We start from the raw sequence: 51,869 nt of genomic DNA, 5'->3' as shown, positions 1-51,869 counted from the left end.
CAGAAATGATCAGCTTTTCTATCAGTTCACTTTCTGACCAAGGCCAGAAGCCATAAAAACAACAATTATTACTAATTTAGTTTATGACTATGAGTTCTGCCACTGTCATGCCCAAATTTCCCCATTGTGGAACTATAGGTATTTCTTATCTTTTCTGAATTATCATTATTTTGAACCACTTGGTGATCATTCTGGAACAATATGCATGAAACGAATGATCAAAAACTGGCTAATTTTAGCCTCCTCTATTTATAAATAAATAAATAAATATCTAGATATTACCAAAGGGGTACACCTCACAGCATTGAATCAAGTCCTTTTGGAATTATGGCTACCTCTTCAGAATCCAAAGCGTCAGATCACAGTTGGCCCCTTGATTAGTTTTAACTGGAAGGTGCTGGGTGGTACTCTACTGACACAGTGGCAGAGATGTCGACATGGCGAGAGAATCAGCACCCAGGTGTAACCGTAGAACCACTCAGCCCGACACATACACAAAGAGGTCTGGGTTCTGGCCTGTCTGGACTTTTAGAGACAACGCCATTTTGTTTGGGTTCAATAACAGGTGTGTCTTTAACACATTTTGGTTTGCATCAAGGAGAACATGACAGACTTGGGTCCTTTAATCATTCTTGAAAGTTGCAGCAACCTATTTTGAAAACTTAAAAAGAAAACTAACCTGTCCTGTAGCTTCTCTGCACTCAGTGTGCTGACCCATTGTGGAACATAAGTACTAAAAACATAACACCAAGGTTTTTTTTAGTTTATTAGGCCAATTTAGTGCCATCCAGATTAAATGAATAACTAAGCTTTTTTTAAGGAATTAGAAATTTGAAATAATTAGGAGTTGATTCATTTATACTAACAATCGTCTTGCTGCAACCAGGTTTCTGTGAGACAAAATAAATCAATCGGTCATTCCAAATTAAGTTATTAACTAACATTGTCTTTGAAAAAGACAGACCTTGTGTTCAATAAACCACATTTAATTGTTTTAATTGTCTGTTCAGTCAGAGTCATTGATTTTTATGATTTACTTCCTTTAGCTCAGTTTCTAATCTATTTGGGTTTTAGCCATGGCTAACACACTGTCTCAATGGGTAATTAACAGCACAGAAGCTGCTGAGAGGTGTGCTAAAGCACGGCTTTGCTTCCTGGTCTGGAGCCTGGGTCATCAACATTTTGGATAAATTCATCCAGATTCCTAGAACAAGAGCTGCACCATCCAAAGCGGGATGGATGCCGGTTCGTTGGATCAGACCAGGTTTTCCCCAGAAAGTTTTCCAGTTATCAATGTAGTCCACGTAATTTTTAGGACACCACCTAGACAACCAGTGGTTGAATGATGACATGCAGCTAAACGTGTCATCACTGGTCAGATCAGGCAGAGGAGCAGAGAAACTGATGGAGTCTGACATTGTTTTAGCAAATTTACGCACCAAAGCAACACTAACTTTGGTGACCTTCATTACCACCAGTAACAATTGAGCAACCAATAACAGTCTTACTGTATTTACACTTATCGTTAGCCAGCACTTTCAGGTAGGATTTAACTATGGTCATTGCTTGTATCTCTAATGCCACCTTTCTGGCTATTGAGGCGGCTTGTTAGCAGGGTGTTGTTGAGCGGAGAAAATCTGAAATCAAACAATCCATCTGAAACTCAGATGTGACCTGTGGACTATGGTTTCTAGGTACATTCACCAGGCCAGCCTGAGGTTCCAGCTGTGTGGCCTCTGCTGAAGAATCGCTATGTGAGCCCATGGTGGCCCTGCGCTAGCTGAGGGGCCTCAGCTATCTGCTAGGTTTTTTTAACAGCAAGGAGCCGGGCCTCCAATTACAACACCCATGTCTCCAAAGCTACAAAAATACTACATTTATTACATGTACTATTGTTTCTGAAGAGGGCAGGGGAGTAACTAAAGATCTAACAGAGAGCAGAAGCGAGGAGCAGACAGACACAGACATGGAAAAAACAGGAGAGCCTTAGTTGTGCTGAAGATAATGTTAAGCTAGCGACCCTTTATCAGCGCTAGAAAAACCTGGAAAAACATGAAGGGTTACTAAACATAAAGTGTAGCAACAGAAAACGGGTCTTTTAACATGGTTTTGGGATTAGAACAATGGAGAGATCAATCTATCAATCAATCCATCCATCCATCCATCCATCCATTTTCTAACATGTCTATCCCCCGTAGGGTGGCGAGTGGTGCTGGTGCCTATCTCCAGCGGTTAATGGGCATGAGGCGGGGTACACCCTGGACAGGTCCAGTTCAGACTATCCAGTTGTCAATAAAGAGAACTCAGATCAAATCAAGAGAGTCTGAAACATCACACAGGTCCATGAAAAGGAGCAAAACAGGAAGTGACGTATTATGCCTTACCCAATCAGTGTAGACAGGCTGTACTCTCTCAGATGAGGAGGGTCATGGGAGTGTGGTTGTCCAGTCCAGATGTGTTTTGTTGACCTGGAGAGTCTTGTGACTTTGTTCCTCTAGGTCCTTACATAACTGAAGCAAGAGCTGTGACTGCTACATCAACATAAAGTCTGATTTTTTTATTATTTCTTTTACAGTGCAGGTCAAACTTGTCATGGAGAGAAGCATGTCTGAGCATTACAACTTAGTGTAAAGCCAATGGGATGAGAGTCTGCTCCTCTAAGTCTGAGACTACAGTTCTCAAACAGACAAAGGTACATTGGTTCCTCTGGGTCAGGGGTAGGTCTGTGCCTGAAGCGGAGGGGTTCAAGCATCTTGGTTCAGAGAGGATGGTGGGATGGAGCAGGTGACATATAGATGGATTTCAGGTTTTTCTGCAGCCATGCAGAGCTGAGTCACAGCTGTGGATTTAGCAGTTCATCTATGGTCACCCTCACCTGTGATCAGGGGATTTGGGTCATGACTGAAAGAATGGCGAGATGCGGGGGACACCCTGGACAGGTCGCCAGTCTGTCGCAGGGCAACACAGAGACAGACAGGACAAACTATTTCATGCCAAAGTGGCTAAATTAGCTTCTTCTGCAGTGTGACTCATAGATATGTGGAGGATCTCAAGAGCTTGGGGGGAAGCGCGAATTAGAGCTGCGTCTCTGCATCAAAAGTAGTCTGACATGGTGATGTCTCTGAGGTGATTCCGGTATCTCTGCACGGAGTTTGCATGTTATCCATGTGCATGCACATCCTCTTCAGGTTCTCTGGCTTCCTCCCACAGACCAAAAACCTCACTCTTAGGTAATTGGTTACTCTGTCCTGTGTGTATGTGTGAACTTTATTCATTTACTTGAACCAACATATTTTTTGTTTTTACACTGCATTACTTTTGCATAATATATTGTACTTTAAAATGGAAGCCCAACACGTTATGCCTCCAGTTAAATAATTAGAATATCATTTCACTTTTACTTTCATTTGAAATTTGCTGACTTGGTAAGCATTACATACCTGGTGCTTTAAAGTACACATCCTCTAATATTTTATTGTAAGCTATATAAATTCCCCTTTTATCATCCGCCGCATGTTTAAATGGCATCTTTAAACATGTTTATTCCTTAAAAGAAAAAGTATGTCATCTTTATTCATACAGATTTGTCTCACTGACACCTGCAAACTCAATTTCAGGTTAATTTTCCTATAGAATGATGCACTATAATCATTTTGGTTTCTTTGAATTGTTATGCTGTTTAAATTAATACTTTTTTAACGCTTTTAAAAAATATGACGGCATTAAAGGTGTTGGTCTTCTTGCTTGTGGTATTGTATCTTTAACGTCAGTCATTTACATTATTTCCTGTACATAAAGATCAGAGATTGTCAAATCCTTTATACCTCATTAGTCCATCTGATAGGGGGAGTCTATGGTTTAAACGGAAATCTAAACAATGACTGGGCAACTGCTTCAGGAAATGACTCCTGCTTGAACACGTAGTTCAGGACATAACTCAGTGACAAAAGATTTAGCATGACACTACAATTTTCCGCAGTAGTTTACTGAAGTGATTTTATTTCCTCTGCAGTTAAGACATACTTTTTGTGTGTATTTCTATTTAAATCTGTCACTTTTAATCTGACTGTGGGTCCACATGAAGCAACAAGATTTCAAAAAGAATTCTGACTCCCCTCTAAAGACCGTTTCAAACAAACAACTGAAGTTGAACTGAAAAGCCTTTTTTTTAAACCTAGTTTGCCACACTCAGGCTGTAGCTACAAAGTCAGCCTCCACCCTAGTATTAACTCTTTTGCTGCCTCTGACAGGTTTTCTACCAGGATTGGACAGTATTTAGTTCCATCCATCTATCCATCAACTTCATTTGGCATTTCCGCAGCATGATACTGCCACCAACTTGTTTCACGTGTTGAGAGACTGTTCAGTGACAGTTTTGTGCCATAAATAACATATAACATGAATTTTTCCATACATGACTTATTGCAAACTGGATTGTTTGTGGCTTTCCTCCTAAAATGGATGAAAAAATATTACCTGTAGATAAAGACTTTCATTAAGAACTACCCAAGTGAAAATGACTGCATACAGATGCCTGTTCAACTTATCAAATTTGTATTTGTGAAATATAATGACAGCATTCTACATCATACTGCTATGAACAGATGCTGCGTATACTTTGATGAAGAGGTCACATGACTGAAAGTCCAGCCTCCCTCTGCCGTGCTCCCTGCACAGTAACCTGTTCAACAGGTAATACTGACGTCACCGCATATAACCTATTTTTGATTCTCAGTACCTTTACTTGCTTGTGTCTGCCAGCCTTTGAGCCAATAACAGTTAGGTTGGAGGGAAATCCTGATGTCCCTTTCACCAAAACAGGCAGAATTTGCCATTTTGAAGAGATTACATGTGCTGTTTTAATGAGAGACGAAAACAGCCATGAAGAGATCGTCTGCCCTGCGTTCAAAAGGCTTCAGACAGGGTCTAAATCCACAGAATGCCTGAGCCTCGGAGTCTGCTTTATTATAGGGAACCATAAGGACAGAGATCATCTCCTATTCTAACAGATCCAAATGACTTCTCATAGACTGACGATGAAGTCTACTGGAACTGTTTGCTCAGCTGGGGCTGCTGTTTGGATGTTCCTGTTCAGAGGCTGCATGCGTCTCCTCCAGCGGGTAATCCAACCCATGTATAACCTGGCATGACTCAGCACAAGTGTGTAAGGACAACAGTAACAGAGCATGGAGCCTGGAGAAGAGTGGATAACAATACACTACCTGTTTGTCAGGCTGTTTCATTAATGTGCAACTATAACGAACCAAAGACCAGCTGTTTTTAACAATATGCTGAAAAGAGAGACCAAGCTTTCCCTTCGATCTGACATCATCTGTAATCGAGCATTTGCTACGAAACAGAAGAACAGGAGGAGGCACCTGACTTTTGTTTCCACGACGTCTGTCCAGCCTGTGATCAGTCACAGGAAACATTTACCTTGGGAGAACAAGCGAGCGATTCAAGTGTGGAAATTTTACACTAAGCCACAGTTTTCACAACATTCTGAATATGAGAGGGCAGAATTGTTTTGGCAACAATCCTGCAAACAAAGCCAGGGACACCTGTGGAGATCAGACCATTATAGGCTAGTAGCAACAATCCACAACAATGTGCATCACACAGAACCAGAAGTGCTGCACACCTGCCAAGACACGCCCCTCCGTCTAAACTGAAGGGCCGAGCAGGGCGAGCATTAATCAGAGAAGCAGTGAAGAGGTCAGTCTGGAGGAGCTCCCCAGCTCAGGTGGAAGAATCTATCAACAGGACAACTGTTAGCCACATTAAACACTTCCCAGCTTCACAGGTTTACAGACGGCAGTTGAAATATTCATGTGGAAATCAAGGTGTGCCATGTAACCCTGGTAGTGAAGAATAACACGCCCTTTTCTCGGTTTCATAGAACAACAGGGACATTATGTAGGAAAATGAAACAAGCATGGCAGAAAACAAAAAACGGTCTGTCATTATTCTCAGACAGAACTGACCAGAGTAATCCTGAAGACATCCGTACACAGGAAGGTAAAAGATTAGTTTGGTGTTAATCTTTCATTAAAATGCCGTTCTAGTAAATAAGAATGTTCTATGAATGCAGTTTATGTGTGCAAAGGAATGCTTAAACCAATAGACCCATTTTCAATTTTTGTTCCTGGAAGCTGATTTGAGTTCATTCTGATCATAGAGCTCGCAGATACTGTTCACTTCAGATAAAAGTAATCCATACAATTTCATTGCAAATCGTTATAAAAGAAATTTGATTCTCCTTTAGGATCTAACATAACGGTTCATCGAAAATCTATTTCATTCAACTACCTTCAAGAGTTATGTACCCAGTTCATAACTCATCCACCTAAACTGACTTGATCATTAATCAAGAGGCCCACTGTAACACTGGAGGAGCTCCAGTGATCCACAGCTCAGGTAGGAGAATAGAAAACTATTGGTCACGCATTCCTCAAATCTGGCCTTTATGGAAGAGTGACAAAGTAAATATATCAATAAGAAGCACCAAGCCATGCAGGGGTAGCAATGCTCTGGTCAGATTTGACAAAAATCTAACTGGGCCCATCATCCTTCTTAAAATACAAAGCAACACTTTGGTTCCAACTGCACTACAATATTTTGGTTTGCCACAAAAGAACCACTATTAAAACAAACGGTGGATTTTGGTCCAGAGATTTTAAAGTTTGAAAAAAAGTTCAGAAGGCCAGACAAGGTCAGGGATAAAGTAGATAACAAAACCTCAGCTTCCTCCACTTGTTCTGGAGCCTGAGATCCTCCACCAGCCTAACAGATTAATGCATTGCATTTCTGTTCAATTTCCCATCTAGCAGAGGTGCAATATAGATTTTATGACTTGAAACAAATAGTACCTTAAAAGGGCAGCCTGTGCAGTCCCCTTGAATCAATGCTTTGCGGCTGTAAGTGCAGCTCCAAGTCTTTTGAGGTATGTCTCTATCAAGTTGAGAGAGGTACACTTCAGTCAATTCTGTCCTAAAAGGATCCATCCTAACCAGATTGGTTGGGGAGCCTCTGTGAACATCAAAATTCATGTTTTTGCAGCACCCCCACCTCAATCGTCTTCCACCTTTGCCCTGGGTTTAGCACCAAGCACCTTCCCACCAGTTTCTCTACACCTGCTGAAGAAAAGCATATCCACAGCATGATGCTGCCACCACCATGTTTCCCCATGGGGGTTGGCATGCAAGGTTAATCTTCGACTGCACACAAATCGTGAAAACTTTCAATCATGAATAATCTTACAAGTCACTGTAGCTTGCTTCCTTTGGTTGCTATAAATACTCAATATCTCCGCAAATGAACAGGAACATTTGTGATTCTGTTTTCTGAGTTTGTGAAGTTCCTCAGGTCCCACATGAGAGCTAGGATCTAAGGTAGGCCTCATAGCTCCGTTCTTTTCTTTCTGGTTGAAATCAGGTCACCTAAGTTGAGAAAAGACAAACACGCAGGACCATCAAAGGGAATATGCTGATCTTCCCTGTGACTGCAGTCCTTGAACTTTACTATAGTAACCGCTGCTTATGCAAACTGTGATAGCGTTTCCTCTTTTAGCTGTGTTTGTATTTGACTTTCTTTTGTTTTTAGGAGGTGAAACCTTTCTGTGTTTGCATGGAAAAACATTTGCATTACATAACTATATTCCAGAGCCTGGTGGTTAAACTTTACAAGTGTGTGCTCGGTCAACACAACCGGGCCTGGCGATGAAAGTGTCCAGGTTAGCGTGCATATGGCAAATCTATTCATCACGTATGCTCTGTCGCACCGTTCTGTCAAATACCTACACTCATAGTAACATACATGCACGATTAAAGCGAAAGGACACGGGAAGAATGGCACTTCTTAAAATAGATTTGCTGCACTAAAATTGTGACACCTATTTGGTCACTGGTTCTGCCAAGATCAAGTTTGTTCTGCTGTTCTCTTTGTAGACATCCGCTAAGAAGCTTGGCTCAATCAAGAAACGCAAATTCTTACAAAATGAATGTCTTTCCTAAATATATTTTATTCAGTACAGGACTTATCCTCTATGAGGCTTTGGTATGTATTTTACAATTGTGGGTAAGGACTTTATGTTAAATCCTATTTGCAGTCATGTGATCAGAACAGCCTTTAAGCCTTTAAACCCAATCCCAACCAAGTTGTTTAAGGAGGTATTCCCTTTGATCAGTGGTCCTATTTTAGACATGATTAATCTATCCTTAGTAAATGGATATGTACCACAGGTTTTGAAAGTAGCTGTTATTAAACCTTTACTTAAGAAACCTTCTCTTGATCAAGATGAGTTAGTAAATTACAGACCTATATCTAATCTTCTTTTCTTATCTAAAATTCTTGAGAAAGTAGTTGCTAATCAACTTTGTGAACATTTACAAAGTAATGACCTACTTGAGGAGTTTCAGTCAGGCTTCAGAGCTCATCATAGCACTGAAACAGCTCTGGTGAAGGTCACTAATGATATTCTCATGGCCTCAGATAATGGACTTGTGTCTATACTTGTCCTGTTAGATCTCAGTGCTGCGTTTGATACAGTTGATCACAATATTCTCCTACAAAGACTTGAACATACTGTAGGGATTAAGGGGAAAGCATTAGGCTGGTTTAAATCTTATCTGTCAGACAGATTCCAATTTGTTCATGTTAATAATAAATCTTCCTCAAACTCTAGGGTCACCTGTGGAGTACCACAGGGTTCAGTCCTTGGACCAATTCTCTTTACTATATATATGCTTCCGATAGGCAAAATTATCAGACAGCATGGGATTAATTTCCACTGTTATGCTGATGATACTCAGCTATATTTATCCATAAATCCTGATGAATCCAATCAATTACTTCGACTGCAGTCATGTCTTGATGACATCAAAAGCTGGATGACTTTAAATTTCCTGCATCTAAATTCTGACAAGACCGAAGTTTTAATCTTTGGGCCAGAGTCCTCAAAAAATAAACTTCTTAACCAATCACTTAATCTGGGTGGCATTAACCTGGCCTCTGGTAATAAAGTAAAAAATCTTGGTGTTATTTTTGACCAAGACATGTCATTTAAATCCCATATTAAACAGGTTTCCAGAGTTTCCTTTTTTCACCTCCGGAATATCGCCAAAATTAGAAACATTCTGTCCAGGAGTGATGCTGAAAAACTGGTCCATGCATTTGTTACTTCAAGGCTGGACTATTGTAATTCTTTACTATCAGGAATTCCACAAAATGCAGTTCAAAGCCTTCAGCTGATCCAAAATGCTGCAGCAAGAGTTCTGATGAAAATCAACAAGAGGGATCATATTTCTCCAATTTTAGCTTCCCTTCATTGGCTTCCTGTTAAATCAAGAATAGAATTTAAAATTCTTCTTCTAACGTATAAAGCCCTTAATAATCAAGCTCCATCATATATCAGAGCTCTGATTACCCCGTATGTTCCTAACAGAGCACTTCGCTCTCAGACCGCAGGTCTGCTGGTGGTTCCTAGAGTCTCTAAAAGTAGAATGGGAGGCAGATCCTTTAGCTATCAGGCTCCTCTCCTGTGGAACCAACTCCCAGTTTTGGTCCGTGAGGCAGACACCCTGTCTACTTTTAAGACTAGGCTTAAAACTTTTCTTTTTGACAAAAATTATAACTAGTGACTCATGTTACTCTCAGCTACCTTTATAGTTTTACTGCTATAGGCTTAGGTTACTGGAGTATATCAGGATCTAATTTTCTCACTATATTGAGTTCTACTGTTCTTCAATTATGCATTATGTGTTGTCATTTCTGCTTTAACTTTCTGTTCTCTCTCTTTTTCTTCATAGTAGGTACACCTGGTCTGGCGTTCTGTTAACTGTGACATCATCCAGAGAAGACGGCTCACCCGCTACTACCATCTAATGTAGAACAGATTACTAGATCAATGTGTGCTTCTGTGCTTTTTTGTCTCTCTTGTTGTGTCTCTGCTCTGTCTTCTGTAACCCCAGTCGGTCGAGGCAGATGACCGTTCATACTGAGCCCGGTTCTGCCGGAGGTTTTTTTTCCCGTTAATGGGTGGTTTTTCTTCCCACTGTCGCTTCATGCTTGCTCAGTATGAGGGATTGCAGCAAAGCCATGTACAATGCAGATGACTCTTCCTGTGGCTCTACGGTTCCCCAGGAGTGAATGCTGCTTGTCGGGACTTTGATGCAATCAACTGGTTTCCTTATATAGGACATTTTTGACCAATCTGTATAATCTGACCCAATCTGTATAATATGATTGAACTTGACTTTGTAAAGTGCCTTGAGATGACATGTTTCATGATTTGGCGCTATATAAATAAAATTGAATTGAATTGAATTGAATTAAATACCTTGCTGAACCTGTTTTCTGGTGGGAACTGATTAGGAATGCATTTCCCTTCTGAAAAACCCGCAAAACCTATTAAAAACATAACATGCAGTCCAGCTTGCTTTGACAGATCGGCCAGCCCTGCATATAGTATTTAGATCGTTCACAGGTAGCACACGCCTCTTTCTCGCTCCAGAAAGTTGTTTGCTTCCTTTCGACCGTAGTTAAGAATCCAGAAACAGTCATTTTGGGTTGCATGTCCTGTGCTGAGCAGATCTTGACAAAAAGAGACATACAGGAAGCTGCAAGGCTCTGATCAGGTTTTGACCCCCCCCCCACCCAAAAAAAAAAAAAACATATTCATGAACTACATTGGTGCATGTTTTAAAGGAAGATTTCAAGAAGTCTTTTGACTGTTCAGCAGCATTTTCATACTCCTAACAGACATGCAATGTGTCCATCCACAGTGTAAATATTTATTTGGTGTCATAATGTGTGGGTGTGGATGGAACTCAGATTCAGGATGCAGAACAAATGTATTGACTTGTACAATGCAAGGAAGAGGTGTGGCCTGACAGTGGCTGGAGAGTGCCAGAGAAGTGTTCCCATTTCATCTTTGGAGTTTATCAATCCCAAGTTGCAAATTCAATGGGACTGCCACTTTAAAGAGTCAGTTCTGATTAAAACTATAGTTGGTAATCCTATTCAGAAACACTTTTTGTTATACTGGGTAAAATTATCCTTCCATCCTGAAAGTAGTTAATGTAAATGTCTGATAAAAATGGCATTAATATTGTCCTACACAGTATTATTTTGTGTGTTCACAAGACATTGTGGTTCTACAGTGATACTTTGTGGTTTGTGCTGCTTTTATTTTGAAGAGCACTGTTTTCTTCTTCTGACGTTTTTTTTTTGTGACGTTAAACTTCCTGCTACTCTCATCCCGATGTCACGCTCACGCACGGTGAAAGAAATGGTAAAAAACTTTAAAGGTACATTATATTTATCGTGTTCATCTGTTTGAATAGTGTAAGGAAAGAGAATGCATTGTGATTTCATTTATTATTCTTGTATTGTTCGCACCTTTTATTTGTAAGAGATCCGAGCTGTGAGAGCATGTCTAGCTAGAGAGCATGCTAACGGATGGAAGAAACTTTGATTAGCGCCCTTGGAGAGCGGAATGAGGTATGAAAATATGTGAACATGATTTATGCGTCAATTATTTGTGAAACTACAGAAAAACATTTTGTATTTTGTATGTCTTCTGTTTTTCTCTAGTTTTCACGGTGTTCATGGTGTTTATAGTGCATGGTGCTCGTTGAAAGGACGAAATAAAAAAAAACACCCGTTTGAAACTCTCTGCGTCTTGATCAATAAATCCGAGGGGCCGCTACAGTTAATACATTATATATTCACAAAAAGGAGGATAAAAGACGTTCTCTGTGGGAGCTGCAGGCCTGTAAAAACTATAACCAATCTCTGCTGTTTGTCAGAGCTGAAGTGAAGTTTTCAGAACTTTTTTATCTGTTATATTCCGCTACCTGTTTTGGAAAGATCAGTGTGAGCTTTTCAGAAAGAAAACAAATAATTGGACTGCTTCAAGCTAATGGCGACATTTCTGATTTTTGACTTTAGCCATTTAAAACAATGCAAACTGAAGATGTTCATATCAGTGGTATAGAATGCTTTGTTAGCAGATATTAACTGCCTACAAATAAATAGATGGATGACTTTGATGTTTCTCTGTTCAACCAAACAATCTCCATGTTGCTGCGTAGATCTAGCGCTGTTGAGCGTGTCTATGGTGTCAATCCACCAGATCAGCTGCTAATCATCAGAGAGCCTTAGCTCCACCAAGAATGAAATAAACCCTTGGAGCAGGGGTCTTCAACCCTGGTCCCCCGGATCTACTGTCCTGCATGTTTTAGTTTTGTCACTGCTCCACCACACCTGAATCACATTATTGCATGACATCATCAATCATCAACATTTATGTAGGTCAGTTGTGTGGAGGCAGGGAAACACCTAAAATACACAGGAGAGTGGGTCCTGAGGACCAGGGTTGAAGACATCTGCCTTAGATTATGCATCAGACTAAAGTTGTGCAACAACCTCAAAGCTGGTTTGTTCCTGTGCTTTCGAGGTTGTGCAGCTGTTTAATCATTAGGCCAGGGGTATTCATAGGGCAGACTGATGTAGTGTACGTCTGACTGGCTTATTAGCTACTACCACTCTGAGGATTTATTTACTTTTCCAAAAAGCTCGCAGTGATGTAACATGATGAACTACAGGTAGGAAAACCTTAGTTTTGATAACATCAAAACTAACAGAACAAAGCATTTTCATAATATCCAGTACATTAGCCACACACTGATCACATGTTTATTAGTCTGATTTTAAAAGTTTGACTTTAGCCCAACCATTCCATCCATGCTTGGTGGAGCTTTCCACTTTGACTGTGGGACTTCCTACTCATACCTGACACCTGTGCCCTTTCCAAGCTACTTGAATATGGCGACCCATGTATGCTTTGGATTTAACATGGCTGTTATGTGCTGGACTGTATCAGGGGTATCTTTGCACAGCCTGGGATTCTGTCTGGTGGGGTAGACCCTGGCCTCTGTTGAGTTTGTGCTGAGTGTTTTAAATTGATTGTACTTCCTTGATATCAGACAGATACAGCATTTTTATCAGTTCAATTAAAATTCTTTAGAGCCCTTCTCTTTCACCTAAGGTTTCTGCTGCCTTAGACATTCATTCAACAGTTCACCATTGGTGACTGTCTTTGTACTCTAGGCTCTTTGTTGTTACCTCCTTGAGGTTGTTTTGTTGCCTCACAATCTGGAAATAAAAAAGGGTTTTGTGTAGACGTTTGCACCATTACATTTACAGGACATCCCCACAACTTTGGAGATTTGTTATTATTTGTCATTGTGACGCAAATAACAAATAGGACAAAATAGGAGAAATGTTTGGTGTGCATAATGGTAAACCCATATTTCCCTTCACAGTTTCACAGTCCATGCTACAAAAAAACATTCCCACAGCATGCTGCTGTCACCACCGTGTTTCACTGTAGGAATGGTGTTCTTGAGCTGATGGGATATGTTGGGTCTGCAAAGACAGTGTTCCCTTTGGTCGCTGATAAATGTGATTTTAATCTCATCTGACCAAAGCTCCTTCCTCCATACATTTGAGCAGTTTCCCATGTGCTTATTGGCCAGCTTATTTTTTACCATTAAGTAATGGCTTTTTTCCAGACACTCTTAAAGCCCAACTCTATGGAGCGTACAGCTTATTGTGGTCCTCTGGGCAGATCCTCCAGTCTCTGCTGTGGAGCTCTGCAGCTTTCCTGGGCTGGTCTGTAAGTTCTGGTGAGCAGTCCTCTCTTGGTAGGTTTGTCATGGTACTTTCCATTTGAAGATGATGGATTTGATGGTGCTCCAAGGGAACATCAAAGATGTGGATATTTTTTGTCATCCCATCCTGACTTTTACTTATAACGAAAACAAAAACAATGGGTATCTACTCACTAGACACTTCCAATAATCTGTCATCCCAGCACTGGAGTAGTGGCAGTGGTTGAAGACGGCAGTCAGACCAGGTAATGTTTTTGCATTCTTTTGTCCACTTTTAGTGAGCCACTGTTTCAGTTTCCTGTTCTATGCTGATAGTTGTTGAACATGGAGAGCTATTGTAGTCCATCTTTTGTAACGTTCACCATGTTTTGCATTGAAAAATAAAATTCCACATAACTTGGTTGTAGCGAGTTTCTCCTCTGGGCTCAGACATCAACAAGGCTTTTTCACAGTGGCGGCTGTGGGGCTGGCCAATAGATTTCCCTGCCTAACCCAGTACATGCATTTAAATTAAAAGTCGGAAAATTACTATGATTCCACAATAAGCATTTAATTAATAAAAAACATTGTTCACAAAGGATTATTTTGGTGTTTTTGTGTTATTAATCCTTTACACAGACTCATGCTCGAGGGTTTGCATACATTGTACGTATATTATTACGAAACGAACGTTTACATCTTGACTTAAATGTATATCCTAATTTTTTATTTATATAATGATTTAAGTAGAACAATGACTGGTGCAAAATTAAGTTGTATTTACCGGAGATGAAGTGTAGACTGCAAATTCTGTCGTGGTATGATGGCTCCCACAGTCCATTGGGATTGTCTGCCTGCATCCTTTTTATTGAAATTATCCATTTCTTTCTTCTTTCTTCGGTAAACAAAAGAAACGTACATCCGACGATTTGGAATGCCTCTGTGTGCAACCGGGAGCACAACAAGTCGTAGGCATTGTTTAGATTCCAAAAATAAACTAAAAGTACGCTCTAATTCACCCGTTTTGCCACGCTGGTAAGTGAAAACAGTACTGTTTTTGCCTACCACTGTGACCTGGATGTAGCTCGTGACGTCACGCGTGAACTGGCCTATACACCTATCACTGTGTAGCAGGGGCAAAGACTCCAGGAGCCCCAAAGCCATTCATTTTGGCGATGCTGATTGGCCAAATATTTATAAATCTTCCCTAGCAACAGTATACGATTGGTTATTTCGCTACACTTGTGGGGCTCCTTGAGTGACAGCCCCACAAGTGTAGAAGAAGAGAAATTATACGTTCTGTCGGTGGAAATGCACTGTTAAATGAGTCAATTGGTAGAAGTGTTTTAATAATTCTTGTTACATGTAGCCACGTACTATTAAGTAAAAACTGACATTAATAATATTTTTAAAATCTATATATATTTTGACTTTTCCCCTCCACATCTAGGGAGGGCAGCGCCTGAGCGCCCCCTATGGGCCAGCCGCCACTGCTTTTTCACCTGCACAACTATCAGTCTCCAGATATCTTTTCAGCTCTTTCTGTGTAAATTTTTTTTTTGTCGGGACTTTGATGCAATCAACTGGTTTCCTTATATAGGACATTTTTGACCAATCTGTATAATCTGACCCAATCTGTATAATATGATTGAACTTGACTTTGTAAAGTGCCTTGAGATGACATGTTTCATGATTTGGCGCTATATAAATAAAATTGAATTGAATTGAATTGAATTGAATTAAATCTGTGTAAACGAGAGACGCCTGTGAGCTAAATTCCCAGCAGATCACCAGCTTCAGAAATATTCAGACCAGCCCATCGTGCGGCAACAACCATGTCACATTCAAGGCCACTTAAATTGCCCATCTTCCCCATTCTGATAGTCAGATGAACTTAAACAAGTCGTCTTCACCAAATCTAGATGTCTAAAGGGATTGTGTTTCTGCCATGTAATTAATTGATTCACGCCATGGAAAATAGTAATTGATAAAAATGTGCGAAAGCTTCTGTCTAAATAATACTCAATAAAGTGACTGCCCTAACTCCTTTGCCCACACAGTGCCGTGACGTTATAGTGCAGTGTGAACCAAGTCACCTCTGTGTTTCCTTTGTTTCTTTTTCCCATTTTCACTGGTGAAAAGTGAAATGTTGAGACTGGCTTCATGTTTTAAGAACTACATGATCGCGTTCAGAAACTTAAACACACACATATAGCACCTCAAAGCCAAGCAGCAGGAATCGGTGATAAATGAGTTCTCACCTCTTACATCTGTCCAACACAAAAGCACGTTTATATATCCTATCAGATTACACATAAGAAAGACACAACTTCTGGATAAAGTGGATTACAATGACCTGATTTTTTTTACTGCAATTTAGGCTTTTTGACATTTACTGACATTTGGACGCTGCTAAAGTACCAAGAGTTGAATGTTGATAATGATTCAAATTATGCTTCTTAACTAAAGTACTAATGGCAGCTTAGCATTTGTGGCCAAAGATTAAAGTTCAACTTTAAGTGATTGATAAGACTGTACCATTCGAGGTGTTAAAAAAACACAGTTATAGAATAGATTTTATGCTTCGGTTAGTTGAAGGCTGACCTCTGTCACATTGCCCCTTCATCTATCTGCCTCATGTATTCTCACTCTCTCCATGATGGAGGCGATCAGAGAGTCAGCGGGTTCACATGGCTGACCGGAGAGCCATCCTGGGTGGAAAGTTTTCAGAAAGTGGGCAAGCCCCCGCCCCCAGCCACCCCCCCCCGCCCCCCACCCCACCCCTGGGCCCCTAAGACTAACGTGATCCCCCCATTTGTGTGGCTGTCATAAAGATTGGGCGCATTAAACCCCTTTCCCACCACTAAGAGGATTACGAAGGTAATTCTCCTAAATCAAGGGATGCTCTGGTACATCTAGGCTTTATGAAGCTGAATTTAATAACTTAATATTAAGGCAACCTGACCTTTGAGCCAATTACCTGTTTAAAATTTGTCTTTGGATTTCAAAACAAAATGATTGATTTCCTTCAAATACAACTCAGAAACCTGCTTTAAAAGACACAAGCAGGAAGACTTGGAATTACAACTTGAAAATTAAAAGTTACTCCCCAGCTTTAAAATGACTGGCAAACATTTACCACAGGAAAAGCTAAAGTGATTAATTGTTTATCTCTCCTTTCCTGACTCTATCTTGCTAAACCATAAACACACATTGTACTGTCCAACCTCGATTAGTGACCAACTATGAGTATAACATGCTAATACAACAGCTAATTATCAAAGTTTTAAAGATGACGTCTCATGGTGCTCTTAGATCTGCTCAATGCTTCCAATTGGAAATTGGATTGCCAGAATTCCCATTTAACTTTACATAAAAACACACCCGGAAACTTCGAAGTTCAATATCCAATGTGGCTGCCATGCTCATAAAGACAGTTTAAAATGATAAAAATATGAAGTGGACAAGACCAAACGGCAAAAAGCAAACTAAATTTAAAAAATTAAAAAACACTCTTTAATCTGGTTTCTCTCCCATTTTTTGTAATTGCATTACATACATGAAAATGTAGGCCAAATTGCATCCAAAAATTGGTTAGAACTGGCTTGGGAACCTGGAACAATAAAACAATAATTCGACCACAAAGAGCAAGCTGTAGAGATGGGATGGCATTTGGACTCTGTAGGATTTTCCACTGTGTTAGCAGGTCGTGTTTAGCTAACGCTGTTTACGTAGTGACCCTGATCCCCTCAGGGTACTCGTGTCCGATCAGGATCAGCATTGCCATTGTGTGATCATTTGTGTATGTGTTTAAATGACATGACAAGGTTCCCAAAGGATAACTCATTTCCTCTTCAGCCAATTGTTTTCTTTACAGTCTGATGGCCATAACCATCCTTTGTGTTGGCAGCGTCAAACAGGACTTGTTTTGACACACCCGTTGGCCCTATAATATAGGAATGTACATATATGTGCAGAGACATGTCCAGAAACAGCTATATAACATATGTGGGAGTATATTTTGGCAAAACCACATATTTTTAATAACTATAAAGTTTTTGGTTTCTCAAAGAAAATGTGAAAATCATATTGTTGCCAGCATCCGCAGCTCTCCCTATCCCCTCCTGTACTCTTCTCATGGAAATAACCCAGTTACCCCCATGTGACAGACTCAACCAAATCTTCACATTAACGTTTGGTTCACGCTAACAAAAGGGAACAAGAACCCATTGACCTCTATTTTCCAAATAAAGCTCTGCTTGTCAGGATATCTCTTTCTTGGAAACAAAAAAAAGATGCCTGTCTACATTGTAATAAAGATCCTCCACCGTGGCTGACCGTTCCAAGAACACGCAGTGGGGATCAGGTGAGGAGCAACGAAACCTCTAAACTGAAGAGAGTTAATATGAAAAAGTTAATAAACAAACCCCTGAGAGGGCAGGAGCATTGTTTGGGATCCAACCTGTGCCCAGGAGGGGGCTTGGTGGGAGACTGGCAGGGTTAAATGTAATGTGCTGGGAGCTATTCATCTGGTCAGTGGGTGATGAACTTACATAAGAACATGGAGGGCTGCCAGGGAGCTGATTAGCCCTGGGGTAATCGGGTACACTCTGTGGCTGAAGGCCATAACTAATTAGACTGTATTACAAGTTGTTCAAACTGTGTGAAAAAGGTCAGTTAGTCTCACTGAGCTCTATCATTTGACATCACAATATTGTCGATTCTGACAGATTCTACAAAAGAGAAGCAACGGCTTTCAAAATCATAAATTGTGTTTTCACCTTAAGAAATTGACTGCTAGCAGCATCAACAGGGAAAGACAGACTGAGTCTAATGGCTTCAACCAACACAGGGCAATGCTGATGGGTGCTAGGATGATTAATGAAGAGGACTATGGTGAGTCCTGTTTTGTGTTACAAAACAGGACTTCTACTTAAAAGTAAAAATTAAAGGCACCTTTAGTTTTACAGGATTTTTTTCTGTATACTTAACTGTTTTATCAACCCGTTTCATCACATTGCAATGTAAATATTTTCACTCTTAAGTTTTTTTCTTACCCATCCATTTTCCAAACCGCTTAATCCCTCATGGGGTCGCAGGGGTTGCTGGTGCCTATCTCCAGCGTTCACTGGGTGAGAGGCGGGGTACACCCTGGACAGGTCACCAGTCTGTCACAGGACAACACAGAGACAAACAGGACAAACAACCATTCACACCTAAGGACAATTTGGAGAAGCCAGTTAACCTAACAGTCATGTTTTTGGACTGTGGGAGGAAGCCAGAGTACCCGGAGAGAACCCATGCATGCACAGGGAGAACATGCAAACTCCATGCAGAAAGACCCAGGGGTGTACTCAAACCCAGGACCTTCTTGCTGCAAGGCAACAACGCTACCCACTGCACCACTGTGCAGCCTTACCATTGTTGTCCAAATGGTCAAAATGTTTTTTACAGTTTAGGAGCAAAATCTAAGTTTCATATCATGCTAATTGTTGTAGAGGTTAAACAAGGGCTTGTAAAAATTGTATTTACTCTCAGTAGTAGATGAGGCAACTAAAATATACGCCTCATTATTAACATTTTGCCTAAAAACCATTGAAAGGGTAGTTCTGTTATGTATTTGATCAGTGAGCCCTAGTTGCATACCTAAGATAAGGTCAAGAAGTTGAAAAAATACAATTATTCACAGAATCAAAATATTGACACTAAAAATTTAAAAATGTATAATTTTTAATCAATTCTACAGAATCAATTATTAACTTTAACAGTAACAACCTTATATTGTATTAATGCAATAAACACATCATAATATAACCAAACCAATATGAAATCTAACTAAAAGGAAATTCTCTAGGGAACTGATCCTGAACGTGGAGAAGACGAAGGAGATCATCGTCGACTTCAGGAAAAACCGGCCTCACCACGCTCCACTGCTCATCAACAGCTCAGCTGTGGAGGTGGTCAGCAGCACCAAGTTCCTGGGGGTGCACATCACGGACAACCTCACCTGGTCTGTGAACACCACGTCACTGGTGAAGAGGGCACAGAAGCGACTGTACTTCCTGCGGAGGATGAGGAGAGCTAACCTGCCCCCGCCCATCCTCACGACCTTCTACAGAAGCACCATAGAGAGCATTCTGACCAGCTGTCTCCCTGTGTGGTGTGGAGGCTGCAGCGCCGAAGAACGTGAGGAGAGTGATGAGGACAGCAGAGAGGATCATCGGGGCTTCTCTTCCCTTCATTAAGGACATTTCATCTCAGCGCTGCGTGTCCCGAGCCTGTAACATCATCAGGGACCCCTCACACCCCCATCATGGACTGTTCTCCCTGCTGCCCTCTGGAAAGAGGTTCTGCAGCATCCACTGCAGGTCCACCAGGTTCTGCAAAAGCTTTTTCCCTGTCGCCATCAGACTGTTGAACTGCTGAAGCTATAAACTGGACTCTGTACCACATTTGCATATTTGCATCATTGCATCCTTATAATGCATTCTTGCACAATTTTCAAAAAAGTAAAAAACGAAACAACTGGACTTGTTTTTCGTAGTTGAAGACTCTTCGCCTCCTCTCCAGGAAGCTTTTTCAATTCAAAAAGTCTGGAGTAATGTGGAGTAACATGTGGAGTAATGCACAAATCATTTCTGCACATATGAATGGTTCTTAAGAAATACTCACCTGTACACTGTGATCGCACACAGTCTCTTTCTCCTGCTCTGTTTACATTTCAATTGTTGTACTGTTAAATCACTGCTGCACTTTACTTTATTCACTGTAATTTTCAAGCTGTATGCAAACGAAATTTCGTTCTGTACACACTCTGTGCATACAAAATGACAAATAAAGCTGTCTAAGTCTAAGACTGTAGTGAGCTATGTTAGTAGCCACAGCTGCCCTGGAGCAGACTGACAGAAGAGAGGCTTCACAACACTACATGCTTGAGTTAAATCTCACTGCAGAAAATGTAAATAATTTAATGGAAATAAGAGTGGAACTCTGAAAGATGTGCACAACTCTCAGTTCTTCCTTAGTAGGACCCCTACTCTAAAATCAAAATAAGCTATACAGCTCTTTAAAGAAAATCCAAGGATTTTGTCTTTTTCTTGTAATCGGGCTAAATCAGATTTATCTAAACTAAATAACCTAAAAGAAATTATTGCTGTAACTTGATTCTTTTATTAAACTATATAGCTTGATATAACCTCAGGTTTTGGACAGGCGTAATGTAGCCTCAGTGTGCTCGTGTGATGTTGCTCACAGAGGTCAAGTGAATGCTCAGGGAGTTTGTGTGTTTGCTCAGACACACGAAAAATTAGGGGGAACATTGATGACCAGGTGAGCTCATGTTAGATTTATCAACATATTTCTCGCAATAACAAGTCTTGTGAAATCTGGACATGCTATTATGCTGGCAATTAAGCAATGTCTTGAAATTAGCGTAAAAAAAGAGTTCACAATTATTATCTTTGTGTTCTACCATAAGAAAAATCAGCATGGGAGATATTGATCAAATGAGAAAGGAGGCTAACCAACAGCCTGTACGTAGGACCCATAATCTGTTGCTACGCCCCTGTCACTGCATAACTAAATGTTTTACATAGGCATTTCGAGATTCCTCAAAGGTTTCCCTTGAGCCTGCCCACACCCATGTCGTTTTGATGAGTAACATTGTTTGCAAGAGCAGGTAACTTTTACTACTGTTCCCTCCCAGTAACTCAGATCCAGACAACCACAACACTGGAAGCTTTGTTCCCTGAATCTTCTCAGAACTGGCTCTTGTTGGTACTTATGAGCCACCCATGACAAAGTCAGCCTTATTCAAACCAACTGCAGCTGTTAGATTTGTAGCAGCAATGAGAGTCAATCTGAAATACAGCAACAATGGAGTTACTGAAACAGCTTTTATTACAGTGACACACACTGTGCCCTCTTTTTCACCTGTTCAGCTGCCCAAACTACAGATAAGTTGTTCTACTGTGAACCCCTACAATATGACACATTGTTTTTTAATTCATTCATTCACCGATTCCCTGAATTCTTCTTTGTTTTTTTGTTTTGGTTTTGGCATAAGCCTTTAACTCACCATTGTTCAGATCAGACTCAACCCTAGCCTTATATTTTTAAATGCATGCCAAAGTATTAAACGGTCATGTGACTGATGGCACAAATGTACATGTAACGTGTTTTTCCCAGTACGATGAAATGAAGTTGTTGGCCTGCCCTTGAAATCAACTTTCCCAAATGTGTTGCATCATGAACAAAAGCTTTGGGGTGTGGGTCATTTTTAGCTACACTCACATGACCATTGAAGTCAACATGAATATAAGTCCGTTAGCATTTTGTAGCGCAGTTCAGAGTTTAAAGACTTAATAAATATGTTGCATAACACATCTACAAAGATCTATTTATTTACAGTTTATAACTGTCAAAGAGAAGATTTCTGACTGGCTTCATAACATACTTCCCTGTGCATTGTGTGCAACTCTTATCTATGTCTGCATGTCTGATGAAATCTGCTTCCTGTATGACGCAGATGTTTACTTGCATTAATCATTAATTCAGCCCTACTACTGTAGTAGGTGGAGGAATACATTGTTTTTAGTGGTAGTAAATGGTCTATTATTAGCTTTATCTCTATGAGTCTTAGTTGTACATGTCTTGTTAAATATTGATCAAGTGATCAGAGGTAGAAAAACATAGGCAATGACACTATTATTAACAGATGACATTTGTGCAACAGTAAAAATGTTAGTAGTAGCAGGAGTAAGCATCAGCTGAGAGGCATCAAACAGTTCCTGAAGTCCCTGCCAACAAGTGTACTGTTCCCTTTGTCATCCCTGCCATTAATAATACATTGGGAGATGTAACACTGGAAGATTCCCTTTCCCCACATACAGAAACACACAAAAGCTGACACAACCAGAGGAGCCAGCGACATGAATTGGGATTAGGATGATCGCTGCTCACATAAGACAGTATGTGAGTAATCGCGTTCAGAAGGGGAGTTCTGCTTTGAAGGCTTTCTCACACCTTGATTCGGACTGACAGCCTTCCCCTATGTCCACTTTAATTTCAAAAGCTTTTAAGTGGTTTTGTGGGCAATCTTTGGAGATGAGGGCAGAGGGAGGTATTTTGATCCTCCTATTTCACCAAAGCAGAATGCTCCAGGGCCTTAAAGATGATCATTTCAGGGATTGTGTCACAAACGGAGACAAAAACTTTACACTTGCCAATTAGTTTGTCCACTGAATTAACTACGAGGAACATGTCTTGCTAATTAAAGACAAAATAACTTTAATAAATAGCTAGTCTACTAAATTAGCTGTAAAGAAATGGTACTGATTGTAAACATTTTCAAACACAGATTATCAAATAAAGTTAAGTACATGAATTAAGGACATGTAAAGGATAACAGCTAAAAACAACTAGCGTACTAGTTAGTATCTTCTGCTAAATTAGTTTTGAAATCTTGATTCATAAATGTTCTACAACATAAATCTAACTCAAACTAAATAGAACTGGAACATAAGCTATCCTTATGTGCTGATGATGTGATCCTCTTCTTTCCAAACTTTTCTGGCCTGTCTTTCCTATTAAAGCTAATGTGTTTTGATGGTTCTCGTGCTATTATTAATGTAAATAAATTTAAATTTCAAAGTTGATGATACTCGTCACATAAATTATTTTAGGTTAAAAAATCTAAACAAATGCATCTACTCTTTAAGAAGTTACCATGTTAAATTTATAATGAGATTAAAACTAAACAATTTAATTAACTGAAACCCTATTACTTAAGATTCAGCAAGTTTGACACTGAAGCCAACATAGTTTGGCTTTTCTGGTATATAATACATATTTAATCTCTTTTTATTCAAAAACACATTTTAAATTCAACCTCATTTTTCATATAATGATACTTTTTGAATATTATTTTTCTTGACTGTGTAGGTTTCCTGCATAAACCTAACCAGTGTGGTTCAAGTGACAAAACGAATCACTTTACATAGAATTCACAGTGTGAAGCAACTTGGATGTTGACTGTAGAGTAGGTCAACAAAAAGTGCCAACCCATCCTCTATACAGATTTAAACTGGAGACTGTGCTGGAGTCTGTGCAGATAATTGTACAAAGGAAGATGTTTCATAAATTTAAGAACATTATAGACAACGTTTAGCATCCTCTTCACAAATATTTAATAAAATAATTGGGCAGGTTCGGTATGAGTCTTCTTTAGATCCGCTGTAATACTTAACGCTACATAAGATCCTTCCTGATAACACCCATCACCAATGTAACAAAAACTTAATTTCTCTTTTGGGTTGAAAATGTATTGATGAAATTAATTGAATTGAACATTATTGTCATTATAGCAGGAAGCTTGGAAAGCAATGGCAACATTTACACCAGCCTAGCTTTTGCCTGATGAAGTTCCAAAATGAAAGAACACGTGAACATGTGAAGGTTAATGATGTTTTTTAGCTTCTTTTGGCCCCAGGCGTGCCACCCTCTAACTTCTTATGTTTGTCTTGTATACAGACAAACGAAATCCAATATAAGAGGCTTAAGTTAGGTCATTAGGTTTTTTGACAAATTTTCACTAGGCGCCATTATGGCAGTGAAGACCCTAACATAAGACAGGGGATTCCAAAGTGCAGCCTGTGGGCCATTTGTGGCCCCTGGACTTTTCAGAATTAAAATAAAAAATCAACTTTAATCGCCATGTTTGTCTGTAAACAAGGAATCTTTCTTTGGTTACACTTTGCTCTCAATGAAGACATTTTAAGTATAAATATATAGAAGGGGAAATAATTGTTGTGTAAAAATGTCTCGGACTGTTTTAAGTGTTCATAAGCCAGATAGTCTAGGGGAAGTCAAAAGTATTCATCTTTTAATAACCAAGCTTCCCTTCCCTATAATTTTATACCAAATATGTACCACATCCAGTGACATTTAGTAAATAGCAGACTTTGGTGCACTCAAATCTGCTTTTGATTGATTTATTTACCTTATCTAAATACAGTGACAATTTTTAAAGAAAGAGTGACCCAAGTCCCATTCTTATTACTGAGAACAGACTTGTTATTATTTGCTACTTATCAATTTTATCAATTGAGCGCAAAATCATTTGCGTCATTAAAATCTTTTAAATAGTGTGCGCCATGTCTTGTTGCTCCTCTGATTGCACACAGATCTAGAAATATACTGCAGAGACTAAGGAGCAGTTTTATTTCACATCTACAACTGTCCTTTTGAAGAATTGTATAGTTGTTTGTTTGTTTGTATATATTGTAAGGTAGCAGGCCTATTCACACTGGAGTGACTTTCGTTGAGAGGACCACCTTTGGTGGATGCCTGTGGTTTCCCAGCACAGCTTCTCTGGGTCAGACAGCTCTGTTTGTATACAATAGCACGTCAGTGTGTGCGTAAATCCAGTCTCCACCTACCCTGACTCCTCCTCTGTGCTTCTGAGGATCTGAGCTGATGCAATAAAGGGTGAGTCCCAACCCCTCCTCCAGTAGAACAGGGTTTTCTACTGCATCGAGCCGCATAACTCAGCTTTATTTCTTTACAAACCAAATTTATCCTATCTGCTCACTTTGGTTCTTCATAGTTCAACTGTCTTCATTTTGATTACTTGAACTGTTTTGGTTGTCTTGTTTTTTTTTAGATTGTCTTTTTGATTAGTCATTCAGCAATTTTACTATTTATTTACAAATAACGTAAATAATCTTAAGGATCAGCTGATTTTTTTTAGGGGTTGAAGAAATCATCTGGAAATCTCTTGCTTTTACTAAAAGGAAGGATTTTTCGGCTTCTTTCTCTATTCTCTGAAGGTAAGACTGCCGGCATCTTCTCAGTAAATGACTGGAAAATTACCAGAAGAAGGAAGCGCAGATATTCAAACAGCAGGAAGCTGAGAGAACCAAACTCTATATTTGAATATATGTGCTAAACTCCTGATGTAACTTTTGATTTATTGAAATAATTGATTTTGACTCCAATAGGGAGGGTTTAAAAATATGACATCTTGAATATTTGAATCTATTTTTTTTTTCACTAAAAAAAGCGCGATGTGTCATCCGTTACCAGATCAAGCCCAAATGGGCCTTTTAAATAAATGATGAGTCTGTCGCAGTGGTGTTGCAATGTCGCAGTTGGAGGCATAAAAGATGACTTTATAATTGAGCTAATGCATTTGCTGCAAAGCTGTGTGAGATTTGATCCGTTTGAAGTAGAAACGTACTTTAGGCGTACGCCAGAGCGCGAGCCGTTGCGGAACAAAACGACCAGCCATGCCCATAAAAGGAACACACGTGTCTTTGTTTCTGCCGGGCCGGCTGTGGACGTAATGTTATTAAATTAATCTTGCTGCTAAGCCTGGAGAGGAATGGATCACTCAGACATGTAGGAGGAATGAGCTTCCTTAGTCATGACAAATTCAATTGAACAAACTGAATTTAAATTTGCCATATGATGTATTGTTTCGCTTAGAAAGGAGTTGTCTCTAAGAATATTTTAAAAAGTCAAATGACTTCTGAGGGGTGATATTGAGATCAGCCTCCGCGGCTCTTTTTGTCCTTCAGCATCTCTTCCTCAGCCGATGCTGTGAGGATGCCGGTATTTTTCCACTCGCTGCGTCATCGCTCCGCCCCTCCCTTCCCTGAAAAGGTCTCACGCGGTCCAATGTTGACGCCGACTCCTCGATACCTCGTCGAATTTTATTCTGTCCGTCGGTCGGTGCTACCCTACATAGACTGCCTAAAGGAAAGATTGGTGGCTATCGATGGTATTGAAACAATCCGCAGGATTTAACAGCTGCTAACACAAATCGCAGGTTTGCCTGCCACATCTGTCTTACAACAATCTGAATATGTTTCCTTCATAAAATGCATGGGTAGCACATCTTAACAGGAGTACAACAACGTGTGAAAATATCATACTTTATTTTAAAAAAAACAACACAAGTAGCACATCTTGATGGAGTAAAACATGTAATCAGAACATCCTGCTTATGAAATACATAGGAAGCACATCTTGATGCGCCTACATATGATACTAAACATTATTAAAAGCAATCCTACACATGTAGGACAGTGTAATTAACAGTCTAAGTGGTCATTTTGGTCTGTATCACAAGACAGGACAGATCGATGGGTTCGGCACTTTGTTAGAATACCTGTTTGACCAGTCTTATCTTTTATTATCGTTTCTGCTAACAACCATGTGAACCCACACCTTTACAGAGAATGAGAAGCAGGGGTGTGGTGGATTTGTCATAGGGACACAAAGAATGGCATAGAAAAGCAGCAGGCAGTAACAATTTCTTTGTTTTGATTTTTGTACATATAGCTCTAAAATGTCCCGTGACAAGCAGAGTGGTTTTAAAACTGAGATGAAATGCCTGAACGCTCCTCGAGACGACGACAGCTGCAGCTCCAACAGCAATGAATGTCCTTACACTGACTATGTGAAGAAGACTCCTTTGGATGGGTGAGGTTCATCTTCCTGTGTAGTCTCAACCCCCCCCCCCCCCCCCCCCCCCAAAAAAATAAAAAAAATTTAATTGCTGTGAACACATGTAACACAGAATTCTATATCTTCTATTATAGGCAAGACTTAGACACAGAAAGTCAAAACTTCCTCCCTGGACATAACACAAGCAAGAAGAAGTATGACACTGAATATGTAAGTTGCAGTATATACATTTTCATTGCACTAGATATTGTTTTTTCTGTTGTTTGTTAAAATGATGTGTTTTCTTCTCCTCAGCACCAGGGCAATGCCTCCTTTGGCATGTCCGTCTTCAACCTGGGCAACGCCATCATGGGCAGTGGCATCCTGGGTCTCTCTTATGCCATGGCCAACACCGGCATCGCCCTTTTCGTGTAAGCTCACCTTTTCCAGCATCTAAAGCCCAAAGTGTCATTCTTAGTGCTACTGTTTAGCAACTCCACACTCAGCTGAGGGTAGCTCAGGCAGGTGTCGCTTCAAGTTCTCAGGTCCTGATGTTTCCAAACTCTCCAAGAAAGCCCCCAGCCCCCCCACCCCACCCGCCACACACCTGGGTGACCCTGACAGAGTGGAAGTATGCCAGGTGTTATGATATGTGCACACATTCCCTGTTTTTGCCTTAGATTAGACATGTTAGGAGACAAGACATCTTCAAGGAGAAGTGTCTGTTGAAGAATTTTACTAATAGTGCCCCCTGTTGGTTGTTCGTGTGAACAACTTTAAGACATTGTGACATCTGGGCGTGGGATTTCATCAGCCTTCACCTTGTTTTTTTTTTTTTTTTAAACAGAATACAGAAGAGTTTTTTTTACCAAATAACATTTGCTATAAGAGCAAAAGTTCCCTACTTCACTAACATGGATGTTTTCTTTCATAGTTAGCCTTACCTGTATCTGACAGATTCTGTAGGCCACTTTCAGATTGCCCAGAGATGCGGTTTATACATAATCCTTCAGGCCGGGCGTTACACAATCCGTTAGATGCCATTCACATGCAGGGGATCATGAATGGTTCAGAGAGGATCTCGGTCTGACAGTGCTCTACTAATCTGGCCCAGGCTCAGCAGGAAGTCTACACATAAATAGTAGCTACTCCGTGGTCGATACTGCTTATTCTTACTGGGTATTGGAGCTTGGCATTGAATGCCACATTGTTTGGGTGAAGACTGATTATTGGTAGAACCAAGTGGTTCCCAACCAGTTGTCTTGGGCCACATTGTTTGGTGGATTGACTCTTTTTTTGTCAGCAGACCTTCTAGGGATGTTCAATGAGAGTAAGTGGGCAGACAGAAGCAGGGGCTGGACAGGGATCTGTAGAAACCAAACCCTTTTGCACAGCCAGTCATAAATGCTGGAGGGATTAATTTTCATCTGGTCTAATTATACATTGGAACAAGCTGTACTGCCCTTACAGGATCCTGGCAGTATTAAGATGATCCCGTGCAGAGAATCCTCTCATCCTTTCCTGATCTGTTGTCCCAGTCTGTCACTTGAAAGGTCCTCCAGTTTTTTCTGGATTTTGTTTAAAATTTCGTCCTTTTACCCCAAAGCATATTTCCTGCTAAGTCTCAGAGATAATTCCTTAAAAAGCTGACTGTTCATGCCAGGATGCAGTGATGACTCTAAAGGCTCCAAAACAAGCAAAAAAGGCAAAAAAAAACAATGCAAGGTTCAGGACTTTCACATAGGCACACTCAGCAGTTACAACAGAAGAAGACCTGACCTCCGCTTGGCTAAATGTCGGTGTGTCTGTTTACCGTCATGGAAAGAACAGTTGTCTTTGGGTTGGGTTGTCTCAGGTTCAGCGTTTTAGCATTGATCGGGGCCCGGCTTGTCATGAGTCTACAGCTAAAGACCTTCTCTTGTGTGTTTACAGGATGCTCTTGTTTTCCGTTGCTCTTTTCTCTTTGTATTCGGTCCACTTACTGCTGAAGACAGCCAGTGAAGGAGGTGAGCACCAGCCCAACTTTCCAGCAGCTTTCTATGTTTGATCACATTGACTGTAATATTCTTTGGGTTTTTCTTATTTCCAAGGTGCCCTTGTTTATGAGGCTCTGGGTTACAAGGCCTTTGGGATTCCAGGCAAACTGGCAGCTTCCTTCTCCATCACCATGCAGAACATTGGAGGTGAGGGGCTGACATTTAAGTAGCAAAATGGGGTTTTATGAGTCACTATGGTTTAACTGTGGTGCTCTTATGCCAAATGCTTACTAAACTGAAAGAGCAGGGGAAAACAGGCAGGTCTTTACAAAGGTGGTAGAACATATAGATGATTCCAAAAAAACTGAAGTCACACTTTTTCCCTGGATAGCCCCCATCAGCCTGACTTGGCTTATTTTGGAGTAAAATGTACTGACTCCTCTTGTTTCCTTTCTTTTCTTTACAGCCATGTCGAGCTACCTCTACATCATCAAATATGAGCTCCCCATTGTTATTCAATCTTTCACTGGAGCAAATGATGGGTGAGTGGCTGAATATTAACTTTCAATTCAATTGAAAACTTTTGTTTCATATCCATACATATGCCTTTTCCTCTTTCAATTTTGGAGTTTTAAACAAACTACTTCATGCCTATTTACTTAAAACATTACATGTCAGGTTTTTGTAAAGTCTTGGATCAATTATGCTAATTATTTCATTTGCAAATAAATTTGATTACACTCTATTTTAAATAGTTTTGGTTCTGATCACCATTCTGGCTTTTTATCCATCCATCCATTTTCTGACCCGCTTAGTCCCTCATGGGGTCACGAGGGTCGCTGGTGCCTATCCTGGCTTTTTATCTCTAATGAAATATGACATAGTGAAGAACCTGAAAAAACTCTGAGCAACCTCCAGCTCGTGGATATTTTCTCTTTCAGTCACATTGCAGTAGTAAAGTATAAGTCAAATATAGAAAATTACTTTAAACCATTGGTTGTCAACGCAGGTACAAAATGTCTCCGAACGGAAAGGAATTTGCACATGGTTAGTACAAAATGTTCCATGGCAAACTGCTTCATTTCATACTGAAAAATGATTTCTGTCAGTTTCTAAATAAAATGTACACAGCGACAAAAACCAGAAGGGAACAAAATGTCGAAATGGCTATCGGAAATATAACAGTAAATTGTTAGTGATGAGAAAACAGAAGCTATTTCTGTAAACATTGCTCTATAGGTCAGAACTAAAGAAGGCACTGTGCTGAAACATGATGCTTAGGTTATGCCATGCAATATTATGAACTTGTTCTTTCCCTACTCTTACTAAATCTGTTGATATATTTTAGATGTTGCAAATTTATTTCCAATCTGCAAAAAAGAAATTGGTTACACGTTTTCAAATTATTTGGGGAATTATATAAATAAAATGTTAAAATGAGTGGGTAGTTTTAGCCAAAAACAACCGAGGTAAAGTGGCACATCAAGCAAAATAGCGGGCAGTTGTTTATCTAGAGCCAGCTCTCAGAGAAGGTGAAGCAGAGTCTTTGTCTTTTTGTACGAGCGGGTGAGGGCTGGTGGCTGAGGGACGTCTGGACACGCTGCCAACACCCTTTTACTCAGAGCGGGCCCTTCAAAGAGCCCCTTTTAAAAGATGCAGCTGGTGCCGCATCAGGATGGTGCGCAGGATGAGCTCACTGCGACCTTGCTCCAACTTTTAAAAATGTATGTTGCTAGGCTCCTCTGAGCTGCTTTTTTGTGTCTATTTTTGGGAGAAGCCATTCTTTTTATTTTAGTAAAATACGAAGCTTGTAGATGTATAAGTTGTAAGCAGTAGGAGCACAAAGCATTTTTAGCCTTGAAGCTAATTAATTGACTTTTGGATCAAATCCAGTAACAAACTGTGATGAAGTGACTGACTTAAATTATGTGACTGATTTAATTTTATGTGTGTTTCAGTGAATGGTACATCAATGGTAATTACCTTGTGATGCTCGTGTCACTTCTTCTTATCCTGCCCCTCTCGCTGCTCAGGAACTTAGGTAAAGAGGGTGTGCGTATGTGTTGCAGAATGTACTTTTTAAGTAGTAATATAAGTTGAAGAGACAGCTTTACAACAAATGACTTACTGTTTTCTCCCCTAGGTTACCTTGGTTACACCAGTGGCCTGTCTCTGCTCTGCATGGTTTTTTTTCTGATTGTGGTAAGGTTTCCTTATTCCTCCTTTTTCAATTAATTGTTTTATTCAAAGTTTAAATGCAGTTCTAAAAACATGTTTTCCCGTATGTTCCTGCAGGTGATCATTAAGAAGTTCCAGCTGCCGTGCCCTCTGCCAAATCTTAACTCTGTGAATGAAAGCACGCATGGGTTGAACAGCACCCTCCACAATGATATCACAAGCGACAATGACACTTGCACGCCTAAATACTTTGTCTACAACTCACAGGTAAATAAATCTCTTGCAATTAAAGGGATCTGAATATTTTCAATAGTACTTGTAGAATCAATGGTAATCTCTTGGTTTTCTTGTATTTTCCAGACTGTCTATGCTATACCCATCCTTACCTTTGCCTTTGTGTGCCACCCTACCATCCTACCCATGTATCAGGAGCTCAAAGAGTAAGTTTCGGCATGGGTTTAACTTAAAGTTCCTGTAACATTTAAACCAAACCAATGTTATATTTCTTCAATATTCAGTCTGTTGTCTAAATAATACACATCTCCTAAACAGCCGGTCACGCCGAAAGATGCAGAACGTGGCCAACGTGTCATTCCTGGCCATGTTCATCATGTACCTGCTGGCCGCCCTCTTCGGATACCTTACCTTCAACAGTAAGTCTGACAAGATCTAAAATCAACTGTGTGGAAGCCTTCGCTTCGTATTGCTGGGGATAATAGCATATAACCAGTTTATTCTTGTGGAAATGTGTCAGTATCAAAATTAACAGGCACATATGTTTTTTAACTATAGCAGTCTTTGAATAAAAATGCACAAATCTTGTATGGTTCAAAAGGATTTTTTCCTACATTTTAAATGTTTAGAATATGTTTTGCAATGTAAAAAGATTTCAAATAAAAACAATGTGATGATTCAAGGCCAGTTGCACAACAGTGTGAAAACACCACCTGATGACGCTGGTGCAAACATGTTCCTGTTTGCCTTCAAATGTAAAAATAAATAAATAAATAACCTGATATGGTCCCTGGAACATTGCAGCAGTTACATAAGAGCTTGATACCACCTTTGACGTTACAACCAGCAGTCCCAGGCAAAACACATTTAGCTGTTCAATGCAAGCGAGAATAGAAGAAATGTTATACTTATGTTGTTTAAGGAAAACATAAACTACATTATTAATATATTACTGAAGAATGTTTCTAAATGATAATAATATTAAATCTGACTAGAAGTCTGCATATTTTTGCTGCAGTGGCAGCGTATTGGCGTCTCATCTCCAAGACACGAAAACTTTATTAACATTATTTCTAACTCTGTCTTTGTCGTATTAACCTGGTAATATTTTGAACGTAATCCTGAACATTAACACGAGTGCCGTAGGCCTAATGGAAAAACAAAACATCACACATTCATGTCTTATTAGCTTGTTAAAAAACAGCTAATTGTTGCTGTTTTCAAACATTTAGAAATATTTAAACAAAATAAAATGTTGTTTGTTGTAAACGTAGTTTGTATTATTCAAAAAGTTGTGAGAAAGGAACATCTTTTTGGTGCTGTAGCTAAATGTTAGCATCTACAAGCTAACATGCGCAAATGCCTGGCTGATTAGCTCCTGTTGAACAGTTAAGCTCAAGATCACACACATTTTATTTGTCTAAACAATAAAGTATACATGTTGTAGACAAAAAACTGGATCTTTTTATGTATTTTAGCTTGTTGGCAACCATGTTGTGTAATTAGAAAATGTAGGCCACTTTTATTTGCTAAGAAACATCTAAGGTGTAGCTTTGCCTTATCTTAAGTTTATACTGTCGATAAATAACAAGCAATTGTAATCTTGCTCTTTGCTCTTTGTCTTTTGAGTAAAGTGCACCGTTTACATCTGAGTTTATAATGCTAATCCTTGATAATTAGATGATCTGATTGCAGTTAGAGTAAAGTTGAATTTAATTGTCAGAAGGCATAACTAAAATTGCCTATATCAACTCGAGTGTATTTCTCTTCAGTTAATGTGGAATCTGAGCTGCTCCACACCTATTCTAAGATCTACAAGAACGATGTGCTCCTGCTGGTTGTTCGTCTGGCTGTGTTGGCTGCTGTAACACTCACAGTCCCAGTGGTGCTCTTCCCCGTAAGTATCTAAGGTCTACCATCAGTTATCCAGTCAGCCAATAGAACTATAAAGTCCCCTGGGCTAATCCTTGTCTGGTTGTGAACAGATCCGTACCTCGGTCAACCACCTACTGTGCCCAACAAAGGACTTCAGCTGGATCCGTCACATTATTATCACCGTGGTCCTGCTGGTAGCAACCAACACACTGGTCATCTTTGTCCCCACCATCAGAGATATCTTTGGCTTCATTGGTTAGTAACTTCACGTTATAATATGGAACAGTGCAATGCATTACTGACCTTTTGTGATTAACATTACAATTTGTCCTTGATCCAGGTGCCTCTGCTGCAGCAATGTTGATCTTCATCCTGCCCTCAGCTTTCTATATCAAACTTGTCAAGAAGGAGTCAATGAAGTCCATCCAAAAGATCGGGGTAAGGGATATTGAAAGGAATAATTCTGACATTTTGCATCTATATTTTTTCCGTGTCTATATGATAACCATAGTTGCACTCATTAGCTTTTTTTTAAAGTAAACCCAACATTGAAAATGATACATCAACTTAATAATAATAGTGAAATTATTTCCTCCTCTAGGCCACAATGTTTCTGATATTAGGATTTGTTGTCATGGTTGGCAGCATAACTCTTATCATCATTGACTGGACCGTGAACAGTGCGGACAAGAAAGGTAATTAAAGCTCCGGCTCTCCTGCATACGGAGGGGAAGCTCAAAGAGTTGGACGGCAAGAAATACACAACTATAAGAAAAAAAATGTGTGATGAACAAAGCGAACCACAAAAGACTCACTTGTTGCTCAGCTTGGGCTTTCTGAGCAATGGACCGTACCATTCCAAGAGAATGTATCTGAACACTGTATATTATGCTGTTCTAGACCACAAAGATGGCGTTTACTTGTATTTTCCCCCTGTTTTTTACTTTAAAAATAGTCATTCTTTTTCAATACTGTGGTACAGCTGTAATCAAAAGGCCTCAGACCAGAGACTGAAAAATCGTAGAGTTTAACACACAGCTTACCCTCAGGTACAGAGTTATTTGTGTGAGGGTGTAGCTGTGAAATCTGACCTCAGCAAAAATTTGCTTTCTTTTCTTTGTGTTCATCTTTACCAAAAATGTGTCTGAAAACCATTTTTGTGTGTTGAAAAGCACTTATAGCTGAGCTTATTTGTCAGTGTTCACTTAAATTGCACCCATTCAGTATTTCTGCTAAGGTCAAAGTGTCAGCCAGCAAATCTGAGAACAGAACCACACACTGGGAGATCTCTATTAGATCATGTTTCAAGGGCAACGGCAGCAACGACACTACTGTGTCGAGAAGCGGGGGCACCGATGGAAACCTAGATTGTTTTCTTCTTTACGGGAGAATACTCTGAATTTGACCACGTGCAGTGGTTATGATATACCTGTTACACTTGCAAAACCATTACAACTGTTACAACTTCAGCTTTATGAAGTCAGGTGCACTCCTAAAAAAAGAACAACCAAGGAAAGACCCCGAATTCTTAAGTGTTTAATGTCATCGCACAATATAATGTGTTTACAATGAAGCATGGATCCAATTCCCACCGAGTCAACTGATCATCAGAGGGGGCACTGTGCTTCCAACACTAAAACATCGCAAAACTGTTTGTCATCTATTTATGGAAGACCGTTCAAAAAGTGTAATTTAAGCTATTTTATTATATTTGTACATTATATGTATATATGTATATACAGCTATCTTTTTTGTTTTTAAAGACTTTTGCTGAAGACCATATACAGAACAATATCATGGAGCTCAAAAACCAAATGTGGTGATATTGGGAAGGGTTCACTCCAGAATATCTGAGCTTTATTTTTACATTTCTGTTGAAACACACCAAATTTCATACTGTATGAATTCAGTGTAGAAAAGTCACAAATTGAGCAGCTTTCACATTTTTTAACCCCCTGAAGAAAAACACCAATAATTAAAACAGTCTTTTTGGTCAGACACAGAAAGGACGCTGCCTGTCAGTGTTACACACTTGTTTCAATGAAACAATATGTACATGATGTAAATAATGTCCCAATAAAATGAACTATGACCTAGAACCTTGGCTCTGTGCTCTGTGATGTTGCCCTCTTTTGAAACTTGAGAAATTAATAGTCTGGTATTTGTAAAGTTTCTAAATAAATTTCCTCTTTGGACCTTAAGGTGACATGTTCTGAATCAGTGTTTTATCTCCTAAATAAACAATTGAAAACTGTATAAACTGATTGGATTAATCAGAACTATATAGAAACATTTGGCTGAGCATAATGTAACGGTTGGTACATTTCCATGCAGCACAGGAATGAGGCATCTTCTCTGATCGACGTTCACTACAACAGAACTTAACTGCTTTCTGCCACATACAATATGGCGGAGACGTTGACGTACGAATCTGCGCCCAACGAGGCGTCTACGTATATGACGTCTGTCTGTCCCTTAACTTCTGGGGGTATCACCTTATCTATTGGTTGTCCCACATGCCACTCATTCTGACGTGCTCACGTAATGCCAGTGTGTGTGCTTGTTCCTTGTTAGTTTCCGCTTCCTGGTTGCACATGCACACTAGCTTAGCGGTTAGCTTTTGTGTTAGCCATTTATTGTAGCTCTACTGCTCTCACCGTATACTTTGAACATGGCTGAGAGTTACAACAAGCAAACCGCGTTCATGTTTATGAGAAAAAGAGGAAGGCCTCAGTAGAAAGAAATAGGACCAGGGTGGATTTGGAAGATTTTTTTCACGCGATCCTTCCTGAGTGGAAGAGCAGGTAAGACAGTCTTGCACTTGCGCAGTAATTCAAAAAAAGGACTTGGGGAAACTTCCAGAAAAATTGTCAGCACCAGGTTTAATACTGTCCCCTTTTTCATGAAATCAGCCTCTTTATCTCTCTCTTCCATTACCCTGCTATACTCACCAGCCAGACGACCCTCTCGAGAGTCACAGAAAGAGAAGCACTTGCGATAATCGTAGCACTATTTCTTTGAACATAATCTTTTAAAATGAGATTAACTACTGTGATTCACTCCCAGAACCCTGTTGTTGAGTGCAAGATGGCCTCGTACTCCAACCCTCCGGTGAATCACCTCTCTGCTGTTCAATTGTTAATTGCTGTGTCCCATCAAACTAGTTTCCTTAAAGTGAGAACATTTGTTTTCCAGATGGGGTTAACATCAACAGAACCTGTGACCTACAAATGTGATCTAAATGAGCCTATAATTGGCTAGATTGTCTGGATTAAGAGCAGACGGGTGAGTGTAGCTAAATGGGTTTAGTTGTCCTGCAATCCCAAAGTTGGGGGTTCTTAAAGCCGATGGTTTGCAGTCGTCCACCAAGGACGGATTAATCCTGTCTATCAAGCTATCTAAGACAATGATGGTGACAAAAGTAATAGTTTGTTTCTGATGTGGTTTAGCGCATGAATCAACGGTTTAGATGAAGCTGATAGGTATGATAACTCCGAGAGCATAACTGGATAAAAATTGTCTAAACAAAGGTCTGATTCTTCAGTTATTCTTAACAGTTACCTTAAAGGCTGTTTCACTTGGTAATGACCAATTTCCCATGTGGGGAAGGATGCTATGAAGGTTATTTATGATGACATTTTTTAGAAAGAAACCCTTGTAGCCATTGGCATGATATTTTTGGTTTTAAGTGCAAAATTTACGCTTTCAATTATTTGAATGCCTGAATGCCTCATTTGCTTTTTCTTAAGACATCATTTAATTTCTGGCCTTGTGAAGTATGAAGCCATTTCGCTTGGTGTGATTGTAGTTTAGGAGGACTCGAAGGTCAATCAATGTCATCCTTGCTCTGTTGCATCAAAACAGAAAAGCAGAACAGAGAAGCATGCCTGCAGCGTTCCACAGTGATCTCTTATGGATGATGTCCTCTAGCGGTCAGTGGTGGATACTACACAATTAAAGAGCATTGACTTTCTGACCCTGAAAACTGATGCTTTCTTTGAATTCCCAGAACTACGAGTGAAAGGATTTGAGTCTGTGTTGTTATTTTTTATTTTTTGAAGGGTTTGACAGGTTTCTATTCTTGCCTGTTCAGCAACATTGATTGGTAGGTACAATCTGCTATACAGCACAACAGGAGGCATTTAGCATTTCATTACTTTCTAGATACTCTTGTATTCACATTGATATTACACCTCATAGCCTACTCACTGCTGATTGGGCATCTGACTGATCAGAGCCCTGATTACAATCACAGTCATCAGATTGCAGGCCTTCATTGGGCCACAGACTATTAAAGACAAAACTTTTTAGTTGGCTGTCATTTTCATTATTGCATACTTTTAAAAAGAAACACTGATAATGTAGAAATAAGCTTTGAAATTAGGATGTTACACAACACACTCTTCACACATCTTTTGCGATCTCTTGAAGATATGCTGCACTTTCAGAGTGGTTCTGAAGTCCCAGGGTCTAAGCAAAATAAAATGGTCTTGCATTCATTTGTAATTCTAACAAAACATGGATATGCAAAAAAGATAAAACAACTTCTATGCATTATCTTTGAGCTCATAATGTTCAAGCAAAAGAAAATAGCGAGCGGTCACGTGATGCACGCTGCGGAATAGTCGTGTGTTTTTCGTCTCCTCTCTGGGTCGACGTGAAATCTACAATTTAAGACAACAACCCACCGTGTGAACTGAAACAATAGTTGTGGTAAGCTTCGACATGTCTCTAGATAATTTTTTTGCACCTGCTGCATCGAGCAAAAAGAAGAAAGGAGGTCGGAAAGGTGGGGCTAATGCTAGCATATCCGCAGTTAGCCAAAACGACCAAGACGATGTGGCTGAAGACATGGAGCAGAGCTGCATTGTGAGTGACGTGGAAGAAGCTAACACTCTAAAAGAAGACATCATAGTAGAGCGAGTTACCAAGAATATCGAAGAAATACTGGACAGAAAAGTAGCTGCAATTCTTAAACCAGTCTCTGAACTTGCAGAAAAATTTGATAGCATGACGCGGCGAATGGCTGCTGCTGAACAGCGCATTTCTGATCTGGAAGACGTAACAACAAGAAGCGCACCTAGAATGGACGGTATGGAGAAAACTATTGGAAGAACACTGGAAAGACTGGACAACCTCGAAAACCAAAGCAGGCGCCAGAACATTAAGATTATGGGACTAAAAGAAGGCATCGAAGGCAGGGAACCGGCGGTCTTTTTCGAGGAGTGGATTCCTAAAGTCCTGGGACTGCAGCAGACACAGATAAAAATCGAAAGAGCCCACCGCACAGGACCCCCGGCCGGACGAAGTGACCGAGACCATCCACGGGCAGTCCTGGTGAGACTCCACAACTACATGGATAAACAAAAGATTCTCAACGCTGCAAGGAATAAAGGAATAATTCAAGTAGAAGATCGCAGAGTCTCCTTTTACCAGGATTTTTCTGCGGAAATTGTCAGAAAGAGACAGGAGTCCTCAGGCGCTCGGCGACAGCTGCGAGAGGCTGGTGTCAAGTACGCGTTCCTGTTCCCAGCGGTTATCAAGATCTTCAACCAGAACGGGACGACCACATCCCTAACTGATATGAAAGAAATTAACAAATTCATCAAGACGCTTCATAAATGACTTCACATGGATCTTCCCACACGCTCGAGTGGCATAAAAGTCTGAATAATGATAAGAGGTAAATACTGAACACTCGTAAGATAATTACATTAATAACATTATTCATAATCTTAAATCAGTTCTGCTTATAATGGTTTACAAATAAGAACGGTTTGTTGAGATGAAACATCTTCATTATATTTCACATTCATATATCCATGGGGGCTTAATATTCAGACCCAGAGAGGGCAGGATGCTTCATTCTTTTTTCCTTTTCTGATCTTGGTCCCCCCCTCCCATCTGCTGTACCTTAGAGTTAGGGTAGACAAGTTCGTTATTGTTATTTTTTCATGTAGTTTGTTGTGGATACTATTTCTTTAGAATCTGGTCCAAGCTTTGTGTAATGTTCGGGTTTTTGCTTGGAACTTTTTTGTTGGTTTGTCAGCACAGAACACAATTTGAGGCAGGCATGTTGCAGTGTAACTATTCTTTTGATGTCTTTTTAAAAGACAGCATAAAGTAACATTGATATACTCGGAAGATGAGCATTAAGGTTTGCACTTGGAATGTAAAAGGTTCTAATAATCCAATAAAAAGGAAGTCTATCCTAAATAGTTTAAAAAAAGACAGGAACCAAGTAGCGTTTCTACAAGAAACTCATCTCACGGATGAGGAACATAAAAAATATTTAAGAGAATGGGTAGGACAAGTTTATTTCTCATCATACTCAACAAATAAAAGGGGGGTCATAATCTTAATACATAAAAATCTCCCCTTCACAGTTTTAGACACATTTAAAGACACAGAAGGAAGAATCATCTTGATTAAGGGTATTTTATATGGAGAGAGGTTTTTGCTTGGCAGTGTATATGGCCCAAATATGAATGATGAGGATTTCTTTGCGGTCCTCCTCAGTCAAATTGCTGAGATGGATTGCCCAAACATACTTATCGGCGGTGACTTTAATTGTTCTTTATGCCCTCATATGGACAGGTGCCCCCCCCCAAAACACCCAGTCTAAAAACTCTAGGGCTGTAAAAAATATTCTGGAGGAACTGGATTTAATAGACATATGGAGGCATTTTAACCCCTCTATTAAAAGTTTCACTTTTCACTCGTTGCCACATTCAACGATGACACGCATTGATTATTTGTTTATGTCAAATCAATTGGTCCAACTCGTGGAAGAAACAGAGATAGGAACTATTTCCCTCTCTGACCATGCTCCTGTTAGGCTGGCAATGCATCCGCCCAGACCATTGGATCGCACAGCTTCATGGAGGTTAAATAGATTGCTGCTGCTAAATGAAGATTTTACAAAATTGCTAGAAGAGCAGACAGACTTCTTTTTAGAATTCAATGACAATAATAATACTGATCCCAGAGTGATATGGGATGCTTATAAGGCATATATGCGGGGTATAATAATATCATATTCCAGTCGTAAGAGGAAAGAACAATTAGCAGAACAAAATAAAATTGAAAACAAAATTAAAAAACTGGAAGAGGAATATATTTTATTCAAATCAGGTAAAATTCTAGGGGAACTCAAAACAGCCCGGCTCTCACTGTCTGACATAATAACAAAGAAAGCTGAAAAGGACATATTATTTGCACAGCAAAAGTTCTTCGAACACGGTAACAAACCAAATAAATATTTGTCAAGATTAGTAAACAAATCACCTGGCACAAACTTTATATCCTCAATACGGGACGAAAATGGTCATCGTCATATGGACAATAGAAGCATAAATGAATGCTTCAAACAGTTTTATGAAAAATTGTATTGCTCCGAAGTTAAAAAAGGTGCATTAGAACATGAACTGCTGGATAATTTAAATATACCACAATTGACACCAGAACAGGCAAACATATTAGAAGGACCCATAACAACTCTAGAAATTGAAAAGGCCATTTCTTCACTACAATCTGGTAAATGTCCAGGTGCTGATGGATACCCTGTTGAATTTTTTAAAACCTTAAAAGGCAAAATTAGCTCATTACTACAACGAGTCTTTAATACATCTCTAGAAAAATCTAAATTACCCGATACCATGTATATGGCAAATATTATTGTAATCCCAAAAAAAGATAAAGACCCAGAACAATGTTCGTCATATCGACCAATTAGCCTGCTTGGTGTAGACATGAAAATTTTATCCAAGATTTTGGCCACTAGATTGGAAAATGTAGTCTCCAACATAGTCAATATAGACCAAGCCGGCTTTATAAAGGAGCGTCTGTCATCAAATAATACTAGAAGACTTATCAATATCATCCAACACCTTAACCGGACACAAACTCCAGGCATCATTGTTTCAATGGATGCTGAAAAGGCCTTCGACCGTGTCGAATTGGAGTATATGTTTGAAGTGTTGAGAAGATTTGGACTTGGAGAAAATTTTACAAATTGGGTAAAACTTCTTTATAAAAAACCCACGGCGTCGGTCTTGACAAATGGCCTTCTATCTGCACCTTTTGGATTGAGTAGGGGGACGGCGCAAGGAAGCCCTCTCTCTCCGCTACTTTTCTCCCTGGCTATAGAGCCTCTTGCAATTGCAATTAGACAAAGCAATGATATTAAAGGTATATTAATAGGGAAAAAAGTGTATAAAATATTATTATACGCTGATGATATACTGTTAACTTTAACAGACCCTTTGAAATCTATCCCGGCTCTAATTGAATGCGTCAACAAATTTGGTAAGATATCTGGGTATAAGGTAAATTACGGAAAATCAGAAATAATACCTTTAAATACTGTTGACCAGGGAGAACCAACGTTCATCAAACCATTTCGATGGGCTCCTACAGGACTAAAATATCTAGGAATACACATTACACCTAGAACCAGCCAGCTGTACGCTGAAAACATCAATCCTATCATTATTCATATTAAAGATAAGTTGCTGAGATGGAAGAAGCTCCCCATATCTTTTTTGGGGAGAGTTAACCTCATTAAGATGATAATTCTCCCTAAGTTAATCTATCCAGTGTCTATGCTGTTTTTGTTTATTGAACCTAAAGATTTAGCTGGAATCAATAAAGCAATATCAGAATTTATCTGGGCAGGCAGGAAACCTAAAATTAAAATGGAGGTTTTACAACTTCCACCAACCTCGGGTGGATGGGGTCTGCCCAAGGTTGAGAACTATGTATTGTCTATACATGCAAGAATTATTTCACTGTGGGCTATCCAAAAAAAAAACATTAATCCATGGCTTGAGATCGAGGAAAGTGTTTGTAAACCTTATCGCCCTATAAATATGTTAAATAAACAATACAGAGAACTCCCACTCATGGTCAAAGATAATTTTTTAATTACTAATACAATTAAGGCATGGGGCATTTTGAGGAAAATGTTTGGTCAGAACAAAAATTTTTCATCTCTGACAACATTGGTAGATAATCCGGATCTGACAGTAGAGGGCGCTGGACCTGATCTCAGGTCTTGGCAAGAGGCTGGCATTACCAGAATACACGATCTATGGAATAATGGAAACTTCAAGACATTTGAGGACTTAAGAATACAACATAACATTGTCTCCAGGGACTTTTATAAATATCTTCAAGTAAGACATTATGTTAAGGCCAAAATGGACTCACTTGAGTTCCCAGGGGATTATTATTTACTTGAAAACAGTATTCTTGATTGTCATAAACGTGGGAAATTTGTGTCAAGATTCTATGCTAAATTACAAGCCCTAAGGAAAGATAATTTGGAGAATCTGAGATCAACCTGGAACACAACTCTGAATAGTACAATTGATTCAGAGGCATGGGAAGACATTCTGACTCTGCCTTCTAGAATCTCAGTATGCAACCGTTACAAAGAAATGCAGTATAATATTTTACACAATGTATACATATCTCCATATATATATAGCAAGTACACACCAGGAAGTTCTCCAAATTGTCCCAAATGTAAAACAATTACAGGGACTAGAATTCATTGTTTATGGGAGTGTAAAATTATAGAGGCATTCTGGCGAGCAGTATGTCAAGAAATTAGCTCCGCAATAGGACAAACACTTCTCCCTGGTCCAGTCATGTGTCTCCTTGGGTTCATACCCAGTCATCTGGACACTCACAAAGAAACTGTGCAATTTCTATTGATGTTGGCCAGAAAATCAATAATGCTTAAATGGGTTGGTTCTGATGCCCCTTCGATCCAGCTATGGAAAAATTTGCTTTCTGAAGTTATTGTATTAGAAAGATTGAGATATTGTATGAAGGGGAAATATTATGCTTTTAAAAAAAGATGGAAACGTATTCTTGAATACTTCAAAATTTCACAAATAAAAAACCAGTAATGTGAATCTGAATGACGTGTATGTATAAATTGGTTGTTTCTTATATGAAGCTGTAATTTATGTACATGCCTCCGTTTCTGATTTTGTCTTGTTTTCTGTATCTGTGCTGTATAAGTTTTGCCCTGTTAATGTTATTTTCTTTTTTGTTTTTGTATAAACGTTCAAAAATGCCTAATAAACATAATTCATAAAAAAAAAAAGATAGAAAAAAAAGAAAAAAGAAAATAGCATTTGTTCAAATCCACAGATTGGGTCTGGGAGGAAGGCTGCTGTGGACGCAAGGCAGTGGGTGGTTGATTTCTTAAAGGTGTGTTTGTATGCAGTTGATCTGCTTGTACTCCATCCATCATTTCCTTACACGTTTATCCCTTGTGGGGTCGCGAGAGGTGCTGATGCCATATCTCCACCTATCAATGGGTGAGAGGCGGGGTACACCCTGGACAGGTTGCCAGTCAATTGCAGGGCAACAGAGAGGCAGGACCAACAACCATTCACACACACACACACACACACACACACACACACACACCTAAGGGGAATTTAGAGAAGCCAATTAACTTAACCGTCATGTTTTTGGACTGTGGGAGGAAGCCGGAGTACCCAGAGAGAACCCATGTATGCACAAGCAGTAAGACCCAGGGTTGAACTTGAACCCTGATGCTCAGAGGTCATGGATCCCTCTCACCTGAATAAAATACAATAAAGAAATATGAAACAGCAGTGGCTTCTAACAAATATTTTCAAATCTATAAACCAATCACAAAAACACGAAACACACTCTGGAAGGCAATGATATCCTAGAAAAGATCCTGACCCACTGAGTTTTCTTCTGTTCAGTATATGTCTGGGACGCGCTCGTGGCGTAGCGGGACCCATGTTTGGAGGCCTTTAGTCCTCGGCGTGGACAACCCGGGTTCGAATCCGACCTGCAGTCCTTTGCCACATGTCTCTCCCCTTCTTCTGCTCCTTTCCTGTCAGTCTACTGTCAATAAAAGCGAGCCACTAGAAGCTGTAAAAATATATATATATATACGTATATATGTCTAAACAATGTATAGTGATACACACAGGTCCAGGCTAAACTTAAAGGTAACAATCATTTTAGAAGTTTATTAGCAGTTCAAGAGTAGAGCTGTTTTAGCTGAAATTAACAATCCTAAAAGAAAACAACAGAAAGTATGCTGTTTTGATTGCTAATCCAGTGTCTTCTCCAGGTAAATTAACAAACTGTATACTTCACAACATACTTCCATTGGTACAAAAAAGTATTTGCGCCCTTACAGATTTCTTCTGGGGTTTTTTATTTTTTTGTCACACTTAAATGTTTCAGATCATCAAATAATCTTTAATACTGGAAAAAGACAGCCTATGAAAAGCTGCTATCAAACGATTCCTTTCATTAAGGGAAAAAAAGTTTGGATTAACCACATTTTTTTTTAGAAAACTCATGTCAGAAAGTTCCATTTCTCTAGTCAAACCCAAACCTGATTATTAACTGTTTACAGATACACCAGACAATATAAACACCACTTCTCTGAGGAATGGAACATCTCAAATAGCAAGATATCATATTTGTAGCAGAAAAGCGATGTGTGCTAGTGATCATACTGTTCTGGCACTGAGGTGTTGATGCATCAAAGTCCCGACAAGCAGCATTCACTCCTGGGGAACCGTAGAGCCACAGGGAGAGTCATCTGCATTGTCCATGGCTTTGCTGCAATCCCTCATACTGAGCAAGCATGGAGCGACAGTGGAAAGAAAAACTCCCCATTAACGGGAAGGAAAACCTCCGGCAGAACCAGGTTCAGTATGAACGGTCATCTGCCTCGACCGACTGGGGTTACAGAAGACAGAGCAGAGACACAACAAGACAGACAAAAAGCACAGAAGCACACATTGATCCAGTAATCTGTTCTACATTAGATGGTAATAGCGGGTGATCTGTCTTCCCTGGATGATCTCACAGTTAACAGAACGCTAGACCAGGTGTACCTATGAAGAAAAAAGAGAGAGAACAAAAAGTTAAAAGCTGAAATGACAACAGTCATGCAAAACTGGAGAACAGTAGAAATCAGTAGAGTGAGAAAAATAGGCCCTGATGTCCTCCAGCAGCCTAAGCCTATAGCAGCATAACTATAGAGGTAGCTCAGGGTAACATGAGCCACTCTAGTTACAAGCTTTGTCAAAAAGGAAAGTTTTAAGATTAGTCTTAAAAGTAGACAGGGTGTCTGCCTCACGGACCAAAACTGGGAGTTGGTTCTACAGGAGAGGAGCCTGATAGCTAAAGGATCTGCCTCCCATTCTACTTTTAGAGACTCTAGGAACCACCAGCAGACCTGCAGTCTGAGAGCGAAGTGCTCTGTTAGGAACATACGGGGTAATCAGAGCTCTGATATATGATGGAGCTTGATTATTAAGGGCTTTATACGTTAGAAGAAGAATTTTAAATTCTATTCTTGATTTAACAGGAAGCCAATGAAGGGAAGCTAAAATTGGAGAAATATGATCCCTCTTGTTGATTTTCATCAGAACTCTTGCTGCAGCATTAGGGTTGTAAGATATTATTGTGACTGTGTGCCTTTGATTATGTGCTTTTCTCTTTGTCAGGTTGGGTTTTGGGCTGCCCCTCTCCTGGAATATCTCAGGTCTCCACTAAGTGTGGGCCCCCTATCTCTCTGCCAGTGGTGGCGCCTTGACCCACTGGTGCGTTGGGGATTCGTATCCAGGGCATGGTGCTCAGTCGTGTGCTGACTCACTCCTGCTTCGTGGGGTCTGGGCTCCATGGCTCTGTTGGGGCTCTGTGGGGGTGCGGTGTACCCCTGGGCCTCGGGTCTCTGGGCCCGTGACTGGATCTGCACTGGCGTAGCCCCCAGGGGTTTCGGCAAGATTTTGGTTGTTGGGGGGTTTCTTGGGGCTCTCCTCTGTTCTTCCCTGGGATGGGGGAGGCAGCTATCCCTGTGCTGGTCCTTCTTGGATTCCTGTGCTCTGGGGGTCAACCGAAGTTGACGAGATGAACAAACAAACTCCAGTGATCCAGAGGACAATCCTTAAGAGCGGTGTGGACTCCTTGAGCATACACAATATGTCCAAGTTACTTCACAGAGGATTTGAAAAAAAACTGACATTTTTCTGGGAATAACTTAAGGCTATAACTCTTGAGATGATGCTGTATTTTCATGAGCCTTGTCTCATGCTTTTCTACAGTCTCAGAAAATACAATGAGGTGATTCAAGAAAAACAGAACCTCGCTCAAATGCAGGTCACCAATACACCTTTCCATAAGGCGCTGGGTGCATTTGTGACACTTTGTGGTCTACACTTACATTCATAGCAGCCAAGAGAGCATTTTGAAGCAATTTTGAATCTATCTGTCTCTTTCATTTCCACACTGGTTAGGGAGGATGTATGCATCTTTTACTGTGACTTATAAGCTTGCATAGATCAATGATCTATGCATAGCATGATCTTTCCATTTTTGCTTTTTACAATGACCTCTGGAGATGCAAAGAGACTGTCAGGCTCTCTTATTATGCCAACATCCAGGAACTCTCTTAGATGTTGTCTGACCGCCTGTCGATCACTAGAATGTATTGGTCTTTGAAAGACGTTTCATCCTGCATACATACAGTATATGATGCTTTACTGCCGTCGTATGGTAAAAGACATTTCATCCACTGCAAACACCTCTGGGATAGAGTTGAGTTTATTCTCATTATGTTGCTTCTACTTCTCAGGCACTGGAGAGTCATCAAAAGCTACATGTTGGAGCAGTAAAGTAAGGGTGTCTGATATTTTGGGGAACTCAGAATTGTCATTACTAACTCAACGTGAGAAAAGCTATGGCAAGACATTAGCACCAACTAAGATAGGAGTCTTCCTATACAGCAAGTATTCTGGAACAATGTGGGCTAAAACCTGCATTTGCTAACTTGTTCCAATGATATTTTCAGAGAAAGTGAGGAGGACTTCCACATACCCAAGGTAGGGCCCTGCCTGTCCCCCAGCCCCTCAACCTCAATAATATTATGTATGGGCTGAATGGGTGTGTTTGCCAGGTATGTAGTGGAACGTCTCTGAAATTGTTTTTCCCAGTGTCTAGGATGGATTCACATATTACATCTCCTTCAGATATATTGGAAGTATAGTGAGGGCCCACAAGTCCAGGAGGCATTATGCAACTGGGATTATGGCTCTTTTCAGGAGAGCATTCATTATGAGTCATTACAGTTTTCATTGATTGCTTTGACAGTCGACTCAAAATCCACGTTTTTCAAAACAGTTAACACAGAGGCCTTAACAGTGTTAAGGCCTCTGTGTTAACAGTGTTAATGTGTGATTTTGATGGTCAAAATCACACATTTTGTTTACAAAAGGCTCTAATTCCACCAAAATATTTAAAATATGGACCAAAAGCACGTTTGCCCTCAAACAACACAACTTGCAAACAAATGTATGAGCCCTTCCAATCACTCATTACACAAGGGGCTATAAAACACAAAATACCACACTCAATGTGAATCAGTGTGGCATTCAATTCAATTTTCAATTCAATTCAATTTTATTTATATAGCGCCAAATCATGAAACATGTCATCTCAAGGCACTTTACAAAATCAAGTTCAATCATATTATACAGATTGGGTCAGATTATACAGATTGGTCAAAAATGTCCTATATAAGGAAACCAGTTGATTGCATCAAAGTCCCGACAAGCAGCATTCACTCCTGGGGAACCGTAGAGCCACAGGGAGAGTCGTCTGCATTGTACATGGCTTTGCTGCAATCCCTCATACTGAGCAAGCATGAAGCGACAGTGGGAAGAAAAACTCCCCATTAACGGGAAGGAAAACCTCCGGCAGAACCGGGCTCAGTATGAACGGTCATCTGCCTCGACCGACTGGGGTTACAGAAGACAGAACAGAGACACAACAAGAGAGACAAAAAAGCACAGAAGCACACATTGATCCAGTAATCTGTTCTACATTAGATGGTAGTAGCGGGTGAGCCGTCTTCTCTGGATGATGTCACAGCTAACAGAACGCCAGACCAGGTGTACCTTCTATCAAGAAAAAGAGAGAGAGCAAAAAGTTAAAAGCTGAAATGACGACAGTCATTTCAATGTAATACAATGCAAAACTGGAGAACAGTAGACTGAAGAACAGTAGAAATCAGTAGAGTGAGAAAATTAGACCCTGATGTCCTCCAGCAGCCTAGGCCTATCACAGCACAACTATAGAGATAGCTCAGGGTAACATGAGCCATTCTAACTATAAGCTTTGTCAAAAAGGAAAGTTTTAAGATTAGTCTTAAAAATAGATAGGGTGTCTGCCTCACGGACCAAAACTGGGAGTTGGTTCCACAGGAGAGGAGCCTGATAGCTAAATGATCTGCCTCCCATTCTACTTTTAGATACTCTAGGAACCACCAGCAGACCTGCAGTCTGAGAGCGAAGTGCTCTGTTAGGAACATACGGGGTAATCAGAGCTCTGATATATGATGGAGCTTGATTATTAAGGGCCTTATGCGTGAGAAGAAGAATTTTAAATTCTATTCTTGATTTAACAGGAAGCCAATGAGGGGAAGATAAATTTGGAGAAATATGATCCCTGTTGTTGATTTTCATCAGAACTCTTGCCGCAGCATTTTGGATCAGCTGAAGACTTTGAACTGCATTTTGTGGACTTCCTGATAGTAAAGAATTACAATAGTCCAGCCTTGAAGTAACAAATGCATGGACTAGTTTTTCAGCATCACTCCTGGACAGAATGTTTCTAATTTTGGCGATATTCCGGAGGTGAAAAAAGAAACTCTGGAAACCTGTTTAATATGGGATTTAAATGACATGTCTTGGTCGAAAACAACACCAAGATTTTTAACTTTATTAACAGAGGCCAAGTTAATGCCATCCAGAGTAAATGATTGATTAGGAACTTTATTTTTTTGAAGACTCTGGCCCAAAGATTACAACTTCTGTCTTGTCAGAATTTAAATGCAGGAAATTTAAAGTCATCCAGCTTTTGATGTCATCAAGACATGACTGCAGTCGAAGTAACTCATTGGATTCATCAAGGATTTATGGATAAATATAGCTGAGTGTCATCAGCATAACAGTGGAAATTAATCCCATGCTGTCTGATAATTTTGCCTATCGGAAGCATATATATAGTAAAGAGAATTGGTCCAAGGACTGAACTCTGTGGTACTCCACAGGTGACCCTAGAGTTTGAGGAAGATTTATTATTAACATGAACAAACTGGAATCTGTCCGACAGATAAGATTTAAACCAGCCTAATGCTTTCCCCTTAATCCCTACAGTATGTTCAAGTCTTTGTAGGAGAATATTGTGATCAACTGTATCAAATGCAGCACTGAGATCTAACAGGACAAGTATAGACACAAGTCCATTATCTGAGGCCATTAGAATATCATTGGTGACCCTCACCAGAGCTGTTTCAGTGCTATGATGAGCTCTAAAGCCTGACTGAAACTCCTCAAGTAGGTCATTACTTTGTAAATGTTCACATAGTTTATTAGCAACTACTTTCTCAAGAATTTTAGATAAGAAAAGAAGATTAGATATAGGTCTGTAATTTACTAACTCATCTTGATCAAGAGATGGTTTCTTAAGTAAAGATTTAATAGCAGCTACTTTAAAAGCCTGTGGTACATATCCATTTACCAAGGATAGATTAATCATGTCTAAAATAGGACCACTGATCAGAGGGAATACCTCCTTAAACAACTTGGTTGGGATTGGGTCTAACATACAGGTAGAAGGTTTAGATGAAGCTAAAATTTTAGATAGCTCAGAAAGCTCTACTGCTTTTAAACAGTTCAGACACTGCGCAGGTTCTAAGGATTCCTCCAATGCTGCCTCACTTACTGAGGATGAGGTAATCATGTTTGGGAGGATGCCAATTATTTTATCTTTAATGGAATCAATTTTATTTATGAAGAATCCCATAAAATCATTACTGCTAAGAGCTAAGGGAATGGATGGATCAACAGAGCTGTGGCTCTGGGTAAGTTTGGCAACTGTACTGAAGAGAAATCTAGGATTATTCTTATTCTCCTCAATTAATGATGAAAAATATGCTGCTCTAACTCTGCGAAGGGTCTTGTTATACAACAATAGACTGTCCCTCCAGATTAGGTAGGATTCCTCTTGGTGTGTAGAGCGCCATTTTCTCTCCAATTTCCTAACATTGTGCTTCAAGGAACGCAGCTTTAAATTAAACCAGGGAGCCAGCTTCCTGTGAATAATCACCTTCTTTTTCAAGGGAGCTACATTGTCTAATGCAGAACGCAATGACGAAGTCATACCGTTTACAAAGACATCTATTTGTGAATTGGAAGAAACAACATTGCTGCCATCTACAGGGCATTTCTGCAATACGGAGGATATTAAAAAGGGGACAGACTCTTTAAGTTTTAACTTAATGATAAGTTTTAATAACCTTATCAGTATTTAACACCAAATCAGATAAGAAATCTGACAACTCATCCAAAAACTGAGATTAAGGGCCTGGTGGACGATACAAAACAACAAACAGAAGAGGTTTTATTACTTTGCAGTTTGTATGAGGGAAACTGAGGGTTAAATCAGACTGAAAGATGGTTGCCACTCCTCCTCCTCTTCCCACAGATCTGGGAATGTGGAAATTTGAATAATTGGAGGGAGTTGACTCATTTATACTAACGTAGTCCTCTTGTAGCCAGGTTTCTGTGAGACAAAACAAATCAATCTGTTTATCAGAAATCAATTCGTTAACTAACAAAGTCTTTGGAGGGAGAGACCTTATATTTAATAGACCACATTTAATTGTTTTATTTTTAGGTTCAAGGTGAACCGTATTGATTTTTATTAGGTTTTTATGATTTGTTCCTTTTAGATCAGTTTTTGATCTGTTAAGTTTTGGCCGTGGGAAAGACACCGTCTCAATTGGATAATGGGTGGGTAACAGTACAGAAGCTGCAGAGAGGTGTGTTAAACTACGGCTCTGCTTCCTGGTCTGGACCCTGGGTTGTCAGCATTTAGGAGGAACTAATAAATCCGGCCAGATTTCTAGAAAGAAGAGCTGCACCATCCAAAGTAGGATGGATGCCAGTCTCTCCGGATCAGACCAGGTTTTCCCCAGAAAGTTCTCCAGTTATCAATGTAGCCCACGTCGTTTTCAGGACACCACCTAGACAACCAGCGGTTGAATGATGACATGCGGCTAAACATGTCATCACTGGTCAAATCAGGCAGGGGACCAGAGAAAATTACGGAGTCCGACATTGCTTTAGCAAACTCACACACTGAAGCAACACCAACTTTAGTGACCTCCGATCGGCGTGATCGGGTGTCATTACCGCCAGCGTGAATAACAATCTTACTGTATTTACGCTTATCCTTAGCCAGCAGTTTTAGGTAAGATTCTATGTCGCCCGAACTGGCCCCTGGCAGGCATTTAACTATGGTCCCTGGTGTCTCTAGTGCCACGTTTCTGACTATTGAGCTCCCAATCACCAGGATCGGCTTCTCAGCGGGTGTGTCGCTGAGTGGGGAAAATTTGTTTGAAACGCAGACGGGTTGGTGGTGAACT

The 51,869-nt window shown here is 39.9% G+C and overlaps 1 protein-coding gene across 2 annotated transcripts; it reads left to right on the top strand.

Annotated features, from left to right (window-relative positions):
- The first annotated feature begins 25,148 nt into the window (after positions 1-25,148).
- On the top strand, positions 25,149-35,463 carry slc38a2 (solute carrier family 38 member 2). Of its 2 annotated transcripts, XM_012851621.3 has the most exons (16): positions 25,149-25,480; positions 26,997-27,137; positions 27,257-27,332; positions 27,417-27,532; positions 29,034-29,107; positions 29,192-29,284; positions 29,544-29,619; positions 31,036-31,118; positions 31,221-31,279; positions 31,373-31,522; positions 31,616-31,695; positions 31,808-31,908; positions 33,262-33,386; positions 33,475-33,619; positions 33,705-33,802; positions 33,966-35,463. In XM_012851621.3, the coding sequence occupies exons 2-16, from the start codon at positions 27,004-27,006 to the stop codon at positions 34,065-34,067; spliced, it is 1,512 nt and encodes a 503-aa protein (XP_012707075.1). In that variant the 5' UTR covers positions 25,149-25,480; positions 26,997-27,003; the 3' UTR covers positions 34,068-35,463. The 2 variants fall into 2 exon arrangements, with proteins under 2 accessions (XP_012707075.1, XP_035988279.1); XM_036132386.1 differs by lacking the exons at positions 25,149-25,480; positions 26,997-27,137; positions 27,257-27,332; positions 27,417-27,532 and adding an exon at positions 27,978-28,900.
- The last annotated feature ends 16,406 nt before the right edge of the window (positions 35,464-51,869 follow it).

This window comes from Fundulus heteroclitus, unplaced genomic scaffold (genome assembly GCF_011125445.2).
Source record: "Fundulus heteroclitus isolate FHET01 unplaced genomic scaffold, MU-UCD_Fhet_4.1 scaffold_50, whole genome shotgun sequence".
In the NCBI taxonomy this organism is placed as follows: domain Eukaryota; kingdom Metazoa; phylum Chordata; class Actinopteri; order Cyprinodontiformes; family Fundulidae; genus Fundulus; species Fundulus heteroclitus.
Note: the sequence above shows the minus strand (reverse complement) of the source record. Positions and strands in the feature narration are given on the sequence as shown.

What these genes read in the sequence shown, in the direction of transcription:
- slc38a2 (XM_012851621.3), top strand. Translation starts at nt 27,004, where the DNA reads ATGTCCCGTGACAAGCAGAGTGGTTTTAAAACTGAGATGAAATGCCTG. An exon ending in GAAGACAGCCAGTGAAGGAG is followed by an intron (nt 29,108 to 29,191) that starts GTGAGCACCAGC and finishes CTTATTTCCAAG; the next exon opens with GTGCCCTTGTTTATGAGGCT. An exon ending in CGGATACCTTACCTTCAACA is followed by an intron (nt 31,909 to 33,261) that starts GTAAGTCTGACA and finishes ATTTCTCTTCAG; the next exon opens with TTAATGTGGAATCTGAGCTG.